This window comes from Rhinoderma darwinii, chromosome 1 (genome assembly GCF_050947455.1).
Source record: "Rhinoderma darwinii isolate aRhiDar2 chromosome 1, aRhiDar2.hap1, whole genome shotgun sequence".
Lineage (NCBI taxonomy): Eukaryota > Metazoa > Chordata > Amphibia > Anura > Rhinodermatidae > Rhinoderma > Rhinoderma darwinii.
The window spans coordinates 141442846-141514934 of NC_134687.1; positions in this window are offsets into that span (position 1 = coordinate 141442846).

Sequence of the window (72089 nt, forward strand, 5' to 3'; positions counted from 1 at the left end):
TCACTATTATAAGACCAATATTACCAATAATAACACAATATAAGGTCCACATTATACCGCCACACCATAACCACATAGTGACTAATTAATACCCCATACTGTTACTGAATAATACCACCACACCATAACCAGATAGTGAGTGAATAATACGCTCATACTGTTACTGAATGAAAACCACTTTACAAAGACCAATATTACCACCATATAGTGACCATATAGCGGTAGATGCCAGTTATACACAGGAGCTCTGCAGACTATATGGGTATGTGCACACGTAGTGACCAAAAACGTCTGAAAATACGGAGCTGTTTTCAAGGGAAAACAGCCCCATATTTTCAGACGTTTTTTGAGCAACTCGCGTTTTTCGCGGCGTTTTTGGCAGCGTTTTTGCTGCGTTTTTTACGTCCGTTTTTGGAGCTGTTTTCATTGGAGTCTATGACAAAACGGCTCCAAAAACGTCCAAAGAAGTGTCCTGCACTTCTTTTGACGAGGCTGTATTTTTACGTGTCGTCGTTTGACAGCTTTCAAACGACGACGCGTAAATGACAGGTCATCTGCACAGTACGTCGGCAAACCCATTCAAATGAATGGGCAGATGTTTGCCGACGTATTGTAGCCTTATTTTCAGACGTAAAACGAGGCATAATACGCCTAGTTTACGTCTGAAAATAGGTCATGTGAACCCAGCCTAAAAGTGATTACAGCACATTTCTATCCAGTGACTCACAGGTGATGTTTTCTCTGATTAGAGTCGTTCACTTTCCCTTTTTTTCTCTATCCGGCCCAGACCACTGTGACGACTTATTCTGGCCACGACTCGTCTCTGTAGAATTTGATACACAGACATGCTGGTTTCTCAATTTCCCAGCACCCTCTACACCTACACCCTCATCATCTAAATAACTCATGATCCACAGTGCCACAGAGGATAATAATGATTCCTCAGTGCTCGACACAATAAAAGTGCCCCATCAGTTACCGTGCCCCCTTTGTGCCCCCATAGCAATAATGCCCACTTTGTGCCTCCTGTCGATAGTGCCACTGCATCCCCTGTAGATAGTGCCACACACACACACAGCCCCCTGAAGATAGAGCCACACACAGCCCCCCTCTCATAGATAGTGCCACACAGCCCTCCTCTCGTAGATAGGTCCACACCCCCCCCTTTTGGATAGTGCCACACACCCTTTGTAGATAGTGCCACACCCCCTTGTAGATAGTGACATACAGCCCCCTTGATAGTGCCAAATAGCCCTCCCTCTGTAGTGCTATACAGCCCTCCCCTGTATAGTGTCATACAGCCCTTCCTCCCCCTGTATAGTGCCACACAGAACTCACCCCTGTATAGGGCCACACAACATCCTCTAGTAGATAGTGCCACACAGCCCTCCCTCCGGTATAGTGCCGCACAGCCCTCTGCCTGTATTCTGCCACACACCCCTTGCAGATAGTGCCACACAGCCCTCCTCCCTGTATAGTGCCACACAGCCCCCCTTACAGATAGTGCCACACAGCACTCCCCACGTTTTGGATTCTCAGCCCCCCCTTGTAAATAGTGCCACACAGAAACTCCCCTTCCCCGTTTTAGATACACAGCCCTCCCAAGAAAAATACTTACCTAGCCCTGTTCCCAGAGTGCTTCACGGCCTCCAGACAGGACACATGCATATAGATGTAGTGACATCATCACGCCGAACTGCGCAGGGACTTTGTCCTAGCGTCTTATAGGCTGCAGGCCTAACGTGTCCTGCAGCCAATACTATTTAACTGTATCTGTGTCCTGAGGACACAAATACAAGTGAATATGGTAGTCGCTAGCATCGGGGGCTTACCCGATGCTAGTGATGCCACCGGGCATGAGGGGGCTTGTGCCACCCGGCCAATAAATATTATATGCCGGTCGGCGCGGGTCCCTCATGCCGAGGGCCAGCTGCTATGGGGCCTGCGGGCTTGCCAGGTGCTCCAGAAATGCAAGGGGAGGGGAGCCAGTGCAGCGCGCCCTTCCTGTTGCTGGGGTTATGCGCTCTGTGCATAGTCCATGTTAGTCTATGGACCATTAGTTATGTATCACAAACTGAAGTTATTTTTACATTGTTCCCTTGTGGTCATTGGTATGACCTTAGTTTGTTATTAGAACGCATCTTCACTAGAGCATGTAGTTATCACGCTCGGTTTAGCTTAACAGCGTCTTCCTAATATAATATCTAATTCCCTAGTCTCCGGCGCGTGAGGTCAACGCACAGGCGCTTCAACAAAGCCCCTATGCACCATGACATTTTGGCGGCATTACGCCGCAATGTCTTGACGTTGAGGTGCTGGAATGTTACCACGCCTCCTTCACGCTCTGACGCAGCCATACACCTGCGTCTGGACCTATATTAGTTACTGGACGCCATAAATATGGTGCCAGCACCTTGAGCTTCTCTGCTACTGGTTGCAATACACCAGTCCTGTGTTTATCAGGTTTGTCTCTATATCTGTGGGCACATGTCATGATCTAGGGGTATGTGAACCCACTAGGCCCTCCTCCGTAGCTGAGTGGCAGCTGGCCAAATAACAGTCTATATAAAGTCTATATAAAGTCCAAGCACAAGAGTACCTGCACGAGTTCAGACAGTAGCAGAGGCTTTGGCACGGATGGAGTCAGACGTGGCAGAAGACGCCAGACGTGGCGGATGATACCAGATGTGGCAGATGATAGCAGCCGTGGCAAATTACAGCAGCCGAGGCAGATGACACCAGGCGTCACAGATGACAGCAGACATGGCAGATGATACACATGACTCCGAGGCTTAGGTACAGGAAATAATACAGCAACAGGATACAGGGAGCAGGATACGGGAAAACTGGGAGCAGGATACAACTAAGGGACTGTTTGCAATACGAATATGGGTAGACAACAACATCGCTCAAGAAGGAGTGGAAAGGGGAAGCCTTTTTTGTAGTCCGGTGTGATCCGGGGAAAGGTAGGGTAACTTTTAGTAAGTGTTTATGCGCTGGCCCTTTAAGACTGGGACGAGCGCGCGCGCACCCTAACACACAGTCCAGGACGGGGTGGCTGCGCGATCTGGCATCTATCGAGTGAGACGCTGGCAGGAGGCCAGGAGTCTGCGGTCGCGGCCGTCCGATGATGGGGAGCGGCAGCAGTCCGTGTCCGCAGCTGTTACAACACATATACAGTATATGCACTTATTTATACAGGTACTTCTCCTATTACAGTTTTTATGGATATGTCCATTGCTTAGGTGCACTGGCCGCTAGTCTCTCCTATTGCTACCCGCCATATTGGTGTTTCTGCACCTCCATTAGCGTATTACCGTATAATTTGTGCCTGCTGCTGTGTACTGCCTTCATGCCTTCTTTTTTATAACCACCATGTTTGCTCTCTTTTGGTATTGACCACTTGTAATACCTCTTATATTGATATATTTGACAAAATGATTAACTACTCTATATCCCTGTGTTTTTTTGGGCTTTGTATGATACCATAGCGCCCTAGTATCTATGCAGGTACATTCCCCTCTTTACTCTCTCTCTCTCTCTCTCTGTGCCATACAGTGGCTTATCCATGTATGTATACAGGTCCTTCTCAATGAATTTGAATATCATCATAAATTTAATTAATTTCAGTAATTCAATTCAAAACATGAAACTCATATATTATATCGATTCATTACACAAAGAGTGATCTATTTCCATAGTTTTCTTCTTTTAATGTTAAAGATTATTGGTAACAGTTAATGAAAACCCAAAATTTAGTCTCTCAGAAAATTTTTATATTGGGTAAAAGTTCAAGATTGTAGACTTATGGTGTCACACTCTAATCAGCACAAATCTGGTTCAGTAGGCTACACAATCATGGGGAAGACTGCTGACTTGACAGTTATCCAGAAGACAGTCATTGACACCCTCCACAAGGAGGGGAAGCCACAAAAGGACATTCCTAAAGAAGCTGGCTGTTCACAGAGTGCTGTATCCAAGCATATTAATGGAAAGTTGAGAAGAAGGAAAAAGTGTGATAGAAAAAGTTGCACAATCAACAGGGATAACCGCAGCCTTGAAAGGATTGTCAAGAAAATGACATTCAAGAATATGGGGGAGATTCACAAGGACTGGACTGCGGCTGGAGTCAGTGCTTCAAGAGCCGCCACACACAGACGTTTCCAGGATATGGGCTCAACTGTTGCATTCCTTGTGTCAAGCCACTCAAGACCCAGAGAAAACATCAGAAGCATGTTAACTGGGCTAGAGAGAAAAAGGACTGGTGTATTGCTCAGTGGTCCAATGTTCTGTTTTCAGATCAAAGTAAATTTTGCATTTCATTTGGAAATCAAGATCCCAGAGTCTGGGGGAAGAGTGGAGAGGCACTCAATCCAAGTTGATTGTGGTCCAGTATGAAGTTTCCACAGTCGGTGATGGTTTTGGGAGCCATGTCATCTGCTGGTGTTGCTCCACTGTGTTATATCAGGTCCAGAGTCAACACAGCCGTCTACCAGGAAATTTTGGAGCACTTCATGCTTCCCCCTGCTGACAGGCTTTATGGCGATGCAGATTTCATTTTCCAGCAGGACTTGTCACCTGCCCACACTGCCAAAAGTACCAATACCTGGTTTAATAACCACAGTATCACTGTGCTTTATTGGCCAGCAAACTTGCCTGACCTAAACCCCATAGAGAATCTATGGGGTATTGTCAAGAGTAAGATGAGAGACACCAGACCCAACAATGCAGACGAGCTGAAGGCCGCTATCAAAGCAACCTGGGCTTCCATAACACCTCAGCAGTGCCACATGCCACGCCGCATTGATGCAGTAATTCATGCAAAAGGAGCTTCTGACCAAGTATTGAGTGATATATTGTACATACTTTTCAGTAGACCATCATTTCGGTTTTAAAAATAATTTTTGAAATTGGGCTTATATAATACTCTTATTTTCTGAGTGACTAAGTTTTGGGTTTTCATTAACTGTTACCATAATCATCAAAATTAAAACAAAAAAATGCTGGAAATAGATCACTCTGTGTGAAATGAATCTATAGAATATATAAGTTTCACTTTTTTAATTGAATTACTGAAATAAATGAACTCATAATTCATTGAGATGGACCTGTTTATATCATATGTTCTTTAAATGTATTGATACTATATCAGTTCTTGAGATTTCTCATTTCTGTCTAGCAAAGGATCTTTATAAAGAGATCCAAAATGTTGCACACTAAAATAAAGCATTGAAAAGAACTAACAAGTTCTAAAGCCTGCAGTGCAGTCTATTTCTTTGAAAGATGGTTGGATTTATACAGACACTGAGAAGCAGTTGGAATGACTCTAATATTATTTTTGGGGTACTAAAACATGCAGTTTCTATGCGCTTTTTGGACAATCCATGTATAATATGCCAATTGCAGTATATTGAATTCATTAGGTGATCCCTTACTTTGAAACTAGTCTTGGCTGTTCGGTTGCTTGGTAATTTAGCTTGATTGGATGAGTTATAAAGATTAGTCGCTCCATCTTACCTGCAGTGCTTATTAAAAATACCGGAGTCAATGACCCACCTTCTGTTTCATTCTGATGATGTCAGGGGTACAACCTGTTATTTTCACACATAGTAATATAATTGACCCGTTTAAGTTAAATAATTAAATTACAAGTCCTCAAGTGGCCAAAATAGAGCTCTAACGAGAAAAAAAAAAAAAAAAAGAAAAGAATGGTGGCTTATTATTGAGGTGAAAAGCCCTTTACATAAAATTATTTTGTACTAATCTGTATACAGATAGACATTTTTATTTAAAAAACAAAACCAATTTCAAAGTTGAAACAAGTTTATATCATTATTATTACTTTTTGAATAGTAGACATCTAAATTACGCTCACTTTTACTTCTTTATATGTTGTTGTGTAATAGATGATCAGCTGGTTTATAAGAAAAAGAAAGTGGAAAATGGTTGGGCTATTTAAAAAAAAAAAATGAACTTGCATAGACTGTCACTATTATTTGTTTTAAATGATGTGCTTACTTCTAAAACAATTGTGCTGAGGGCATAGTCCCCAGATATGATGGAAGGTGTCCTCAGTGCTCTAACATAAATCACTTCAATAACCTTTACAGGTTCTTGCCAAGAAGTCTGGGTGGATGCCAGTATGATACATCATTTTAAAGTCTGTTTGGCATGGATGGATTGTCACAGATAAGTGTTGTATGCATTGATCTTATATCTCTATATCTTGAGCATTATTGTCTTGACCTGTAATTTGATTATAACAGGAATTCTTTTTTCCAGAGAGGATTTCAGAGAAATGACGATATCTCCATCATCGTTGATCACGCACCATTGATTAAAATACAGTTGTGTCAAGTACAGACTGAAAAAAAGAAGGTTCAGCTTTTTCTCTTCCATCTTATTGTCTTTCGTTGTTTTCTTCTTCTTTGATGTAGCATTGGTAGCAGTACTTTTGGTAGTGGTAGCCATAATTACAAATAGTATTTTGTTCAATGATCATTTTTAGCTCAGGTGCTATTCCTGGAAGGCTTACTTTAATGTACCATTTTTCCACTTCAGTTTCATATACTTCTTGCAAACAGTTTGCATCCTGTTGAGTGAAAAACCATTTCCCCAGATGCATTAAAATCACTAATCTGTTTATCTAATGATTACTTCAAAATCACAGAGTAAATAGCTGATAAATGCAAACAAATCCAAACTCGTTTTGCAACGAGCAAACACAATAATCAGTAGAAGATTTTGCAGAGCTATAGTAAATATACCCAGGACTTTTGTTTATATTGGCAAATTAAAATGGTTAAATAATTATCATATATTTCTTAGGACTGTCAATCAGTTTTATAAAGGATATTCTATCTTTGCTCCAATATGCTAGTAAAGGTTACATCATATAAAGTATCATATAAAGATGGAACTGCCTAATATTCTGCTCATGTGCAATACTTGTTGGTCATATCATAGATAACAATATCCAACCACAAACCTTGAATTCAGGTAGAAGCATTATAAAAGCTTGATGGCCATACAGTATTGTATGTTTGAAAGGAATATCTATCTTGTTGGTCCCTATTCTCAGAATTGCCTGGTATTTATTTCACGCACACATAAATGACATGCCAATATTTAGTCTGGGCCAAGTAGACAACGCTGCTTTTGAAAATATCCAAATCATCCTAGTAATTTCTAGTTGTATTGTGGTCATACACCGACCAGCCATAACATTAAAACCACTGACAGATTTTAGTGAATGACTTTTATTATTTAAATTCAGTGGTGCCTGTCAAGGGATGTGATTTCATTTATTAGGTATACCAAGTAAAGTCATCTCTAATAGGACATTTCTTACCAGAGCGGGGATGGGTGAATAATTCCCCACTGGTTATGTTGGAGCATTGAGCACAGTGTAAGAAGCGAAGATCCTCTTACATTTAGTATGTAGTGTGACTTAGATTTTTCTGGTATATGAGCCAATGAAAGCCTTGACCAGACGGTCCCGTAGATTCTGTCTTTTGTGACAAATTAGGGTTGGGTAGAGAATTCTAGGATTTGTGGGTATATCTTGGAATTAGTAGCCAGTGACTGTAACGACGGGGGTAGGGAAACGAACAAGTGAGCCCTCATCTACCCGCCACTCTGTCCCTGCCTACTTGCAACGACGCGCCCTAGGCGACGAGGTACAACTGGGCGGCGGTCCCTACGCTCAGTAAGTGCACGAGACAAACATACAAGGGAATACAAAGCAAAGGGAAAGGGGCAGTTGCCCACGGCAACACCATGAGCAACCAGAGTGGTGAACGAGCCAAGTCAAACCAGGAGAGCACGAGGTACCAAACGCAGAGCAGGAGAGTAGTCAGTAAGCCAGGGTCAGTATGGAGCAGGATCAAATAGTTAGGAGCTGTAGCTGGTCCAGGAAACCATACGAGAAGAATCACAAGCAAAGGAGGAACAGGAAAGGCAGGTATAAATAGACAGAGGGCGGGAGCTAGCTCCGTCTGGCCAGGCTGCGATAGGCTCTCCCACTCCTAAGCCTGCCATCCTGAGTGGTGGAAGATGGAGTCAGTCTCAGAGACGTAGATTCAGGTGCAGACTGATTACCTATGGGAGTTAACCCCGAAGCTGTGCCTGGCAGATCCTTTACAGTACCCCCCCTTTTATGAGGGGCCACCGGACCCTTTCTAAGTGGACCTGGTTTACTGGGGAAACGAAGGTGGAACTTCCTGACCAATACCCCAGCGTGAACATCCCGGGCGGGTACCCAAGTCCTCTCCTCAGGCCCGTATCCTCTCCAATGGACCAGGTACTGGAGGGAGCCTTGGACCATTTTGCTGTCCACAATCTTGGCCACCTCGAGGCATGAAACACGTCGTGTATACGAAAATATGGGGGTAACTCCAGCCGGAAGGAGACAGGATTGAGGACTTCAATAACCTTATACGGCCCAATAAACCGGGGAGCAAACTTCTTGGACGGGACCTTAAGACGCAAGTTCCTAGACAATAACCACACCAGATCCCCGACCATAAACAAGGGGTTAGCAGAACGTTTTCTATCAGCCTGAGTTTTTTGTACGCTCTGGGACGCCTCTAGGTTCTTCTGAACCTGGGCCCAGACTGTGCATAGTTCCCGATGAACGACCTCTACCTCGGGATTGTTGGAACTACCAGGTGAAACGGAGGAGAACCGTGGATTAAACCCAAAATTACAGAAAAAGGGGGAGACCCCTGACGAGTTACTGACCCGGTTATTAAGGGAAAATTCGGCGAGGGGAATGAATGAGACCCAATCATATTGACAGTCAGAGATAAAACACCTTAAATATTGTTCTAGAGATTGATTAGTCCTCTCAGTTTGGCCATTGGTTTCAGGATGGAAGGCAGAGGAGAAGGACAGATCAATCTCCAACTTTTTACAGAAGGCTCTCCAAAACAAAGAAACAAATTGTACCCCTCTGTCCGAAACAATATTGACAGGGAACCCATGGAGACGCAGGATGTGTTTGACAAACAAGGTAGCTAACGTCTTGGCGTTGGGTATTTTCTTGAGGGGCACAAAGTGGCACATCTTACTGAAGCGGTCTACTACCACCCACACCACCGACTTGCCATGGGATGGAGGCAAATCGGTGATAAAATCCATGGAGATATGTGTCCAAGGTATCTGGGGAATGGGCGACGAACGTAGTAAGCCCACTGGTCGGGACCTGGGAGTCTTGGACCTAGCACAAACCTCACAAGCGGCGACGTAGGCCTTAACGTCTTTAGGCAACCCAGGCCACCAATAGTTTCTGGCAATGAGGTGTTTGGTACCCAGGATGCCTGGATGACCAGATAGGGCGGAGTCATGATTTTCCCTAAGTACCCTTAGCCGGTATTGCAGGGGAACAAACAGCTTGTCCTCAGGAAGGTTCCCGGGAGCTGAACCCTGATCAGCCGCAATTTCAGAGACTAAATCAGAATCAATAGAAGAAATGATTATACCGGGAGGCAAAATGCAAGCAGGATCTTCCTCCGAAGGAGGGCTGGCCATGAAGCTACGCGACAGTGCATTGGCCTTAATATTTTTAGACCCAGCCCTATAGGTAACAAAAAAGTTGAATCTGGTAAAAAATAGCGCCCATCGAGCTTGTCTCGGGTTTAGCCTCCGGGAAGATTCTAGGAAAACCAGATTCTTGTGGTCGGTAAGAACCGTTACCTGGTGCCTAGCCCCCTCCAGGATGTGGCGCCACTCTTCAAATGCCCATTTAATGGCTAAGAGTTCGCGGTTGCCAATATCATAGTTACTCTCAGTGGGCGAAAACTTCCTGGAGAAGTAGGCACAGGGGCGGAGATGGGTGAGGGACCTGGTACCCTGGGACAAGACAGCCCCCACTCCCACCTCGGATGCGTCAACTTCCACGATAAATGGCTCAATTTGGTTGGGCTGAACCAGCACCGGGGCCGAGATAAAGCACTTCTTAAGGACCTCAAAAGCCTGGACAGCCTCAGGAGGCCAGTGGAGGAGATCAGCACCTTTGCGAGTAAGGTCCGTAAGAGGCTTAGCGATGACCGAAAAGTTAGCAATAAATCTGTAATAATTAGCGAACCCCAAAAAACACTGTAACGCCTTCAGGGAGGCAGGTTGGACCCATTCCGCCACAGCCTGAACCTTGGTGGGGTCCATGCGGAATTCATGGGGAGTGAGGATTTGACCCAAAAATGGTATCTCCTGTACCCCAAACACACATTTTTCGGTTTTTGCAAACAGTTTGTTTTCCCGAAGGACCTGGAGCACCTTCCTGACATGCTCATTGTGGGAGGACCAGTCCTTGGAAAACACCAGTATGTCATCAAGGTACACTACAAGAAATATCCCCAGGTAATCTCTCAAAATCTCATTTATGAAATTCTGGAAGACCGCCGGAGCATTACACAACCCAAAGGGCATGACGAGGTATTCGAAATGACCTTCGGGCGTGTTAAACGCAGTCTTCCACTCATCCCCCTCTTTGATGCGGATAAGGTTATACGCCCCCCGTAGATCCAACTTAGAGAACCATTGGGCCCCCTGAACCTGATTAAAGAGATCAGGAATCAAAGGAAGGGGATACTGGTTCCTTACAGTGACCTTATTCAGGTAACGGTAGTCAATGCATGGCATAAGACCACCATCCTTCTTCCCTACGAAGAAGAAGCCAGCACCTACCGGAGAAGTAGAGGGGCGAATGTAACCCTTGGCCAGGCATTCCTGGATATACTCTCTCATGGCTTCACGTTCGGGACAAGAAAGATTAAATATCCTACCCTTAGGAAGCTTAGCTCCTGGTACCAATTCGATAGCGCAATCGTATTCTCTATGAGGAGGTAACACTTCGGAGGCCTCCTTAGAGAAAACATCAGCGAAGTCCTGAACAAACTCAGGTAGCGTGTTCACCTCCTCAGGAGGAGAAATAGAATTAACAGAAAAACATGACGTCAAACATTCATTACCCCATTTGGTAAACTCCCCAGTATTCCAGTCAAACGTGGGATTATGCAACTGCAACCAGGGAAGGCCTAAAACCAAATCGGACGATAATCCCTGCATCAACAGTACAGAGCACTGCTCCAAATGCATGGAGCCAACAAGGAGTTCAAAAACAAGGGTATGCTGTGTAAAATAACCATTAGCAAGAGGAGTGGAGTCGATACCCACTACCGGGACAGGTTTAGGCAAATCAATCAAAGGCATAGCAAGAGACATAGCAAATTCCACAGACATGATATTAGCAGAGGACCCTGAATCCACGAAGGCACTGCCGGTAGAAGACCTACCACCAAAAGAGACCTGAATGGGAAGCAAGATCTTATTACGTTTCATATTTACGGGAAATACCTGTGCGCCCAAGTGACCTCCCCGATGATCACTTAGGCGCGGAAGTTCTCCGGCTGCATTCTTACGCTTAGGACAGTTGTTCACTTGATGCTTGTCATCCCCACAGTAGAAGCAGAGACCATTCTTCCTGTGGAAATCTCTACGTTGTTGGGGGGACACGGAGGCCCGAGTTGCATAGGTACCTCTGAGTCTTCCGGGGAGGAACGAAGCAACGGAACCTCGGGAGGCATCATGGAGGAGTCAGAGGAGAAAACACATAAACGTTCACGTTGTCGTTCCCTGAGACGTCGGTCAAGTCGTACCGCTAAAGCCATAACCTGGTCTAGGGAGTCAGAAGAGGGATAGCTAACTAGCAGGTCTTTCAGGGCATTTGACAGACCCAACCTAAACTGGCACCTTAAGGCAGGGTCATTCCACCGAGAAGCTACGCACCACTTTCTAAAGTCAGAACAATACTCAACAGGTCTCTTACCCTGACGTAAGGTCACCAGCTGACTTTCGGCAAAGGCAGTCCTGTCAGTCTCGTCATAAATGAGTCTGAGAGCAGAAAATAAACGATCAACGGAGGAAAGTTCAGGGGCGTCAGGAGCCAAGGAGAAGGCCCACTCTTGGGGCCCTTCCTGGAGCCGGGACATAATTATACTCACCCGCTGGTTCTCAGAACCTGAGGAATGAGGCTTTAAGCAAAAGTAAAGCCTACAACTCTCCCGAAAGGAGAGAAAAGTCCTCCGGTCCCCTGAGAACCGGTCGGGCAACTTGAGGTGGGGTTCAGGAGGTGAGGTGAGGGGAACTACCAAGGTAGCATCAGGCTGGTTGACCCTCTGAGCCAGGGCCTGGACCTGTAGGGAGAGACCCTGCATTTGCTGAGCCAGGGTCTCAAGGGGGTCCATAGTGGTGTCAGGGACCAGGGTAGACTAGGTATGGGCTTGTGATTATGTAACGACGGGGGTAGGGAAGCGAACAAGTGAGCCCTAATCTACCCGCCACTCTGTCCCTGCCTACTTGCAACGACCCGCCCTAGGCGACGGGGTACAACTGGCGGCGGTCCCTACGCTCAGTAAGTGCACGAGACAAACATACAAGGGAATACAAAGCAAAGGGAAAGGGGCAGTTGCCCACGGCAACACAGTGAGCAACCAGAGTGGTGAACGAGCCAAGTCAAACCAGGAGAGCACGAGGTACCAAACGCAGAGCAGGGGAGTAGTCAGTAAGCAAGGGTCAGTATGGAGCAGGATCAAATAGTTAGGAGCTGTAGCTGGGCCAGGAAACCACACGAGAAGAATCACAAGCAAAGGAGGAACAGGAAAGGCAGGTATAAATAGACAGAGGGCGGGAGCTAGCTCCGTCTGGCCAGGCTGCGATAGGCTCTCCCACTCCTAAGCCTGCCATCCTCAGTGGTGGAAGATGGAGTCAGTCTCAGAGACGTAGATTCAGGTGCAGACTGATTACCTATGGGAGTTAACCCAGAAGCTGTGCCTGGCAGATCCTTTACAGTGACATTTAATAATTTGATGTATTTTACTCATGAATGGATCATGGTGTTGACAAATACAATACGTTTTATGTGAGGGTCTATCTTTCAATGGGTAACCCCTTTGAGAGAACTTATTTGTAATTTCTTGTTGTATGTTGATTTTATTAGATTTGTGCGAGACTATTCTGTTAACCCTATAGAATTGGAATCTAGGTAGAGAGTATTTTATGTTGTGTGGGCAGCATCTAGCTTAATGTAGGAGGCAGTTATGATCTGTGTGTTTAGTATAGAGGACTTTAGAGAGGTGGCCATCAATGTCTTTTATTACCCATGTGTCAAGGAACATGATTTTGGACTTGTCATGATGAATGTTGTTTGTAGAGTACAAAGGTTTATACACATGCGTGTCCTCAAATATAGCCATGTATATATTATCCTAAGAGGGTGCCCCATTCAAGTCCATAGTGGTCCTGTTGTTTTTGGCATAAAACTGATTACCAAATTTGAAATAATTATTGATCGAGATCTTTGGGAGTAGGTCCAGACAATGTTGTTTTTGATCTGATGAGTAGGTGGTAAAGTTATCTAATAGGTGATATGCAGATTCTATGCTTAATTGGTGGTCAACGCATTTAAACAAACTGTTAACATCAAGATTAACTAGTATACTGGCAGAGGGAATAGGGTCAAGTTTGGCGAGGCATTTGAGGAAGTCTATAGTGTCAAGGAGGAATGACTTAGTCTCAAGGACCAGTAGTGTGAGTATTTTTTCCTTTTTCCTGAACGATAGCCAGGGGGGATAAGATATAGTCTATGGAGGCAACTATGGGGTGGTCTGGGAGTTGGTGGAGGTTTTTGTGTATTTTGGGTAGAGTGTATAACACAGGGCTGATTGAGTGGTGATTTGTTAAGTTTGGATCTATAGTATTCTTCTCTTGGTACATGGGTTTATGGGTGTTTCTGTGTTATAGTCTGGGAAGTTCATCATTGGATCCATCTCAGAAGATTGAGCTTTGAGTCTAAGTGTCCTGAAAATTCGGTGTAGTTCTTAAACCAATGTAAAGGTGTTAAAGGAGGGGTGGGACAGAAGAATAATTCCTTCTGGAGGAGGCTGAGTTCAGAGAGGGACAAATTCTCGGATGAGATGTTGTACATTATTGGATCAGGCTTACCTGTAATCTGGTCTGGATCCTTATGCGCTCATCTCTTGTGGTGTCATTGAAGTCACCTACACCACGCGCCTAAAAAAACCAATTCTGGCGGTGGGATCCAAATTTGCATCTAGAACTTGATGAACGTTGGTTGTTGAAGAAGTAATTTGGTCTTAAGAATGTGCACCATCGTCATGGTGCAGCACAGTTCTGCCATCTATAGACTTGTTTCCTTAAGTAATCTTCAGTGTCACTGTAAAGGGAAGTGTCTATATATATATATATATATATATATATATATATATATGTATGTATATGTTATATATGTGTGTGTATATATATGCATATATATGTATATGTATATATATATGCACATATATATAATATATATGTTTATGTATAGTACATATAATGTATCATGAGCCAGGGCTGTAACAGCCCTGGTCATGAATACGGTTGGAAGCAGAGCAGTACAATTAGCATGTCCCTGCTTTGTTAGGAAACCATGGAGACAAGGGATAGTTATCCCCTGTCTCCATTTCAAGTCTCCCGCGCGCACGGACTGTCTCGTGCGGGCTCTCATGAGTTGGCTGGTGATACATTATCACCATGCCGACCCATGCTAGCCTGGGGCAAGCGCCACACTCCCCGCTGCAAGCGTACCGACAGGGTTAAATAGCCCTGCATCGGTACGCTCAGGAGCCGAGCTCAGGAGCCGAAGCTGAAGAAGATCAGCTGAGAGCTGCCTGCCTGCCTCACACACACATCACGGCTCAACTCTCTCTCTCTCCTCCAAAGACCTGGGTTCCTGCTGCTGCCTCTGCTGCTCCACAAAGTCACGCTAAGTATCAAGTGTAGCAGTAGCTACACTTAACCCTGTCTCTCCTGCGTTAACCCTTGCTTCCCTGAGTTAACCCTTGCTTCCCTGAGTTAACCCCTTGCTTCCCTGAGTCCCTGAGTTAACCCCTTGCTGTCCCAGAGTCTGTCCCAGAGTCCCTGAGTTAACCCTTGCTTCCCTGAGTTAACCCTTGCTTCCCTGAGTTAACCCCTTGCTCTCCCTGAGTAAGTTAACCCCTTGCTCCCCCCAAGTTAACCCTTGCTGTCCCAGAGTCCCAGAGTTAACCCTTGCTGTCCCTGAGTTAACCCTTGCTGTCCCAGAGTCCCTGAGTTAACCCTTGCTGTCCCAGAGTCCCTGAGTTAACCCTTGCTGTCCCAGAGTCCCTGAGTTAACCCTTGCTGTCTGTTTTACACAGTAACCCATTCCCCTTGTTCCTCCTTATCCCGTATTAACCCTTAGTGTATAGGGAAAGTTATATTAGGAGGGAGTGGGATAGAGATAGAGAGCGTGTGAGAATCACAAGTAACTTATGTTTATTGTGTTGTAACGTAACTGTATTCTGTGTATGTTTATGTAAGTGGGTGGCGGTATAATATCTTGATACCGTGTTTATACTGTACGGTGATTAGTTACTGTATTATACATATGAGAGTGATTACTGTATGTTAATAAATATTACCTTTATTTACTATACGGTCTTATTCCCTTGAGTAGCCGCTAAAGCAATTAGATCGACGTTAGTATAAGGAAAAGGTAGGGGAACTAGGCATAACCCTAGTGACCCTAATTATAAAGGCGGTAGTAATAGTGGGTGCCACTAACCAGTGAATCCCGCTATTACCCCACCCCCTTTAACAGTCACGGATGAATTTGGTTCTTTTCTTAATTTCAAGTTTACTCTTGAATTCTGTCAGTGTCTTGTCAACCTTAGTTTTGAGGGCTGTCCAGTCCTTTAGATTGTAGTGTATAGGATAGTTGGTCCTCGAATGAGGTGATTTTGTTTTTGGTTTCTGTAATAGCGGTCTGCACCCCTTTAGAGCTGTCCCACTCCCATATAACAGCAACCATGACTAATATAGTATGGGTACTTCCATAGGTTTCCACAATATGAGCACTCTTATATAGTACATCATGGCACTTCACGCCGCACAATGATGAAGCGGCATTTTTTCAGCAGATTGGTTGATGGCTGCTGGGCAACCAGATGACATGCCCAGTTACTCCTCTCTCCAGTTTCCCAAAAATACCAAGCTGGCGCATGCGAACATACCACTGAATCAGCCCTCCTCCCTATGCCTGGTCTAATAAACCTCTCCCACTCTCCTCCATATCATCTACCCGCAACTGAAATCACACATACATGCCGCTATATGCTGCTACACTTAGGCCATGTTCAGACGTGGCGAAATTTTCCGCTGAAAATGTTGCTGCAGATTCGTTTTCATATTTGACAGGTAATTCTGATGTTGTGGATATCACAGCAGATTTCAGCCTTTACAATGCAAAGGCTGAAATCCGCAGTGAAATTCCGCTGCTTCTCCGCAGCATAATGAGCATGCTGTGGAGGGAAAATTCTGCACCACAGCCTAAATTCCGCACAGTTATTTTCCGCAACGTCTGAACTAAGCTTCCTAAAAATGTATAGAAACAAATGTAAAAAACGTCTGCTGCAGAATTCCACTGCGGACTGTCCACAGCGGAATTCAACAGCAATTCCGCCACTTCTGAATGTGCCCTTAACCATGCCACTGATTTCCGTGCTGAATTCCTTATACAAGTACTTTAAACTTCTAATTGTGAATTTTCTTACATTTTTCTTACCTTTACCTTGATTCCTCTTCTACAACTAAGTTATTTTACTGGCTACTAATTATCGCCTTTACTGCCACTTCAGGTCAAAAATTCCCAGGCTTTTCTCAATATATAAGGCACTATCCTCTTACCGCATGTTCCTGCCTCCTAATGTTATAAACGGATTTTTCTAGTGTCTTATGTTCACACCATAATACTACTATACTACTACTAGAATAGTGTCTAATTAGGATGTACGGATGTAGCCATCTTTAACTTGATTCTGATTACTTCCTGCAGCGTGATATTACACAACAAAAGTTATTGAAAAAGTCAAGATAAGAGATCTAGCCATTGTTTATTTAAGGAGTTAAAAGTCAAGGCAAAAACAGGCTACATCTGTATATCTGTTTATATGTATATATGATTTGTATATGTATATATGATTTGTGACATGATTCTGTACCACCATTTACAATGGAGGAAATAAGTATTTGATCCCTTGCTGATTTTGTAATTTTGCCCACTGTCAAAGTCATGAACAGTCTAGAATTTTTAGGCTAGGTTAATTTTACCAGTGAGAGATAGATTACATAAAAAAATAAAAAAATAAATCACATTGTCAAAATTATATATATTTATTTGCATTGTGCACAGAGAAATAAGTATTTGATCCCCTACCAACCATTAAGAGTTCAGCCTCCTCCAGACCAGTTACACGCTCCAAATCAACTTGGTGCCTGCATTATAGACAGCTCTTACATGGTCACCCGTATAAAAGACTCCTGTCCACAGACTCAATGAATCCGTCTGACTCTAACCTCTACAACATGGGCAAGACCAAAGAGCTTTCTAAGGATGTCAGGGACAAGATCATAGACCTGCACAAGACTGGAATGGGCTACAAAACCATAAGTAAGACGCTGGGTGAGAAGGAGACAACTGTTGGTGCAATAGTAAGAAAATGGAAGACATACAAAATGACTGTCAATCGACATCGATCTGGGGCTCCATGCAAAATCTCACGTCGTGGGGTATCCTTGATCCTGAGGAAGGTGAGAGCTCAGCCGAAAACTACACGGGGGGAACTTGTTAATGATCTCTAGGCAGCTGGGACCACAGTCACCAAGAAAACCATTGGTAACACAGTACGCCGTAATGGATTAAAATCCTGCAGTGCCCGCAAGGTCCCCCTGCTCAAGAAGGCACATGTACAGGCCCGTCTGAAGTTTGCAAATGAACATCTGGATGATTCTGAGAGTGATTGGGAGAAGGTGCTGTGGTCAGATGAGACTAAAATTGAGCTCTTTGGCATTAACTCAACTCGCCGTGTTTGGAGGAAGAGAAATGCTGCCTATGACCCAAAGAACACCGTCCCAACTGTCAAGCATGGAGGTAGAAACATTATGTTTTGGGGGTGTTTCTCTGCTAAGGGCACAGGACTACTTCACCGCATCAATGGGAGAATGAATGGAGCCATGTACCTTCAAATCCTGAGTGACAACCTCCTTCCCTCCACCAGTACATTAATAATGGCTCGTGGCTGGGTCTTCCAGCACGACAATTACCCGAAACATACAGCCAAGGCAACAAAGGAGTGGCTCAAAAAGAAGCACATTTAGGTCATGGAGTGGCCTAGCCAGTCTCCAGACCTTAATCCCATCGAAAACTTATGGAGGGAGCTGAAGATCCGAGTTGCCAAGCGACAGCCTCGAAATCTTAATGATTTACAGATGATCTGCAAAGAGGAGTGGGCCAAAATTCCATCTAACATGTGTGCAAACCTCATCATCAACTACTAAAAATGTCTGACTGCTGTGCTTGCCAACAAGGGTTTTGCCACCAAGTATTAAGTCTTGTTTGTCAAAGGGATCAAATACTTATTTCTCTGTGCACAATGCAAATAAATATATATAATTTTGACAATGTTATTTTTTTTATTTTTTTTTAATATAATCTATCTCTCACTGGTAAAATTAACCTAGCCTAAAAATTCTAGACTGTTCATGTCTTTGGCAGTGGGCAAACTTACAAAATCAGCAAGGGATCAAATACTTATTTCCTTCACTGTAAATACCATATACAATACAATACACCTATAATCTGTACAATTGTATTGAAAAACAAACTGAAATTTTTTTAGGGTGGAGAAATAAAAATAAAGAACAAAAATACTGTAGTTGTATAAATATGCACACCCTTAAACTAATACTTTGTTGAATTACCCTTTGACTTTATGACAGCATTCAGTCTTTTTGGGTAGAAGTTTATCAGCATGGAACATCTTGACTTTTCAATTGTTGCCCACTCTTCCTTGCAAAAGCGCTCCAAATCTGTCAGATTGGGAGGGCATCTCCTGTGTACAGCCCTCTTCAGGTCACCCCACAGATTTTCAATGGGATTCAGGTCAGGGCTCTGGCTGGGCCATTCCAAAACTTCGATCTTCTTCTGGTGAAGCCATTCTTTTGTTGATTTTGAGGAATTCTTTGGGTCGTTTCGTTCTGAAAGATGAAATTCCTCTTCGTATTCATCTTTTTAGCAGAGGCCTGCAGGTTTTGTGCCAACATTGACTGATATTTGGAACTGTTCATAATTCCCTTCACCTTGACTAAAGCCCCAGTTCCAGCTGCAGAAAAACAGCCCCATAGTATAATGCTGCCTCCACCATGCTTCACTGAGGGTATGGTGTTCTTTTGGTGATGTTCAGTGTTGGCTTTGCGACAAACATACCTTTTGGAATTATGGCCAAAAAGTTCAACCTTGGTCTCGTCAGACCATAACACGTTTTCCCACATGCTTTTGGCAGACTTGAGGTAGGTCTTTGCAAAACATACCCAGGCTTGGATGTTTTTCTTTGTTAGAAAAGGCTTCTGTCTTGCCACCCTACCCCACAGCCCAGACATATAAAGAATACAGGAGATTGTTGTCATATGTGCTACACAACCAGTACCTGCCAGAAAGACCTACAGCCCCTTTAATGTTGCTGTAGGCCTCCTGGTAGCCTCCCAGATCAATTTTCATCTTGTCTTTTCATCAAGTTTTGAGGGACGTCCAGTTCTTGTTCACTGTTGTGCCAAATGTAATCCACTTCTTGATGACCGTCCTCACTGCGTTCCATGGTATATCTAATGCCTTGGAAATTATTTGGTACCCTTCTCCTGACTGATGCCTTTCAACAATCAGATCCCTTTGATGTTTTGTAAGCTCTTTACGGACCATGGCTTTTACTGTCACAAGCAACAAAGAAAATTTCAAGAAAATCCTAATAGAACAGCTGAACTTTATATGGGCTTACTCAGAATCACTTTAAATAATGTACTGACAACTATTTAACATGAGTTTAAATGTGATTGGCTAATTCTGAACACAACCACATACCAAATTATAAGGGTAATTTGTTATTTTTATTTTTCCCCTCTAAATGATTTCAGTTTATTTTTCAATGGAATTGTACAGATTATGGGTCACATTAAAGGTGGAAAAAGTACTGAAATTACTCATCATGTACTGATTTTTTTGACTTGACAAAAACCTGGCATTTTAACAGGGGTGTGTAGACTTTTTATATCCACTGTATTCTATGTATTTTGTGTCCAGATATTCTTGAAAAAGATTCTACCCAGATCGAAACGTTGAAAACTCTGATATCTGTTAACTTTCGTGTATGTTTGAATAAATCTACAGTATAACCTATAAAAGCATCAGAATATTGACTTATCCATTTATTGGGTGCTTTGGATTCTACTATACTATATGCTCAAGGGACTACCCTTTCCACATGGCATCAACTTTACAACACAGAGTAGTGTAGGCTTAACAACAGGATACCGATAATTTCCACTTTGTGTTTTTCAGTCTTTGATGACACCACTACACTACCTGTCCTAATTTATAGGTTTTTCCATTATTTAGAGTACAGAATTGTCATGACCTCTCAGTATTGCAATTTTACCTCTACTTTACAATCTTCAGAAAAGTTCCGCTCATAAACACAGCAGAAGTCTCCAGCTTTGTGTGCATGATGTTTTTTTTGTTTAGACGCATCTACCCAGCATTTTCCCCATGGCTGAAAAAGCAATCCTGTACCTAGCTGGTGCCTACATTTATTTTTTATTTATTCTTTTCTATTATAATACTATCCAACCAATATACTAAGTTACACAATGTAACAGCTAAGGCCAGGACTACACGCACAGTTTTGATGCAGTTCTTGGCTCCGTTTTTTTAATCAAACACGGGAGTGGACACAAAGGAAAGGACATGTATTAGTATTCTCTTTATACCTTTCCTTCCTTTTGGATTCACTTCCGGCTTTGGCTTAAAAAACGGAGCCAAAAACTGCACCAAAAACTGCACCAAGTACTGCATGTGTGGTCCCGGCCTTAACATTGGTTTATTAAAGGGACACTAACCAGGTTTTTTTTTTTTTACATTTATTTTCACTAAAGGAATTCCTTGTCATGCCCAATTTTATATCTTTAAATATCTTTTTTAACACTTTTATGACACTTTGTCATTGTTCTCATGGTGATCATAGTCACGCACATATTAAATTAAATTAATTGACCATTTTAATATTACATTTACTACACATGTTCCTTTCCCTGGTGTTCAACCGCTAAAACCCCTTCCTTGCACTCCTTGAAATATTTAGTTTGGATAGGACATAATCCCCCTTGAGCTCAATACATCAACAGCAAAAAATTTTCTTCTGTCCTGGTAATTTGTTACAATGTATCAGTGTAGATAAAGTGTATCAGCCTGGAATATAGGTTGTTTAGTACACAGAGAATTGTCTAGACTGGATACAATTGTAGAAAACCATCAGCTGCCAGAAGTATCAGGTCTCTAAAGACCCTATTACACCGGCCAATCGTCTATCGGCGCTCGCTTGCTCCTGTCACAAGGAGCTATGTATGGGGACGAGCGGTCATTACACTGATCGCTCGTCCCCATACATTATCATCATGTCGGCAGCGAATCTCCCTGTTTATACAGGGAGATGTGCTGCCGACAATGATAAGATTTCAATTTTTTACAGCGATACGATCAGCAGATGAATGAGCAAATCTGGTGATCGCTGCACAGGGCAATTATTGGCAATGAGCTTTCTATGCTTGTCTGCCCTATAATTGTCCAGTGTAAACCCCCTTTAGGCTGGGCACACACGAGCATGTTACGTCCGTAATGGACGGAATGTATTTCGGCCGCAAGTCCCGGACCGAACACACTGCAGGGAGCCGGGCTCCTAGCAGCATAGTTATGTACGATGCTAGGAGTCCCTGCCTCTCCGTGGAACTACTGTCCCGTACTGAAAACATGATTACAGTACGGGACAGTTGTCCTGCAGCGAGGCAGGGACTCCTAGCATCGTACATAACTATGATGCTAGGAGCCAGGCTCCCTGTAGTGTGTTCGGTCCGGGACTTGCGGCCGAAATACGTTCCGTCCATTATGGACGTAACATGCTCGTGTGAACCCAGCCTTAGGCCTGATTTACACAAGCGTGTGCGTTTTGCGCATGCAAAAAACGCTGCATTTTTCGTGCGTAAAAGGCACTTAACAGCTGCGTGTGTCATCAGTGTATAATGCGCGGCTGCGTGATTTTCGCGCAGCCGCCATCATTATGACACTCCGTTTGGATGTTTGTAAACAGAAAAGCACGTGGTTTACATTCAGAGATTGACAGCTGTTGCGCGAATCACGCAGTTTGCATGGAAGTGCTTCCGTGCGACCTGCGTGGTTTTCACGCACCCATTGACTTCAATGGGTGTGTGATGCGCGAATAGCGCACAAAGAAAGGACATGTCGTGAGTTTTACGCAACGCACTCGCGCTGCGCAAACTTCACGCACTGTCTGCACTGCCCCATAGCCTAATATAGGTGCGTACGACACGCGTGAAAAGCACGCACATCGCACGCACGTATATTACGCTAAATGATGCCCAAGGCTCATGCACACGTTGCGTATTACGTGCGGTTTTGCCGCACGTATTTGCATGCGGCAAATCCGCAGCGTAATACAGCGCCAGCAAAGTAAATTAGATTTCAGGAAATCTCATGTACACGCTGCGGTTTTTTTGGGCACGTAAATTGGCCTGCAGTGTGTATTTTAAATTCTGCAGCATGTCAATTTATCTTGTGTTTCCACTTGTGAATTGTATTTGCCTAGTTCAAAGGAAAAACGCACCAAAACCTGCAACATGAAAATGCACCGATATATGCATTAAAATGTAATAACCGCACCAAAAAACACATAGAAAAATGCACGATTAGGTGTGTATTTTACCTGTGAATTTCCTCAATTTTCCTGCGGTTTTGGTGTGTATTTTCTGCAGCTAAATAAGCAACATGTGCATGCAGACTAAAGGTTTTAAAGGGGCAGTTAGAACAAGTTCCCCCCTATTCGTAGGATAGGGGTAACTTGCTGATCAGTGGGTGTCCGAAAATGGGGCCCCCACCAATCACGAGAATGGGGATCACGAACCCCCCATTTGAAATGAGCAGCAGGTCGCTCACACGCACTATGGCTCCATTTATTCTCTATGGGAGCGCCGGTGATAGCCGAGTATAGCATTTGGCTATTTCCAGCGCTCCCATAGAGAATGAATGGAGCGGCAGTGCGCAAGAGCGACCTGTCGCGCCGTTCAAACGCCGGTACGGAACCCCCATTTTTGTGATCAGTGGGGGTCACAGTTGTCTAACACCCACCGATCAGCAAGTTAACCCCTATCCAACGGATAGAGGGTCACTTGTTCTAACCAGAATACCCCTTTAATCCTCTGGATGTAAACAAATATATTCATATTCACTGAAAGCTATCAGAGATATTTAGGGCACATTCAGACGTGGTGGAATTGCTGTTGAATTCCGCTGTGGAAATCTGCAGCAGCTGTTTTTTTTAATTGGTTTCTATACATTTTTTTAGGAAAGTTAGGTCAGACGTTGCAGAAAACAACTGTGTGGAATTTAGGCTGCGGTGTAGAATTTTGCCTTTGCAGCATGTACATTCTGTTGCAGAGAAGCAGCGGAATTTCACTGCGGATTTCAGCCTTTGCAATGCAAAAACTGAAATGTGCGGCAAGTCCGCTGTGATATCCGCAACGTCTGAATTACCTGTCAAATATGAAAATGTTAAACAAATCTGCAGCGGAAGAATTCCACCACGTCATGCCCTTAAAATGGTGAGGAATGGAATCGCAAACTATAGTTGCTTAACTTTTCATTTTAGAATGTAACAATAAAACTAGAAAACTCTTTAATATTAACAATTTTATATTTTTGGTGCTGACCTCATTCTGTTCCCAAATGGCAGTAGAAGCAGTTATATGCACTTGCATAGAGAGATGTGCAGATGCACTGGAGCTCAGCTTTGTAAGCATGAATACTGATAAGTATTAACTACAAAAGTTTACAGCATTAGAAAGTCAAATCACGTCTGCCAAAATGATACAATTCTATAGGATTCACATGTTTGACCCTGCTTCACTATGATCAGGGGGCTGTAGAGATTTCCAGTAATGAGTGAGTTTACATGATGTATAGTTTGGAAAATCAATTGGTGTTTGAGCTCTGGGACTCCACCAATTTAAAGAGACTCTGTCACCACATTATAAGTGCCCTGTCTCCTAGATAAGGAGATCGGCGCTATAATGTGTGACAGTAATGCTTTTTATTTTAAAAAAACCTGTCTATTTTTACCACTTTATTAGCGATTTTAGATTTATGCTAATGAGTTGCTTAATGCCCAAGTGGGCGTGTTTTTACTTTAGACCAAGTGGGCGTTGTACAGGGGAGTGTATGACGCTGACCAATCAGCGTCATGCACTCCTCTCCATTCATTTACTCAGCGCATAGGGATCCTTTTAGATCGCTATGTGCTGTCTTATACTAACCCATTAACGATACTGAAGTGTTTAGACCGTGAATAGACATTCCACGGGATGTCTATTCACAATCTCTGCACTTCGTTACTCTGTCTGTGGTAGTTACAGCAGAGGAAGCGTGATCTCGAGATCTCGCTGTAAATGACAGGTTACAACGAGATAACGCTTCCTCTGCTGTAACTACCACAGATACACAAGTGTGAACAGGGCCATTTAAGTTTGCTACTTCTGGTATAGTACCTAATATGGGGTCCCATATATTTTTTTGTAAAACACTGCTCTCAGGCACAGCATATAGTCTTATTTTAAAACCTCATGCTTTACCTGGAGTAATAATAATTGTGCACTTGGAATCCTAGAATGAGGACTTAATGACTAAGTTGACAAAGAGAAGGGTATGAGCATTAGTTTCAATTTAGTCCTGATGTTTTGTAAAGAAGTAAATTAATTACATTCAACTTAAATATTTCCATTATTTGAGAATAAACACTGGAAACAGATTGTAGGGGAGTCCACTCTGAAACTTTATACACCAATGTTTTCTTTCGTTACCATTACTAAAAAAAAAAATGAAGACTGATAGATCGTGCTTGGAATAAACTTTCTTGAGTTGTCCAAATTTCTCCTCCTCTCAGGAGACTATTAAAGATACTGTATCAACCAGAGACAAAGATCATGGGTCAGGATCGTTCTGAACTTGAGTTTGTGCTTGCAGCAACCAAAGACTGATTTCTGTCTCCAACAAAAAGGTCACTCCAAGGACATCTCACTGTGCCTGACTTCTTATCAGACTTTCACCATTCATGAATAACCAGGCTAAACTAGTTTATCAGTGCCTCTGAGAGAAGAGAATAAAACATACTTCATCTATATGCTAATTTCAAGTTATATGCAATAACCAAACTAACAAATAATCAATAGACAATGCAATGTATAGATGCTAATATTGATTAAAAACAAACCCTTTTATTTGGTTTTCCAATCTAAAAGCAAAAAGGTTCTGTTTAGTTAGTAAATAAAATAAGACGCTTAAAATGGAAAAAAGTAAGTCAGATTTTTTCGAGTCCCAAGTAAGCTGGTGAAGATGCATGTCTATATGTATCCTCTAGTCAGCTCTCTGTATATGTAATGAAATAGGGTGCTGTGGGGAAGCTGAAGGTTGAATGAATATGCATGCAATTGAACCTGGCATTGTGAATGTTAAGCAGGTTCCCTACAGGAAAGGATGCTGCCTGCTTTATGGAGCTAACAGCTGCTTTATAAGTGCTAAGTACTGAACCACTTGATTACAGTTCTGCTACTAAGATAATATCACAAAATGGGAAATACTGAAAGTGGAAATTCAGGATTATATAAATAAAAGAGCTGAGAATGTGTAACACTAATGTATGTACCTATTCCTATGCAAATTGTCATGGCTATATATGACCTCGGAATATTATCTTGAAAGATTTTGATGGTCATTTAAATAAAATTTCAGAAACAAAGGTTTATTATATCTGCCCCCTTTAAATTGCAAAGAGCAAGCATTTACAAAGTTAGATTGCGGGCAATATTACTGCAACCAAAAACTGTACCACAGCGGAAAAAATATCAAGAATCCTGAAAACGTGCTGGAAACAGAGGTTTGTTTGACAAACCTCTGACCAAGCAGGTCAAAAGAAGTATCAAAATGAAGTCAACTTCAGAAGTCAACATTATTTGTAATAAGTTCCTGTGAAAAATCAGAAAATAAAATTAGTATGGATTAACCAGGGTATTTCAACTAGGAAATCTAGACATGGACCAAGATTTTCTAGTCAGATGAGTCCAAGCTTTAAATGTTTGACAGGCAAAGCAGAAGACATTTAATATATTTATGTTCTAAGTGACAGACATATTTGTATATGTACATATACACCAATCAGCCATAACAGAGGACATGAATAACTCATCTCCTTACAATGGTGCCTGACAAGGGGTGGGATATGTTAGGCTGCAAGTAAACAGTTCTTGAAGTTCATGGGGCCAAACTGTGATGGCTAGATGACTGGGTCAGAGCATCTCCAAAATGGTAGGTCTTGTGGGTTGTTCCCAGTATGCAGTGGTTTGTACCTACCAAAAGTGGACCAAGTAAGGGCAACCATTGAACTGATACAGGGTCATGGGAGCCCAAGGCTTATTGATGTGTGTGGGAGGCTAGCCTGTCTGGTCAAATCCCACATAAAACCTACTGTAGCACAAATTGCTGAAAATAACTTTTCAATACTGAGTGGATTAACTGATATCATCTCTTGAACTTAGAAAATGAAAAAAACATTAAAGTCAGATAGGAGGTCCGGTTGCCTCAACAACTACTGTTGTGTGTCCCCTGCACCACACTCCACAGTTCCATGCTTTACTCCAGGGGTCTCAAACTCGGCCGGGTAAGTGGGCCGCATATAGAAAAAATGGGAAGTTGACGGGCCGCATTACTTTCAAATTTGATACAATACAAAATTATTGTTAATCAATTAGTTATTTGAACTACTATAACACTATATTACTATAATAATAATAACACTACATTACTATAATAATACCGCTAGGTTTAAAATTTGAGATATTTCTCCACGTGCTTATTTCAACAATCCAGCTTTCCAGTTTAAGTGTCGCTAAATGCAGTCCGGCGGCTCAGTTAGCACACATGTCAAGATTGGGCAGCCCCTTTTTAGATAGTGCCGTAGTGCCCTCTGTGGATGCTGCCGCAGTGCCCTCTGTAGATAAGGCCACAGTGCCCTCTGTAGATAAAGCCACAGTGCCCTCTGTAGATAAGGCCACAGTGCCCTCTGAAGATAATGCAACACACCCCTAGATAATGCCAGTGTCCTCTTCAGATACTGCCACACACCCACTTGTAGATAACGTCACAGTGCCCTCTGTAGAGGCTGCCACAGTGCCCTCTGTAGAGGCTGCCACAGTGCCCTCTGTAGAGGCTGCCACAGTGCCCTCTGTAGAGGCTGACACAGTGCCCTCTGTAGAGGCTGACACAGTACCCTCTGCAGAGGCTGACACAGTACCCTCTGCAGAGGCTGCCACAGTACCCTCTGTAGAGGCTGCCACAGTACCCTCTGTAGAGGCTGCCACAGTACCCTCTGTAGAGGCTGCCACAGTACCCTCTGTAGAGGCTGCCACAGTACCCTCTGTAGAGGCTGCCACAGTACCCTCTGTAGAGGCTGCCACAGTACCCTCTCTAGAGGCTGCCATAGTACCCTCTCTAGAGGCTGCCACAGTACCCTCTGTAGAGGCTGCCACAGTGCCTTCTGTAGAGGCTACCACAGTGCCCTCTGTAGAGGCTGCCACAGTGCCCTCTGTAGAAGCTGCCACAGTGCCCTCTGTAGAGGCTGCCACAGTGCCCTCTGTAGAGGCTGCCACATTGCCCTCTGTAGAGGCTGCCACAGTGCCCTCTGTAGATAAGGCCACAGTGCCCTCTGTAGATAAGGCCACAGTGCCCTCTGTAGATAATGCAACACACCCCTAGATAATGTGGTAATGAAGGGAAAAGGGAATGGGAGGAAACCTCCAGCTCACCAGTCTGATACTCCTGTGTTGATAATCGCCCAGATCATCCGCGACGGCACACGGCAGGTAATAGTGGAAAAAACAGAGAAGATCCAGCGATATGTGGTATGAATCGGAAAAACTAAATTTCCACTTTATTCAGATGTAAGCAAACACAGCTTAGAAAAAACACCAGGAGAAATGACAAGGTGGTAAGTTATGGCAGTAAAAAAGCCTACGTGTTTCAAGCACTGGCTGTGCTCTTAATCATCCCTAGATAATGCCAGTGTCCTCTTCAGATACTGCCACACACCCACTTGTAGAGGCTGCCACAGTGCCCTCTGTAGAGGCTGCCACAGTGCCCTCTGTAGAGGCTGCTCCATTGCCCTCTGTAGAGGCTGCCCCAGTGCCCTCTGTAGAGGCTGCCCCAGTGCCCTCTGTAGAGGCTGCCCCAGTGTTGTCAGGGGCTTGCCCAGAGCTGGAGTCCCAGGCAGAGCGCTAGTAGGCTCTTCCTGGGACTCCAGCTGTGCTCCTGACATCACTGGGACCCCAGCTGTTTAACCCTTTGATCGCCGCGGTCCTTGCCCGCTTTGACCTCGTCATCAGAAACTCAGTGACGTGATCAAACACCGGGGAATCCCTCTGCAGTCAGCCCTGGGGACCTACAAAGGACCCCAGGGCTGTTTGTTCAGTTTGCCTGCTGTTAGGGCACACTATGTGCTGCCCTAACAGCAGCCTGTGTCATAGTGACAGTATGATGTATTAGCATACAGGAGTATGCTAATACATTACAATTAAAAAATAAAGTTATAAATAAAGTTATCCCTTAATGGTATTAAAAAAAAAAGTAACAAGAAAATAACAAAAAAATAAATAAATAAAAAAAAGTCAAAAGAAAAAGTCATTATTTTGCATAAAACATTGTCGATGTATGGACAGCGATGTCAGAGGCTTCCCCAGAGTCCCGGAGCAGAGCCGATAATAGCGCTCTGCCCGGGACTCCGCTCTGGGGAAGACCCTGACACACTGTCCATATATGGGCAGCAATGTCAGGGAATTCCACAGAGTCCTGGAGCAGAGCCGATACTAGCGCTCTGCCCGGGACTCCGCTTTGGGGAAGACCCTGACACACTGTCCATATATGGGCAGATATGTCAGGGAATTCCGCAGCGTCCCGGAGCAGAGCCTATACTAGCGCTCTGCCCGGGACTCCGCTATGGGGAAGACCCTGACACACTGTCCACATATGGGCAGCGATGTCAGGGAATTCCACAGAGTCCCGGAGCAGAGCCTGTACTAGCGCTCTGCCCGGGACTCCGGCTCTGGGGAAGCCCCAGACATCGCTGTTCATATGTGGACAGTGATGTCAGGGAATTCCACAGAGTCCCGGAGCAGAGCCGACACCAGCGCTCTGCTCCGCTCTGGGCAAGACCCTGACACACTGTCCATATATGGGCAGCGATGTCAGGGAATTCCACAGAGTCCCGGAGCAGAGCCTGTACTAGCGCTCTGCCCGGGACTCCGGCTCTGGGCAAGACCCAGACACACTGTCCATATATGGGCAGCGATGTCAGGGAATTCCACAGAGTCCCGGAGCAGAGCCTGTACTAGCGCTCTGCCCGGGACTCCGGCTCTGGGCAAGACCCAGACATCGCTGTTCATATGTGGACAGCGATGTCAGGGAATTCCAGAGTCTTTGAGCAGAGCCGATACTAGCGGCTCTGTGTCCCGCGGGCCGCAGATGACAACCCCAGGGGCCGCATGCGGCACACGGGCCGCGTGCTTGAGACCCCTGCTTTACTCGGTGCAGTTTTCCACTTTCTTGTTATAACAAGGCAGAAAGCATACGGATGTAGCCATCTTTAACTTGATTCTGATAACTTGCTGCAGTGTGATATCACACAACAAAAGCCATTGAAAAATCATTGGAAAACTCAATATAAGAGATCTAGCCACTGTTTATTTAATGCGTTAAAAGTCAAGGTAAAGACGGCTACGTCTGTATATCCAAGCACTAACATATGACACCACTTGGACACTCAGCAATTCAGATGTTTATAAGCTGACAGAGATGTTGGTTTATAAATATCTTGAGAGCTGAGCAAAAGAGAAACTGCATCTGCATCCCCCTCCTCCATCTCTTCTAATTACTGTTTTACATAAGACAGATTTTTTTTTGCTAAGTGAGGGCCTTTCTGAACATTCGGCAGGAACCACAGACTGCTGAAAGCAGAAGTAGATGCTAAAATAATGAAAGAGAAGCCTTAATCTATCTATGTAACCATGAAGGGTATGACTGGGAGGCATAGGCATATCACAGGTAAATGACATGGTAGATATATAACTTTTTTATATGCAGGTGGTTTTGACAGCCCATTACATTTCTTCTACTAGTGGTTGACATAAAACTAACATCACTTTTCTGTACAATTTGAAGAACCATCTCTTTACATAAAGAGTCAAACTTGAGCCTTTTTGCCTGGTTCTATTCCCCTTATTATATTAGCACAAAACTATACAACTTACATAATTTCCTATCATCTCTTTGGTTACAAGGCAAATGGACAGCTCTACGCCCTCAATACTCCTCATTCCCAGTGATGACCGAACATTCAGATAATTTTAATATTATGTCCTGTGCTACCCACTAGAGACATGACAGAAAATTAGCCCATGATCACACGTTCAGGTTATTTTGTCAGGTTTAGGAGCCTAAATCCTGGCAGAATTCGCTAATACCCTGCCTGCCATGCATGTGAATGGGTTATCCACGCTAAATAATGAACGTGCTTTGGATTTTAAAATTCACAACAATATAAACCCCAGTAATTGTAATGTACGGTAAATATCCTGCTAAAATAATGTTTCCTATCCACTGCAAGATCCATTTGTATTGTTTGTTAGTTTTCTTTGTTTGAAACATGGCTAAACATGAAAAATGTAAATAAACCAACTTTAATTTCAAAGCTTTTGATGACAGTGTTATCAGTACAGGATATATAAAAGAGAGAGCGCTTTGTGTTTAGAATTAGGTCAAAGTCTGTGCTTCTATGTCTTTTGTATTTTTTCCCAAAACAGTGGTTGGAGAATAAGGATCAAATAATAATTAATTAGCAATAGTACAAAAATAAAATCGCAGATAGTATATTCATGATATCATTACATCACACATATAATTGCGGCTGTATTTTCTTTTTTCCTTAATATTGAGCAGAGCACAATGCTATCAGCTAGTCTGCGCATTCCAAGTTATTAGTTTCATTATCTGATGCAAAGCCAGTTTATATAAATAAGTATAATGAATATGTCCTGTCTTTTGTGTTATCCAGTGTACTCAGGACTATTTTATAATGAGCACACAGAGATATATGTTAATAAACACCAAGATGAACGAGCTGAAACAAACCAATGTAGTCTGCCAGCTTGCCATTATACTTCTCACACAGAAAAGAAGTGACTGCCAATTAGTTAACCTATAAAGAGGATTAATCTAACAGCACCTCAAGGAGAAATGCTTGTGTTGAAGGTCTTTTTGGCAAGAGATGGGTTAATTGCTTCCCCAGGATTAATATGGCAGACAGCTTGAGAATCATAGGGAATGAATTACAAATAATTTTAGAGCATCTGAATGCATGATGTAGCTCACACTGGAGCTGGTACAATGTTTTAAAGAAAAAACATTCCACTATAATTTCATGTACTCTATGTATTATTGCAGTATTGTTATAGCAAGGGCAGACTATGCGCAATCGGGCCCCGGGGCTTAAAAGGAGATTGGATCCCTTCACATAACGCTGCATTGTTTAACAGCAAACCACAGAGCAAAACCGAGGCTGGTGAGGGAACTTTGTGCATTTTTCCTTCCTATACTTGACTGCAGCAAACGCTTGGATGGGTTCTCTGCGTGGCCTACAGTTCCCCATCTCAAGGAGATGGAAAGTGGAGACTCTGTTATAAATTCCACCCCCCCCCCCCAACATTAGGAGTAATAACCTTCTAAAAAGGTTTTGTGTCCAGAAGAAAAGAGGCTCTGACCTCCCCAAGCTATCTGGTTTCCTAGCTACCCACCAAAAGTTTGTACCCCCTGCCTCTGTATCTTGCAACCTGCAAGCTTCCTTAATTTTCTGCACTCTGCAGACTGTGTCTTGTGCAATTTTTTTATTAATTCTACGTATGGTGCATCATATCATACTGTTGCATTCCTTGCTGTTGCTTGAAATATTACTGTAAAAGGGCTAGTATTTAGTAGGGTTCACTGGCTCGTGTCACCCACTATTACTACCTCCTTTATATTAGGGTCACTAGTGTTATGCCTAGCTCCCCTACCTTTTTCCTTGTATAACGCTTATCTATTTGCCTTGCTGCTAAGTGTGTGTGCTCGCGGTGATTCACGACACAAGTGTATAGTAAAGGTAGGTTTATTACCAACACAAATCACACTTCGTTATTGAACACGAAATACACAACACAGTAAATATATATATTCACAGTATAGTATCAGTATACATCAATACACTAAAACAATACTATAATATTAAAAGAGGCTCTGTCACCACATTATAAGTGGCCTATCTTCTACATAATGTGATTGGCGCTGTAATATAGATTACAGCAGTGTTTTTTATTTAGAAAAACAATAATTTTTGATGGAGTTATGACCCATATTAGCTTTATGCTAATGACTTTCTTAATGCCCAACTGGGCGTTTTTTAGCTTTTGACCAAGTGGGCGTTGTGGAGTGAAGTTTATGACGCTGATCAATCAGTGAGCAATCACCATCATACAATTCTCCCCATTCATGTACACAGCACATAGTGATCCTGCGTTGTTCACTATGTGCAGTCACATGCACACACATTAACGTTACTGAAGTGTCTTGAGAGTGAATAGACATCACCTCCAGCCAGGATGCGATGTCTTTTCACAATCCCGAACACTTCTGTAATGTTTGTGTGGGACTTAATGACAGCAAGCGTGATCTCACTAGGGCATTTATAATGTGGTGACAGAGCCTCTTTAAGAATACTAATACTATATGCGGCACAGTACTAGTACAATATATTACAATACTATCCTAATACCCACCCACGTATCTAAACATACATATAAAACACAGTACACTCACCATTGTTTCTATGTCCCACCCCCACCTGACTCTAACTGTCCCTGTAACTAAGGGGTTAATCTTGTACACAAAAAAGTGTTTAGGGAAAGAGAGTTGCAGCTGTATGGCAGTGAAAGGGTTACAGTAGGGAGGTGTAGGGTTAATTTGTGTGTGAAGGTAGTGCAGGAAGGGGATAACCAGGGGCAGTTCAGAGGAATGTAAAGGGTTAATGTATGCTCATTGTATTGGGGAGATGAAGGTTAACCATGGGGAAATGTGTGTCCGGGGAGTTAAAGTTTTAACCAGAGGGTAATATGTGTCCAAGGGAAGTGAAGAGTTAACAAGGGGGAAATTCGCTTATAGGGGAGGTAGGTAAGGGGATAACTTGTTGTATAGGGGGAGAGGAAGATCATTGTATAGGGGGAGAGGAGGACGAGAGTTACGTGCAGCTGATGCTACGTGTTGAAAAGACGGGGGAAGGATACTTAGTCTCGTTTGTGGCGGTGAGCTGTATCATTGGTGGAGTCAGTGGAAGGGAGCTTCTCCATTGATGGTGGGAGCAGGAACCAAGAGTGAGAGAGCGCACATGTGCAGGGCTATTTAAGCCCCACTGATGCGCTCGCTCCTGAGCCAGGGATGATATGATGTCACCGGCCGACTCATGAGCGCGCGGGGGAGAAGGAGACAGTGTGTCAAGTCAATTGTCCTGTCCGGTTTGGCCTGGAGCAATATCCCATTATTTATTATTTATTTCAGTTACTTATATAGAGCCAACATATTACGCAGCGCTGTACAGAGATCCTCTTTTTTTACTGTCCCCATTGGGGCTCACATTCTAAATTCCCTATTGGTATGTTTTTGGGGTAGGACTGTTTCTACAGCCCTGGTTCATGTGACACAGATATATATACATACATACATATATAAATCTATATCTATCTATCCATCTAAGGGGACACTTCCCTTCACAATCACTTCAACCACTTTTGCATTTTTCATTCCCTGAGGTTTACTGAGATATTACTTCAACCACTCCTGCACCCCTAAGAAGAACGTCAATGCTGTAGAGCATCTGAAAGGTTTTAGGAGGCCTGAAGCTGCTGGTACCTTGCAAAAAAACCGACTTCTATACACCGTGTTCCAAATTATTATGCACATTGGATTTAAGTATCATAAACATTTAATTATTCGTTCTTCAATTAAACTCATGGATGGTATTGTGTCTTAGGGCTCTTTGGATCATTGTAATCAATCTCAGACACCTGTGATAATTAGTTTGCCAGGTGTGCCCAATCAAAGGAAAACTACTTAAGGAGGACGTTCCACATTATTAAGCAGGCCAAAGGTTTCAAGCAATATGGGAAAGGAAAAGGATCTCTCTGCTGCCGAAAAGCGTGAAAGGGTGCAATACCTTGGACAAGGTATGAAAACATTGGATATTTCAAGAAAACTGAGGCGTGATCATCGTACTGTGAAAATATTTGTGGCTGATTCAGAGCACAAACGGGTTCGTTCAGATAAAGGCATAATGAGGAAGGTTTCTGCCAGACAAATTAATAGGATTAGGAGAGCAGCTGCTAAAATGCCATTGCAAAGCAGCAAACAGGTATTTGAAGCCGCTGGTGCCTCTGGAGTCCCGCAAACCTCAAGGTGTAGGATCCTCCAGAGGTTTGCAAGTGTGCATAAAGCTATTATTCGGCCACCCCTAAACAATGCTCACAAGCAGAAACGGTTGCAGTGGGCTCAGAAATACATGAAGACTAATTTTCAAACCGTGTTGTTTACTAATAAGTGCCGTGCAACCCTGGATGGTTCAGATGGATGGAGTAGTGGATGGTTGGTGAATGGCCACCATGTCCCAACAAGGCTGCGACGTCAGCAAGGAGGTGGCGGAGTCATGTTTTGGGCTGGAATCATGGGGAGAGAGCTGGTAGGCCCCTTTAGGGTCCCCGACGGTGTGACAATGACCTCTGCAAAGTACGTAGAGTTTATGACTGACCACTTTCTTCCGTGGTACAAAAAGAAGAACCGTGCCTTGCGTAGCAAAATTATCTTCACGCATGACAATGCACCATCTCATGCTGTAAAGAATAGCTCTGTGTCATTGACTGCTATGGGCATAAAAGGAGAGAAACTCATGGTGTGGCTCCCATGTTCCCCTGACCTCAACCCTATTGAGAACCTTTGGAGCATCCTCAAGCAAAATATCTATGAGGGTGGGAGGCAGTTCAAATCAAAACAGAAGCTCTGGGAGGCTATTCTGACATCCTGCAAAGATATTCAAGCAGAAACTGTCCAAATACTCACAAATTCAATGGATGCAAGAATTGTGAAGGTGATATCAAAGAAGGGGTCCCATGTTAACATGTAACTTGGCCTGTTAAGTTTTTTTTTATTGAAAGAGCTTTTGATTTCTGTAAACATGACCTCCCGATGCTGCAAATTCAACAAATTACCATTTTAGTACTCTACAACCTTTAAAATGTTTTGATCTCTGTTGTGCATAATAATTTGAAACAGCGCATTTTGAGTTTTTTCTTCTAAAAAAAAAATCTGTTATCATTAGGAGATTTGTTCAATAAAATTCGCATTGTACTCCAACGGTTGATGGCTTGAAGATTATACTGACTGTCATTTGCATCGACTATTTAGGAAAATCAGCGAAAAATAACATTTGCATAATAATTTGGAATGCGGTGTAGAGTCAACTTCCTAGCCCACTGCTGACATCCATCCTGATAAGCAAACGGTTCTTCACACCATCAAGTAATGTCAATCAGCCTTGACTACTCTCATAGAGGTGATTAAAGTTGACACATCACTGATCTGACAAGATACTTAACAGACATGGGAACAGGTCACAGAAGTCAAACTTAGTGTTAACGACCACGAAGATAGACAAATACCGATGCATATCTCCCTGACTGATCTAACGCAAAAGTGGAGGAATTACATCAGCGGTTGGATGAAATAAGATTTAAAGGCCTGCCTAAACGGGCTGAAGCAACCTCATCCACTACCTTCTAAGAGAACGTTCTCACAACTACATACAGCAGAGACAAATTCACGACTATATTTGCAGTAAAGAGAGCTCATAATATCCTGCCTAAACCCTCCACCTGGAGCCTGTCTGAAGAATTTAATATAAAAATGTCTCTATTACCGAGACAAAGATATAGCTATTCATCTGCCCAGTGTCTCCCTTATGAGTTTCTGATCTTCCATCATGCCAGCAACAGGTAAGTAACCTCCTCTCTTTTGCTACTAAGCACTGTTTTGGATAATTTCTTAATTACCTCCTAAGTAGCAACCTGGGATTTTTGCATGTGGAATATATTGTGTTCTAGACACGCTTCCTCTGTTATATGAGTAACCACAGCCTGTAATATTGGATTGAGTAAACATGGTAGTTGCCAGTATTTTTTGATGGTCTCAATAGAGCCTATGGTTTTAATTATGTTTTAATTTTTGTATGTAATTGTGGAAAGGGGGTGTGCATGTCTATGGACAAATAAAATTAAAATTTTGGACATGTCTAATTGTGGATTTGCTTTGAGACATATTTTGGTTTAGTCATAACTACATACAGCAGAGACAAATTCTCGACTGTATTTGCAGTAAAGAGGGCTCATAATATCCTGCATAACCCCCCACCTGGAGCCCCTCTAAAGAATTTAATAGCAAAATGTCTCTATTTCCGAGACAAAGACATAGCTCTACATATGGCATGTGAACATGGGCCTCTCCAACTTGAGATCGTGCAAATCCACATTTTCCCGGACGTCTCTATAGAAGTACAATGTTAGGCCTCATTTACACGAGCGTATTATACGCGCGTGCGACGCGCGTGCTTTTCACGCGTGTCGTACGCACCTATAATAGTCTATGGGGCTGTTTAGACGATGCGTGTATTTTGCGCTGCGTGAGTGCGTTGCGTAAAACTCACGACATGTTCTATATTCTTGCGTTTTTCACGCAACACGCACCCATTGACTTCAATGGGTGCGTGAAAACAACGCATGCCACACGGACGGTCCTGCGTTGCATGCGCGAAAAACACGCAAGAGCTGTTATGTCCATTCTAATTAGTCTATAAAGCTACACAAAGCTACTCCAAACCAGGAAGTGCCTGCCTTTCAAGTGCGAGGGGGCAAGTCTAGCCAGTGCCAGGAGAGTTGTGTGCGGATAGTTTGGAGCGTTTCACAGCCATATACTACAGCCATGCCGCGCGGGATGGATGTGGAGCGCCTCATACTTTTTGTCCAGGAGCATCCAGCAATATGGGATACCAGATGTGAGGAGTATCATAACAGGACGGTGAAGGAGGACGCATGGGAGTTGGTGGGCAAAAACCTCTTTGGGCAAGAGTGGGAGACTGGCCGAACCCGTGACCGCACTCGGTTGGGTGAGTACCTGGCATTTTCTGTCAATGCCTGTCATGCCTATCGAAAACCTGGGCCCTGTATGTGTATTGCGCTCATTAGCACGAGAAACTTTGGTGGAGCAGGTGCTTCCCCACGTCCCACCGCATTGCCATTGCAGGGCCCTTCATTTTGTAGTGAGAGGTGATAGTTCTGATGGCGTGTTATGTTTTTGTTACATCCACCAGTCCAAGATATCAAGACACGGTGGCGGAGCTGCCGTGATCAATTCAGGCGAGAGATGGGTGACAAGGGACGCAGCGGAGATGGGGCATCTCGCAAACGGCCCTACATTTATACTAAGCAGCTGATGTTCCTGAAGGACATCATGGATATGCGCACGTAAGCATTTATGTCGTTGCATGAGTGTAATGTGTGTTTTCCCAGGTCCTGTCTGCCAACGTGTTGTTGTGGGCAATGTTAGATATTGTACTCATACTTTTTTTGCTCCTTGTAGAACCACCGACAATTTGGAGGACACAGCAGAGGAGACTGACGTGGGGGAGTCTGTGGCCGAACCCCCTGCTCCCAATATCCTGCCACCCAGCCCCGAGCCGACACCCCAGGAGCCCACACCAGGCCAGTCAGAACGGCCGGTTGCCTCTCCAGCCCAGGAGCGGCCCGTGCGAGCCCGCAGTCGGCGTGTTCGTGCCCCACAGCCCTCCACATCTGCCCAGGTGGATACGCGGGTACTGGACTATCTGAGGCGAGCCGCAGAGGAGGATGGCAATGATGCCTTTGGCCGCAGCATTGTCCCCCTCCTACGCCTGGTGCCGATGGACCTTATGGGCCGTCTGCAGGCGTCGATCGTCACATTGATCGACGCTTGCAGACCGCCACACAATCCCCATATGTGTTTCACGGCAATAGAGCAGTGGCGAAATAATTACATGCCGCCACCCACGGCCCAGGTGCCTGGCCAATTCCACCCTGTTCCCCAGATGGCCCGTCCGCATCCATACATGCACCCTATGGCTCCCCACTTCGCAGGGCCCACATTCCACCCACCACATCAGCACCACTATGCTGGCCAGGAACAACCTACCCAGCTCCAGGTCCAGCATAGTGGTGCTGAAATGCAGGCATATGCCTCCCCAGGACAACTATACCAACACCTCTGAGTGTGTTGGTGCCAATATATTTGGACGGCACTGTTGTGTGTGGTGCAGGCCTGGCCACGTATGTTGTGGGATCATGTTTTTATTTTGTATTTCGTTACACCATGTTGGTGTCTAAGTTTTTGTCCCCAAAATTTGGGATTGGTCCGAATCCCTAAATAAAAAAAATTATGGGTAATGGTTTGATTTCGTTTTATTAATCATTTAGACCACACAACACAAGGTTTGCCACACATTTCCTTAGCCTACACTCTCACACACTTCTGACCTTTTGGACCAATGCATGGGCATGTGATATGAGGTTTTAATTAATCTCTCGGGGTTTGACATGGCTTGAAAGGGATTGCAAAGTTTAGGTCCTGCCATGGGCCCTGAAGCAAAATAAGTACACTTGCAATTGGACTTCCCTAACTGGAGTCCGCACAACAGGATATATGGGCAAAGTAAGTCGGCAACTGTGTAAAGTCCTGCTCAAACCCCGAGAGATATAAGCTCGCAACCCGCGTCAAGGGTCCTCATGTTTTGCGAGTCCCTACCCCAACCCCAACCCCCAAAATAATCAAAACAAAAAATGCCCACATCTCAGGTGGGTAGTGAAGCGTCAAAAGAACATTCACCCCTTCACAGGTCATCAGCCCCCCACGGTGCTGGTCCAGATGGGCACTCAAAATATGCCGCCAAAGTATCACGAACTCGAAGGCCGGAGGAGACAGATCGGCCGAGAGGAATCACCGGGACATTGTCAGTGGTGTCTGCATGTGTTAGGATATAGTCAGCATCAAAGTTTGCATCATTAATGCGGCAGAAGTTATGCAGAACTACACCCGCTTGGATAACACGTGTGACATTATGCATGGACAATTGCATTGTTCACAGAAAGACATGCCACCTGTTCGACATAATGCCAAAGGCACATTCCACACATCGCCGAGCTCTGCCCAGGCGGAGATTGAACATGCGCCTACGGTCATCCAAGCCCCTTCTTGCAAAGGGACGCATGACTTGCCTTGTGAGTGCAAACCCCTCATCTGCCACGATTACATATGGGATTGGGGGCCCGCTGGAGCCCGGGAGGATGGAGGGTTCCGGCAACCCCAGTCGCCTATTCACGAGTCGCTTCCCCATTCTTGATGTACGGAATATGCGTGCATCTGCCGAGCTTCCATACGAGCCAATGTCAACAATAGTGAAACAATAATTAGTGTCCGCCAAGGCTAACAATACCATAGAAAAATACTGCTTGTAGTTATAGTATTGCGAGCCACTGCGTGGGGGCTTTCTCACACGAATGTGTTTGCCGTCAAGGGCACCAATGCAATTTGGAAATTCAGTAGCTCTAAGAAATCCCTCTGATATACTTAGCCACTGTTCTGTCGTGGGCTGAGGCATGACCGTGCTCTTTAACCTCTGCCACAACACGACACTGGTGGATATGACAATTAAGGAAATGGTGGTCACTCCCAAAAGAAATTCAAAATGCAACAAATGATAACTATTGCCTGTGGCCAGAAATCTAGCAAATAAAGAGAAAGAAAAAGAAAGGAAGAACACATGTTAGTGGGGGGCTGGTGAAGCAGACAGCGGCATGGACTAAGTTATAGCAGCTTCATACATACCTCAAGGTCACAAGCAGACGTTCCTCGGGCGAAATGCAGCGTCTCATGTTCGTATTCTGGAAGGTGAGACCAGAGCGAGTTTGCTCAAGCAGAAGGTCAAATGTGGCCACAGACATGCGGCAGAAGGATCGAAATTTGTCGGGATGCCGGCGTAAGTCCTCAAACAGGGTATGGAAATGCCCTTTTATTGTACGTTGGGCCACAAGTGGATGAACCCAAATGCGACTTCTTCCAGGCGTGTGGTGCTGCAGCATGTGTCGGCGCTGGCCAAACCGACGTGAGATCATCCAGAGAAGAAGCACACGCGCCAGTGCTGGCGAAGCCATAATAGTTGGGTGTCAAAGCGATTCCAATTTGAAGGGAAAAACAAACACTGTGGTTTCTGCAGAGGCGGAAATAAGCTTGCAAACAGATTTCTACCAGCAAGCAGGGGTTGGGCCAGCTGGCCTATTTGTAGGCGGGCGTCCCACTAATCCCCTCTGCGTTTTTTACGCGCGATGCAAACGCTAGTCGTGCGCGCGTTTAAAACGCAACAAGGCTGCGTATACGCAGTGCATACGCAATACAAACGCGCGCAAAACGCGGCGTTTTTTGCGCGCGCAAAACGCACACGCTCGTGTAAATGAGGCCTTAAAAGGCACAGTTCATCCAAGTCTAGAGGAGCCTGAGTGAAGCTAGCCTCAAATATTCTATGCTATTACCCTCCAGGCTTTATAGTGGATAATGGTCAAACCCGCTTCTTTGATACACCAGAGTAAGTGGCTTTTTGGCTTGAATCCAGGCGGGGAGGAGAAGCCTGCTCTCCATGTCCTGCTAGAGACTAATGGACATTGTATTTCCTACTACTGAGATGGCTGAGTAAGACATTATAATTTACTTAATTGATGCATGCTGTTTTCTTTTTCAATCCATACATATTATAGGACCTTCCTAGATGTCATACACTTAATTTCATATTTTACTGAACATGGCCTTAATTTTCTCTCTTGGTTTGCTAATTCCTCCCACTGTTTTAGGGACTTTCTGCCCTTTGGACAAAGGAATTCTAACTACAATTGAGTTTGGTTAGGAAAATATGCCACTACAATTTGGGGATGTGGGGAAGGGTGGGGGTGTGGATTGTTTTGTCTGCATGTTAGAGATAATTTACAGACAGTTCTATCTTTTCAAATGGATGACAACTGAACAGAATAACATTTCTTTCCCATTGAATGATCATGGATAACCAAAACATGAAAGTGGCAACGTGGAATCTCAGGAGTTTAAATGACAGGTTAAAACTTTCTCTTGTACTGCAATATGAAAAACCAATGCTTTTAATGTTATATGTTTTCAAGGTGAGAGGAATCGGTGGCTACGTAAATCATGGATTGGTTGGAGCCACCACTCCATTTTCATACATTTGGCCCCTTGATGTCTCGATGTCTTCGACCTATATCAGTAGGGTTTATTGTGTATAAATTGACCAAAATGGTCGCTATGTCTTGATTCATGCTCTTATTAATCATTCTCCTCCTATACTGATTCATACATGGGTGGACATACCATATGTGCAACCTGTGCATCTGCACTGGTGCCCAGTAGGTAAAGTGGTTTATTGCCACCTTAAAAGCAGAAAGCTGCTTCCTAGAATCTATTAGTCTGCATGTAAAGGCCTGGGCAAATGAATTTCATATCTCAAAATTAGTAGTGGATCGTTAGAGAGAAATATGGAGATGTTTTATAATGAGCTATTAGTAGAGTAAGGGGACCATTTACTGCTCTTGCATAGAGGTCTTTGCTCTCTCTGTTCACCCCTGTATTGGTATGTATATGCATGCACCCTTCCAAAGCCCTGTACTCCACCCAGGTACACAATTTATGACATTTAAACTGGTAGTGCCAACTGTATGGTTAGGTGATTTTAACTGCACATGGGATCGCTTACCAGATAAATCTGTCACTCCTCCTTAGGGCACAGCTTTGCCCTCCCCCACAGCTATCCAGGATCAGGCTTTTAGTCTGGGGTTAACAAACACTTGGCACCACCTTCATCCAGAAATCCAAGCTTTCTGATGCTTTTCAGTCTCTTATGAGTTGTTTTCTAAGATAGATTTAGTTCTAATTCATCGCAGGGCGCTCCCCAAGATTTTGAGGGCTGAGTATCACATTCTGTTTCTGACCACGCTCTCCTGGTGGTAACAATAGAATGGGGAGAACACCCTCTCCATCCTCACTAAAAGCTCCATTCCCTCTGGATTAACTCTCCCCCTTACTTTGTGGATAAATGTAACACGTTCTTTTCCGACCAAGGCCTTGATGTTTTCTTGTTATATAGTTGCGATGCATTCAAAGCGTAAGTCAGAGGGGTGTCACAGGCCACATACAGTGTCACCTTAAAGGAGGCCTTTTTTCCCAAATGGATACTCTGGAGAGAAAAGTGATTCAGGCAAACTCGCTTACGTTAGATCCCCCTTCTTGGAAACTAAACAAGAATGGTTAATAAAAAAGGAGTTGTTCGCTACTTTTCTCAGAGATAAGGTGCAATGCAGACAATTTTTTAGGAAACAAAGTTTCCATGAACAAGGGGACAGCGCAGCATGCAAGCTACGCTGTTTCTGTAACTTCCATTCAGTTCTATGGGACGTAGAGCTCAGAACCCCATAGAACTGTATGGTAGTTAAGGAAACAGTGTAGCTCGCATGCTACGCTGCTTCCGTAACTGCCATTCACTACTATAGGAGTTACAGAAACAGTGTAGCTCAGCGAGTTATGCTGTTTTCTCCTTCATAATCGGGAATCAGACGTGTCCGCCGAAACACACAGCGGTAGAACGGGGTTTAGGGGGCCCCGTTCTAGAGATAGATGCGGATCCCAGAGGTGGGACCCGCATCTATGTGACATTTATGGCAGGCAGGATTATCCAGATGAGCACCTCCACTAATAGGTATCTCTGTGTATCAGCCGCACGTTGATAGGCCAGCGTCAGAGGCTCAGCGGTAGCTCCGCCCATTAAGAATCGCTGGCGGCTAAACCCACTTGGCTAGCCAGCGGCTCATTTCCATATTAATTGCTAAAAAAAGAGGGGTCCATAGCTCAGCAACGAGGGGTCCCCCAAGTACAGGACAAACACCGCTGGACTCTTAGACACAGCGGCTATTAGGTGAGACTATTAGCTCACTTTGTAGGACCTAGTGACAGGTTCTCTTTAAGATGACTACTTCTTAATTTACAATCCAATCACAAAACTTGTAGCTCCAGGGTTTTTGTGCCCCTAGATGCTGCAAAAGTCTTTGATTTGGTCAAATGGCATTATCTTCGGCCTGTCATGGAAAAATTTGGATTCCCTCCTGCTTTTATCAAATAGGTCAAACTGCTTTACTTAAACCCAACTGCTAGAGTCCTAGTGAATGGACATCCTTCTCAGTTTATCCCTAAATGATGTATTTGACCTTGCTGCCCCTTACATGCCATCATGATTGAGCCTGATGCAGCAATGATAGGGAATGAGAGCAGCATTCAGGGACTGGAAAAGGGAAATATTTTAATTGAAAAAGTAAGCCTGAATGCAGACGATACCCTTCTGTATCTGGCCCACCCTGATGAGTCTTTGGACAAAATATTATGCCTAATCACTATATTTGGTGTATTTTACTGTCTCAAAGTTAACTGGAGTAAATCCAATATCATGTCCATTGATGTAGAAGTACCCTCTCAACTAGAAATTTCCCAATCCCTTCAATGGGCTGAATCACTCAAACTTGGGAATACAGGTACCCAGATTGGTACAGGACTTTTATGCTTTAAATCTCTTACCGTTGCTAGATATTGTGAAATCTGAGACACGTACATGGTCAACTTTAATCCTTTCTGTTTCAGCCAGACTTAAAGGAACAGTGTCATCACAGAAAAAATTTTCATATGTTCAAGATGTTAGTGCTTTATTAAAAACGTTTATATTTATTTGTGTGTTTGTGTTTTACTTTTTCTTATTTTTACACTTTTTCTTCCCTATGGGGGCTGCCATTTTTTGTTCCATTTCTGTGTGTGTTGATTAACGACACATACAGACATGGAATACGGCAGCCACAGTCCCATAGGGACTGCAAACGGCTCCCGTCCCATTCACTTGTGTGTACGGCGTCTGTGTGGGAACTGCGCATGCGCCGCTCCCACACAGTCCAACTTGAAATTGGCGCCGTCAGGCGCCATTTTCCTGTGGACTGGAAGTCGCGGCCGGACAGTAATATTACTACTTCCGGTCGCGGCTTCCGGACTTGTGCACTTGGACCAGCGGCAGCAGACGGAGCGGACGGGCCGGAGGGAGCCGCGGCGGCAGGAGCAGGTAAGAGATTTCAATGTATGTTCGTGTTTGTGTGTGTTTACTACTGTATGTAAATCTACTACACTGTGTTAGCTCAAAAAATGGCGACACACAGTGTAGGAGGTTAGACCGTTCAAACCCCTCATTTATCCCGGCACTAGCCAGGATAAAGGAGGGGGGGATGCTGAGAGCTCACTAGAGCGAGGGCTTTTTACCCAATTTTGCAGCAGAAAAGCTATGTGGTTGCTTTACCACATGCTTTTGGGAATGGCTCCATCTAGTGACCAGAAATGGTAAATACTATAAATTTGAATCCAATTGAATCCAATTTATAATATTTCCTGACTGGTGAAAAAAATAAAAAAAATGTGAACAATGTTTAATCACCCACACACTAAATGTTTAATTTAAAAAAAACAAACATGTTTTTCTGGCAACACATTGCCTTTAAGGCCCTATTACACGGGCCAAAAATCGGGCAAACAAGCGTTCATATGAACTCTTGTTTCCGATCATTGTCTTGTGTAAACAGGGCCTGACACATATACTCTAACAGCACTGTCAGTACAGGCCCTTCCAGTACCCACTTTTTCCCCACTTGTGGGTGCTGCTAACCTCTTAGAGGCACTCTGCTTTCCTGGTCCTGATTGGCTTCCGTCCATAAGTTCGGAGTGTGTATAAGAACCAGAAAGAGGGACAAATCCAGAAGGATAAATCACTCTTGTTGTTATTGACCTCGCCCTGCTCTATAAATGCTTGTATGGAACCAGGGATTGTGTACCTCATGTAGCAGAACATGCATGATATGTCAATAAGGGATGATCATATACAGTACCATATACTACCGTGCCGCCTATCTGTCCTGGGAAACAAAGGATTGGTACAGCTAAAATCAAATCCTGCAAAACCCCTTAATGGGTGACATTGGTAACTGTTGAGCTGTTCTTATACACATAACAGATCTCATTTGTATGGCCAGTTTAAGAAAGTAAGGTGCTTGGTCGAATCCATGCACCTAATGAAAAACAACATTTCCCTGTCTCTAATAGTTTGTTCCTTGTTTTCTGCACCCATGAAATAATGTATATTATTAGTCTTTGTAGGTCACAGCAGGAGGGTTCCACAGGATGGTTGGAATAACGAATTCCTTTTTTTCTGCTGCAGTCTCTGACACTTTTCTATCCTTTAGAATGCTTTAGTCATCCATTCACTTTTACAGAGACAATGACTAGAACTAATGAACACAGAAACCCTCCTACATGGAAGTCCTTTGAGTGCCTCTTGCTTAAATGCTATTGGGTTTGTACTGAAAATATAGATTTTCTCTCAACAGAAGCTTCCCATTCACCCCATTGATACATCTGCTCATATTCTAACAGTAATACACTTTAAAGACTCTAATGATAAATTCACAAGAAAGGATAAAAGAGTCTTTCCTCAAATGTGACAATGTGAGTCAAAGTATCTGTCTGAACAGGCTTTGGATGGGGGAGAAAAACTATTAAAGGGTTTTTCCAAGCTCATAAAAAAAATACAGAAAAGTACATATATGTGCCTGAATGGTCACCAGGTGATACCGTCATAGTTTGGATGTAGTTATTTTTTACCTTCATTTCTTAACCATCTCTGTATAGCACCTTTATTTTGAAGCTGCCAGGGCTTTCTGTTGGCGGGATTATCATGCAAAGGACTAAAGTTACCATGATTACCTAGAGATACCCCTCTCACTGACATTGCCTATATTTACAGGATCCTAAACAAATAATATTAACTTGGCCTATGATATTTACACAAAGTGAAACTTTCATTTTGGGGAAAAAGCTCAGAGCTTAGGACTTATCAAGATGAGAGACAGGGAGTCAATTACAAATGTCTCATACAAGCAGCTGCTGATCACTGGTGTCCAGGTTCGAGTCTATTGCCCCCGGCCCAACATAATCATTAGATTATAAACTATGCGGGGCTCATTCTGTTTAATGAATGCAATAAATGGACTCACATTTAAATTTCCTTTATGTGGCGCCCTACTGTGCTGCCTATTGTATTGCCCGGACGATGACCTTGCCTATAATAAAATTTAATTATTGAATTATTTGTTTTCCAGTGCAATTCTTGAAACCAGAGCTAAAATGATGAAAAAGCTTAGTTTTTGTCCAGGTCTACATCAGGTCTAAAGTCATGCCTGAAATTTGTCAACACATTTAATTAAATCATATTGAAAAATATAATTACTAATTACCATGGTTCAAAATGTTATTAAGTAATGTACAACACAAAATAATCTGTAAATTACTATGAGAGTGAGTGATCCACAATTCCTAGCAAGCAGCAGCTCATAAACTTGGCTACGGTAATTTCACTGTTTATGCTAATGTGACAAAAAAGAGGTTAGATAAAGGTTGAATAAATTCTGATTACCAGTAAAACAAATACATTAAAAACAACTTTTTTTTCGCAGCTGATGGCCTCTTCCGGCGCACTCATGAAGATGACTGTCATGATGAAGTTACTTTGGTTCTAGGTGGGACTGTACCATTAATCCATAGCGACTGAGCCCATTTTCTGCAGATTGTCTGAGCCCGATAACAAACACATGAAAGATAAATTCAGACTGAACAAAGTTTTAGCTACGCATGAAGTGAAAAATGCTAATTTGACAGTTTGGTGGATTTGCTTATCATAAGGTGAATTAATTGCCTGCTAGGCATAAAGGGTACATCTTTAAAAGACTCTTGAGTAGACAGAATCTCACTGTTAAATCAAAAGTTGTTCTTGAGGACTCAGGATTCCTTACAGGTACATGATTAAAGCCTGCACCGAGATCTAAGTTCCACACAAAATTTATACAGGTGAAGTTTGGAATCCAAATATAAATGCTCTCTGACATATTTTTGCACTTGTTAGAAGTGCTGAACAGCAATGAAGCTGCAGAGCTACCACAGTCTCAGAGAATTGGTCTGTATCTGCACATGAAAGATTTTAAAACATTCAGAAGCTACTAGGCACCTGGTGCTGTCTATATATATATTATTAATTTGTTTTAAATTTAGCTTTTTATTATTCCAGTAATAGCTGATTAACGTTGGCTATTAATATTTTTATCAATATTTGCTAAGGAAGGGGGAGTTTGGCAAGGTTATATATCTAGAGCAGGAGTTGATCAATTTCTTGCAGGCCAGATGGCCTAGTTCTGAACAATAAAGTATTGGGCTCTGAACAGAATAAATTCATACTATTTATTTAATAAAAAGTCTGACAAAATCATTACATAGAATTCATTTATACAGAGTACATGGATGTCTAGAAATAAGAAAAACTAGAACATATAAGTTTTAATTGTGTAATGGAAACAAATCTCATTCTATAGAGGTAAGATGGTAATCAATGGCAGAACTACCGCTGCAGCAGCTGCATCGGTTTCTATGGGGCCTGTGGACTTAAGAGGGAGTAGCGCAGAAGGTCCTGACACCTTCCAGCTTCAGGATGTTTTGTGCAGTGGTGGTGGGAAGTGAAGAGAACCCAGGAGCGGTAAGTAAATAGAGGAGTTTCGTGTGGGGTCTGAATTTATTGATTTTGGTCTTGTGTCTGAATTAATTTAGGGGTCTGGTCTGCGGTCTGAATTGATTTTGGAGATCGCAAGATGTCTGTATTCATTTTGGGGTCTGGTCTGAGGTTTGATGCTTCCACCCTGAGTTTCCTACTGATGTGTGTGTGGTACAATTGTCCCAGCAAGTTCTGATCATATGTCAGGTCATTCTTGGAGTTGTGATACTTGTTCTGTGAAACCTCAACTCGCATTGTAGTCCCGTGATAGTCAATCATCAGGCTTTGCTGGGAGTTGTACTTTGGCAGAAGCTGTGTTTTTTTTAACTGCTGGCAAATGTACATCTCACCCTAACTTTCACATGGATCTGGTAAATGCTTGGGGGCTCATGCAAAAGATTGATATGGGGACCAGCATTTTCTAGAGACACCCCTGGAGGTCATTCAACAGGAGGGGTAGATATAGACGCCACACACCCCTCACTCACATGCACAAATTCCTCCCCACAGAGACAGGTACACAGTTGGGGAAACAAGACAGTAGTGGGTTAACCCCCTCCTCACAAGTGCAATATTTTGCACTTAGAATTTCAGCGTGGCATTGTCATGGGAACCACCTTCACAACAAGTCATTTTATTGAAATTTTACCCTGCCACAGGTGCCCTGACCAACTGTAATTATTGTGATTGTGAAGTGAAAACATCTAGAACCTCACTGATGTTTGTGTGGCTTAACTGATGTGAATCCATGCAGCCATGTTCCAAAATCTAGTGGAAGGCTTCCAAGAAGAGTAGAGGCTGATTTATACTAATGAAAGGGGATTCATTCCTGACCAACTGTAATAAGAGGGCAAAAGGGGCAATTGTCGAAGGGCCCCCACCAACAAGGGGCCTTCGCCTCCCAGTTGCCTCATGCCTCAGGACTTTAAAAGGTTTTTATTACAATAACCAGTATTACCCCAGAATACATGCAGGGGCTTACATAGAGGTGGGGGCGAGCTTCTTTTGAAGGTTAACGCTACCACACCCTTAGCCACTTGGAGCAAAAGGACTTTCTTTAACTTCCCCACACCCTTCTTTGCTAACATTGTAGAGCTGTGTAGAGGAGCTTTCTGCATAGGCTCTCACCTCTCATTAAAATATGTTATGCAGCTATGGTCTTATTATCAGCCCCCTGGTCTTCATCTATGGAACTTGCAGGCATAGTTTCCCTTAAAAGTTCTTAAGTTTTGATCAGTTCTGTTTAAACTGGTGTTTTCCTCAATATCTGCATTGACTTTACTTCCTAGAAGACAAATTAAATTAATGACCAACGTTGTGTTATGCCTCTAGGTCTATATTATGCATTTTCTTATGAACTTGAGGACTTGGTGAAAAGGGAAATTAGAATTTTAAATACTGCATTTTATTTGACACATGCCCCAATTCTGCACATCTGTCCAGCTCTGATGGACTAAGGAATTTATGGTCCTGAAATAGAATTCCTACGGCTCAATGAGGAAGTCAGAATGAACTCTCAGTCACTTGCACATTCCCTTTACACGTTCGAAGCAGATGGCTTATAGCACTCAAGAATAAAGCCCTTAGCAAAAGTTAGCTACATTTGTAGATAATGTTACCTGCTGTTCTACAAAGGTAAAAATATTCCACTTTATAAAAATTGTAAAGTTTATAGTTATAGGAAGTTTTTTTTCCTATGTCTATTAAATGAAATAATGTTACCGCTCTCAATAAAACACTTCTGAGCCCAATGCTTCCCTGTGGTAATTATTTGGCATTAAATTGTAACCACTGAGTTTTAGTCAACAGTCCACAATACTTGTGGTGAACATATGGTGTACTTGTCAAAAGTGCTATGGAGATCATGATCTCTACAAATGAACCATAGAAAATGTGTTAAAATCCTAAAATTTTTATAAAGTTTTATATTGTATTTTTGAATTATTTGTTATTATCTATTAAACTATAATATCAAGCTGATACTGTAGATTGCCCATATTTGTACACACAATACATATTTCATATGACAACATATGGTACATGGGGTTTTTAAGAAGTCAAACATTAATATTGAATATTAAATCAGTAGAAAGCAAATTAATCCATTGCCAAAATTATTTTTAGATTTAAGGTGAACTTGAACTAAGCAATGTTTCAATCTGTCTCCTTTCTCATGTATTTAGAAGAATTTGGCTCAGTAATTACATCTTTAAGTAATTTACAAATATTCTTATTTCTTATTAATCTTGCCGCATATTATTAAAACTGATTTACTTAAAATGTTTATCATGTTAAAAAGTTCTTATACTTTCACAAAAAGCCCAATAGGCAGCAATTGAGATGTGGTGTAATTTTGTAATATACACCATACAGTATTTATATAACCTGGTTATATTGCAGTAAATACATATGCCATAAATCCTATATACAGGGCATGCATGCTGCATCATCTGGCACAATATATATGTATACTCCCTTATAACTTGCGACTGTACTCCCAAAATATATTAAACCAAGCAAAGAAAGGACCAAGGAGTCTTTAAGTCAAAAAATATATATATGTAATCTTTTTATTCAACAATATTACACTATCAATACAATATGAATTTCTAAAAATGAATCACAAATAAAAGCATGGCCACCACATGAGTCAAATATAGGTCAAAATATAATCATGTGAATAAGTATGTACCTCAAGACAAAGATGTCAAGTGACATGAGGTGAGATATACAAGCTACAGGTAATATGTTAATACTGCTTGCAGAGTGGGTGAAAGGGATGTAACTCACAATTATGCACAGTGCAATTGAAACAGGACTATTACACCAAATCATGTAGTGTCCACAACGACTAATGCATATCTGAATGCTGGGATGGTACCCATGTGCGTATTAAAACCCAGATAACAACCAGTAGCAAATGGTAAAAAACGAAGTGCTAGCAGAGTACTAACCCATGTAGCTGAGACTCCAAGAATGGCGGCCGGCCCCAACGCGTTTCGGCTTCCGCCTTCGTCCGGGGGTCGGGGAATACATATGCCATATCTGCATGTGTCAAGTTGGTTCAATATAGGTTATCTCCATTGAAGGATGTGGGGAATAGTTGACCAAAACCTCCTGCACCTTACATCTCAACAGAGAACTATAAACAGGTTAGTTGAAGAAATTTGATATGGCTGATCATCCTTTTGTCTGAGAATGTACTGTATATCCACCATTCATCAGCACATGGCCAATCCAGCTTTCAGGTTATTGTAAGCGAAAATGAATGCTAGGGACCAGTCCGTCTCAAATGGCTTTCTTACAACTAAAAATAGGCGGAAAACTAAAACTGGGCACTTATATTTGATTTGACACAATGTAAAATGTTTAAAAAAATCTGTAGCTTTGATCATCAAAATCATTGGGTTTTTCATATAAAAGTTTATCCTCTGGTGTCTTGGAGAGCAAGAAACGCTGCTTTGTTTTCTTGGATGCCTCACCTTTAATAGTTAAATATTTGATCGTTTTTACCATTTCATGTAAGAATATGCTACATTGCATTTGACCAAGTATGGGACGTAACTGAGCAATTAAAGAGGCTCTGTCACCAGATTCTCAAATCCCTATCTCCTATTGCATGTGATCGGCGCTGCAATGCAGATAACAGTAACGTTATGTTTTTTTAAAAACGTTCATTTTTGGCCAAGTTATGAGCTATTTTATATATATGCAAATGAGCTTTGAAATGGACAATTGGGAGTTTTTTTATTAGTTTTGTCCAACTGGGCGTGTATTGTGTTTTTAACTGGGCGTGTTTACGTGTATGACGCTGACCAATCAGTGACCAGTCAGCGTCATACACTCCTCTCCATTCATTTACACAGCAGCGATGTGCAGCCACATACACAGAGATTAACGTTAATCAAGTGTCCTGATAATGAATACACATGACCATCCAGCCTGGGCGTAATGTGTATTCAGAATCCTGACACTTCTGTATCTTTTCTGTGAGATTTCCAGCAAAGGAAACGAAATCTCATTTACCTCCGTAATCTCGCGAGATTACGCGTGGCTTGCTGGAAATCTCACAGAAAAGATTCAGAAGTGTCAGGATTCTGAATACACATTACGCCCAGGCTGGATGGTCATGTGTATTCATTATCAGGACACTTGATTAACGTTAATCTCTGTGTATGTGGCTGCACATCGCTGCTGTGTAAATGAATGGAGATGAGAGTATGATTGGTCAGCGTCATACACATAAACACGCCCAGTTAAAAACACAATACACGCCCAGTTGGACATAACGAAAAAAAACGCCCAATTGTCCATTTCAAAGCTCATTTGCATATATATAAAATAGCTCATAACTTGGCCAAAAATGAACGTTTTTAAAATAACAAAAACGTTACTGTTATCTACATTGCAGCGCCGATCACATGCAATAGGAGATAGGGATTTGAGAATCTGGTGACAGAGCCTCTTTAAGTCTGATGACCATTATAATCCACATGACATATTCCAAAGAATATGTAATGTTTCTGAGAGGTTTAAAGTACAAAAAAACACACGAGCAGTAAAGCAACAAAGTTTGAAGTTATTAGAAGGGCAGATGGAAATTGTATTAATAAATGCCTTTGCAAACTGCATGTTGGATTTACTGTATATTTTGTGAATCAGACAAGAATAAATGATTGAAAGCCTCTTAAATAAAAAGTACTGCAGTTAAAATTCCTGTCAGACAATTTATGACATACTAAAATATAAATGCAATTTTTATAGAATGACATTTCTCATAAAAGCTAGATATGTGTTTTGAATTTCTCCCCATCTAGAAGCAAGTGTTGAAAATATTTGCAATGTCAAAGCATTTAATGGTACTAAAGTAGAAGTATATCAGTTTTCCGCTTTTGTACGTGAAGAAATAATAGAAGGAAGTTCACCTCGAGAGCTTGAACTTATGATAGGAGTTTAATCATGAATTCAATATGCACTCACACAAGCAACTTTATGTCTTCTTCAGGATTATTTGTCAGAATAACACATGATGGGGGAAATGTATTCATATAAGCGCACCATGGGAGTTTTAGCAATCATACTACAATAGCTACTCCCTATTCAAAGATGGTGGATATGGTACGTTAAGTAATGGGCACTCTCAAACCATTCAGGTTTAATATTGCAATGAGTATGTTCCATCTGTCAATTAACAGCTGCTTTGTTGAATCCAGATATAAGATCCTAACCTGGTGTTAGTGAAGGCTTCTGATCTTTCTCCACACTTCTCTCCACGCTGCCACTGCTGTCAGTGTTTTGGATTGTGGGACACAATGTTCCACATATAGTTTAACAATCCTTTTTCCTGTAGATTCTGAATAAAGGTTTGTAAATATTATTTGCCCTGAATCCCACGTTAACCTGCACCGTTCCCCCTCAGAAGCTTCATAAATACACTCATGACAAGTGGCTTAAAAGAAATTCCACACAATCGAAAGAAACCGTCAATTAAACAATGCCCACAAGCCCTACATAACTGCCTCTCCATATTTCTGTCCGGTGCAGCTCCTCTCTTTGTATCCCAAGCAGTGTACAAAACTTTCTTTACATCCCTCCCTGCCTCCTCTCTGCTCATTTCTCATTGATGTTGCATGAGCTAATCTTGATGCTGCCTAAATCATAGTAAAGAGAGCAAGAGGGTCAGGTCTTAGTGTGTGCGTGTCCCTTGGCCCTGATCCGAAAATGGCACACTAATGAAGTTTGACACAGTTTGGCGGTTACAGAATATGGTACACAGCTGATACAATCACATACAGAGCGTGGCGGTTGTGGTCACAATTGGGCTCAGGGCTTGCCGATTGCCGTCTCTTAATGGGTATAGAGTTTGGCAGTTGAAGTCTCATAATGAGTACAGAACAACTCACAACTTTTGCAGTACACAGGGTTTACATGGCCTTCTTTCTTGCTGACAGTCTGCTTTATTTCTCTCTGGCACGGATCCGCAGCCTCTACTTGCCTTGGTACAGGTGCTCTCTCCCTCTGGAAGTGGTCCATAAGCACTTGCAGCATACCCAAGGCCTTCGAGTTGTCAGGGCCCACTCACAGCAGCCGGTTCAGATCAAGGTAACTAGTGCGTTCCTCCACAGACCTTTCTCCAGTCCCAGCTGTGCTGCCAGTCCCATTAGGGTATCTCCTTACACTTGACAAATTGCAATCTCAGTCTCTTTGTCATGAACTCTGACACTGTGCACTACGCACTCACCATGAGGTGCACCCCAGCACCTCCTTAAATAGACTTGCTTAACGTACGAACAGATCCTGTGCATCCTGTGATCCTGTCCACAAACACATGACAAGAGCCCGCCAACATCTTCCATGTTCCCACTGTGTATGCAGAGAATATATGAATTCACAATTAGTATCTTAAGGATATGGCCTATTTTGGACCAAAGGACGCAAACCAATTTTGCAAATCTGGCACACACTTTTTGACCAAAGTATTGAGACACACTACTTAATCATTGAATTCAGGTGTTTTTTTCTTCAGTCCCATTGCCACAGGTATATAAAATCATGCACCTAGTCATGCAGTCTGCCTTTACAAACATTTGTGAAAGAATGGGTCGTTCTAAAGAGCCCACTGAATTAGAGCGTGGTACTGTAATAGGATGCCAGCGTTGTAACAAGTCAGTTTGTGAAATTTCTTCCCTCTTAGGCCCCATGCACACGAACGTAAAAACGCCCGTAATCACGGGCCGTAATTACGGGCCCATAGACGTCTATTGGCCACGGGTACCTCCCCGTATGCTTACGGGAAGGTGGCCGTGCCATTGAAAAATATAGAACATGTCCTATTTCAGGCCGTAATTACGGCACGGGCAGGCCCATAGAAGTCTATGGGGCTCCCGTAATTACGGGTGACTATGTGTGTGCACCCGTAATTACGGGAGCGTTGCTAGGCGACGTCAGTGTATAGTCACTGTCCAGGGTGCTGAAAGAGTTAAACGATCAGCAGTAACTCTTTCAGCACAAGGGACAGTGGCTACCGATCACAATATAGATAAAGCTGTAAAAAAAAAAGACGTTCATACTTACCCAGAACTCCCTGCTTCTTCCTCCAGTCCGGCCTCCTGGGATGACGTTACAGCCCATGTGACCTCTGCAGTCAATCACAGGCCAATCACTGGCTGCAGCGGTCACATGGACTGCGCGTCATCCAGGGAGGTCGGACTGGATGTCAAGAGAGGGACGCGTCACCAAGACGGCCGGGTAAGTATGAATTTCTTTTACTTTTATTACGGAAAGTGCTGTCCCTTCTCTCTATTCTGCACTGACAGAGAGAAGGGCTGCCGATTACTGCAGTGTAATTTTGCAGCGAAAACGTGCCCGGAAATACGGGTGGAATACGGGTGACCCGTATTTATGGGCACGGGTCCGTAAATACTGGTGCAATACGGGTCGAATACTTGTGACCAAGGACCCGTATTTACGCCAGTATTTACGGGTGGACAAAAATACGGTCGTGTGCATGGGGCCTTAGATATTCCACAATCACATTCCAGTTGTATTATTGCAAAGTGGAAGCGTTTTAAAACACTGTAACTCAACCACAAAGGGATAGACTACGTAAAGTTACAGAGCGGGGTCATTGAATGCTGAGCTGTATAGTGCATAAAAGTCACCAACGTTCTGCTGACTTAATAACTGCAGAGTTCCTAACCACTGGCATTAACATCCACAAACAATCATCGGATGAAGTGGTGTAAAGCCGCCACTGGACTCTGGAGTAGTGGAAATGTGTTCTGTGGAGTGACAAATCACTTCTCTATCTGGTAACTATATATTAGAAATGCCCTATAAATCACCCCATTTTAAAATTGCTCCCTTCAACATATTCAAAAGAGAATTTAGTAAGTTTTGTTAACCCGCCACATAGTGGAGGTAATTTAAAGTTGCTCCATTTATTTCTGTAACACAGCAGGTATTAACAGAGAAAAACAACTCAATATTTATTGCTTAGATTCTGCAGTATTCAGAAATATCCCATATGTAGCCTTAGTGTGCAAATTGACTCAAACACAAGCCTCAGAATTGAAGGAGCATCTTGAGGATTTTATGGCCTCCTATTTTAGGATGTTTTTCAGGCACCCCTAAAGGTTTGAGGAGGCCTTGAAGTGCCAAAACATAAAAAAAAGCCACCAAAAAAACAACAACAACGACACCCCTGAAAGAATTTATCTAGGGATATAGTAAGCATTTTGACCTCACAGATGTTTCATAAAATGTATTAGAATTAGGGTGTGAAAAAAGACAATGATTTTTCTTTTCAATAATATGTGGTTTTAACTCAATATTAAACATTTTCACAAAGAATTCAGAAGATAAAGCACCCCAAAAAATGTTAAGCAATATCTCCTGAGCACTTTAAGGGTATGTTCACACACACTAATTACGGACGTAATTCGGGCGTTTTTGCCCCGAATTACGTCCGAAAAATGCGGCTTGAAAGCGTTGACAAACATCTGCCCATTGAAAGCAATGGGCTGACGTTTGTCTGTTCACACGAGGCGTATATTTACGCGCCGCTGTCAAATGACGGCGCGTAAATAGACGCCCGTGTCAAAGAAGTGACCTGTCACTTCTTGGGGTGTAATTGGAGCCGTTATTCATTGACTCCAATGTGAAGCAGCGCCAATTACGTCCGTAATGGACGCGGCGTTCAAGCGCCTGCACATGCCGTTATGGCTGAAATTACAGGGATGTTTTCTCCTGAAAACATCCCCGTAATTTCAGCCGTTACGGACGCTGTCTAGTGAACATACCCTAATACCCCATGTGTAGTGATAAACTGCTTTTTGGGCACATGACAGGTCTCAGAAGGGCAAGAGCGCCATTTGGCTATGAAATGCAGATTTTGCTGGAATGGTTTTGTGACGAAATGTTGCATTTGCACAGCCCCTGAGGTACTAGTACAGTAGAGACCCCAAAAAAGTGACCTTATTTATGAAACCACACTGCTCAAGTAAATCATCTAGGGGTGTAGTAAGCATTTTGACCTCGCAGGTGTTTCAGCTAATTTATTAGAATTGAGCCATTAAAATGGAAAATTATTTTTTTCCCCAATAATTTGTAGTTTTAGCTAAAATTTTTCATTTTCTCAAGAACTGCAGTAGAAAAAGCACTTAAATATTTGATATACAATATCTCCAGAATATGGAAATATCCCATCTGTGGTCAATTGTTTAGGCACATGGAAGGGCTCAAAAGAGGAAGCGCTTTTAGAGAGCAGATTTTGCTGGAATGGTTTGATGACGAAATTTTGCATTTGCAGAGCCCCTGAGGTACCAGTACAGTGGTAACCCCCAAGAAGTGACCCCATTTTGGAAACTACACGCCTCAAGGAAATCATCTAGAAGTGTAGCAAGTATCTTGACCCTGCATGTGTTTTGCATAAATTAGTGCAATGGATGCTGCAGAGTGGAAACTGCAATTTTCCAAAGATTCAGTGTATAACATGTTGTGCCCAGCTGGTGCAACTGTGAAAATACTGCTATTATGCATTATGTGTTTTCTGATTTTACACATTGTTATGTGTTTTCTTATTTTAAAAGCACCCTACATGTGACCCTAATTCCCCTTGTCAAAGGGCAGTGTCCATACATATTGACAGTCTCCAACCATCGCTAACAGAATAACACTGTTTAGGGACACATCCTCCTGGAAAGGGGAATGATAACACCCATTTGTCTCTTAGTCCTGGAGTACACAAAGTTATTTTGTCAAATACAAGGATTTCCTATAATAGACATGTCAGGAAAGGTGACAAATTCTCTATATATCCAGTGACTCACAGGTGACGTATTTTCAGATTCTAATCATTATTTTTCTCTTTTCTTCTTCATTCGGTCCAGACCTCATGATGACTTTTCCAGATCCCGACCCATTTCCGCAGAATTTGCTACTCAGATATCTTCAGCTGCTAACTTTGCCAACATTTCTGCACCTATATATAAAGAAAAAATTATCATGGTGCCCCTGAATATAACAGTACCATACATTGCGCCCCTGAATATAATAGCACCATACACTGAGCCCTGAATATAATAGTACCATACACTGTGCCTCTGAATATAAAAGCACCATACACTGTGTTCCTGAATATAATAGCACTATAAACTGCCCTCCTGAATATAATACTACCATTCACTGCACCCCTAAATATAATAGTACCAGACACTGTGCCCCTGAATACAATTGTGTCAAACACTGTAAAGTAAAGCACCACACACACAGTGCCACTCACAATGCCCCCTGTAGAAAGAGCCATTCAGAATTCCCTCTGTAGATAGTGCCCAATATAGAGTCCCCTTTAGATATTGCTCCCATAGAGCCCCATGTAGATAAAGCCCCCCATGGAGCCCCATGTACATAGTGGCACAGTGCCCCTGTAGATAGCGGCGTGCCCCTCTGTTGATAGTTCCGCAACCAACTTGTAGATAGTGACACATAGCCCCCTGAAGATCGTGCCGCAAACCCCTTTAGATAATGACATCCCATGTAGAAAGTGACACACAGCCCCCTGTAGATAGCGCCACACAGCCACCCGTAGATAGTGTCACACACTCCTCCTGTAGATAGTGCCCTTGTACCCCCCTGTAGATAGTGCCACACCCCTGAATATAGTGCCACACCTTCTAGAACTAATGCTACACACCCCCTGTAGATAGTGACCCAGTACCCCAGTAGATAGTGCCACACACACCCCTGTATATTGTGCCACACACCCATCTGTAGATACTGACACACAGCCCCCTGTAGATAGTGCCACACAGCCTCCCGTAAATAGTGCCTTAAACCCCTCCTGTAGAAAGTGCCACAGTACTCCCCTGTAGATAGTGCCACAAGCCTCCCTGCACATACTGCCACACTCCCCCTGTAGATAGTGCCACACCCACCCTGTAGATAGCGCCACACTCGCCTCTCCTTGTTCCCGTGCCATCCTCATCCCCAGCGATGCAGACCTGGTCTCTTCAGAAAAGGCCTCATCTAGCAGAGCAATGCAGGTGGCATGATGACTTGATCGCGCTGTCTTCACCACAAAAAAGCGCCAAATGGCGAGGAAGGGAACTGATAGTTCCCTTGCCTCACCAGCGCTGTCAATTGTATCCGCGTCCAATTGAGTTCTATGTAAGGGCCTTCCAACCCTTGTCACAGGGGACTTTCTCAAACATACACAAAGCATTTTTGTTGCATTTTTTTGCCACGATTCTGGGCAGCCATAAGGAACTGGCAGCCGGGTGACTGCCCTAAATGGACCTATGGGGACCCTCTATTGCATTTTTGAGGCCTAATTTGTTCATTTACACAGCACTGGCCCATAATTGCACACGTTCTGAGGTGAAATAATAATACAAAAGAAACCCCAAAGATGTGACCCGATTTTAAAAACTGGTCCTCCCAAGGAATCCATCTAGGGGTGTAGTCATTTAGACACCACAGGTGTTTTCAAGAAATAAGTCCTTAATGGATGTTGCAGAGTGGAAACCTAATTTAGCTTAATTTGGTGATTTACACAGCATTATTTTTCCGTTGATGGAACTGTGTGAGGGCTTTTTTTTTGCGGGCCAAATTATAATTATAGTTTTTATTATTACCATTTTAGGGTACATGCGATTTTCTGATCACTTTTAATTCCATTATTTGGGAGGCGTGTTGATCAAAAACAACAATTCTGACATTATACTTTTCACACCGTTCACCGTGCAGGATAAATAACATGATAATTTACAGATGCAACAATACCAATTATATATAGATTTTATGTTTTACTACTTTACACAATAAACACACTTTTTTCTAAAAAATAAATAAAAAAAAACCATGTTTTGGTTTTGCCATATTCTGAGTCATAACTTTTTTGTTTTTTGATTCACGGAGCTGTTTGAGGGCTTGTTTTTGCAAGATGAGCATTCATTTTTAATGTTAACATTTTAGGCAACGTGCAACTTTTTGATCGCTTTTTATGCATTTTTTTAGACGAAATGTGACCAAAAATAAGCAATTCTGCCATTGTTTTTTATTTGATTTTGTTCCAGTGTATACCATGTGGGACAAATAATATAATATTTTCATAGTTCGGATCGTTAAGAACACGAAGATAGCAAGTATATACATATTTTGTTTATTCCCCCCCCTCCCAAAAGAGGATTTGATCAGGCGAAAAAAAGGCAGTTTTTAGCACTTAAAATGTTTATTTATTTATAATTCTAAAACCTTTTTTTTTACCTTTTTTTTATCCCCACTAGCTGATTTAAAGGCTTGATCTTCTGATCTCTGTTGTAATACATTACACTATTTATATAGTGCAATGTATCATAACAGTCAGTTTCAGACAGCTAATAGGCTTTTGTACATGGCAAGTCAGGAGGCTACTGTTAGGCCTCCGGTTGCTATAGCAACCCATCGGAACCGAACAATCGCTCGCGGGAGGGGCAGATGGGGCACAGAGGCAGTCTCCTCCTCTGTCAACCACTTAGATGCCAAGGTCGTTTTTGACTGCGGCATCTAAGGGGTTAAATAGCCAGGATCGGCTCAGCTCCTTTGCCATTACAGTGTCCAAATAGTAAGGCAGTTTACATTAGGTAACAACAAGCTGCGATGTACTATTACTGTGCAGAGTGGGAAGGTATTTAAAGGTAGAGTGCCAACATTACAAATATACTAACATCAACATGGTATAACATTAGCGACATAGGTTCACTGACACATCAAGACCGTGCAAACAGGTACAAGTGCAACAAAAGAAAGCAGTCCTTGGTGCATTTCTTTTTCAAGGTGTGTCTGTCACCATAATGGGCAGTGTCTGCGTTAGCACTCTTACACGTGGCTGTTACAGGATCTGCTGGTCCTGCATCCTGCTTCTTCCAGAAGATCCAGGCGTAGCTCCTCTCTGCCCCCCTTGTACTTAGCACCACACTGTATACAGAGTGGAAAGCAGTAGCCTATCGCTACCACTTTTCGCTCTGCCTGACGTGACTCAACGGAGGAGCCGAGGAGGTCATGCGTTGCAGGCAGCAGCAGATTTCCTTCTGACTAGTTTCGGTGAAAGCCCGGGAGTGGACCAGTCCAGTCCCTTGACCTGAGACATTTGACCTCATGTCACTGACATGAGGTCAGGTGACTGGACTGGTCTACTCCCGGGCTGTCACAGACCCCAGTCAGAATGCCGCCGCATGAACTCCTGGCTCTTCCTAACGCTGATCGCTGCTGCAGGTGTCCGACATACAGGGCGCCTATCAGCAGCGATCAGCTGCTCTTCAGTGCCCCTCCCTTCCCTACCACCTAGTTGTGCCCAGGGCACATACCCAGCCTGCCCCCCCTAGCTACGCCTCTGCTCAAAGAAGAACCACTGTTGCATGTTGTGAGCAAAGAAAATCTGATCAAGCTGAGAAAAGCTCCCAGCATGCAAAGACTGTAAGGGCTTGTCCACACACAACGGAATTGCTACCGAAATTTCTGCAGCAATTCCGTTGAAAAACGCAGACATTCCGCTGCAGCAAAAATGCACCATTTCCTGCTTTTTTTATAGCAGAAAATAATGCGTAAATTGCTGTGTTTTTCCCAATGCAAGGAAATGTTGACATGCAGCAATTCTGTCCACATTCCGCAGCAGGAATTGACATGCAGGCTTGGAATTTTTACGCAGCATGTGGGTGAGATTTGTTAAATCTCATCCACTATGCTGCTACTGTATTCTGCTGCGTTTCAGCAATTCTGTAGCGTGTGGACGAGCCCTAAGACAGTTAAGGCTAACTGAGCAAATTTAGGAACTTAGGCTTTTTTTCTCAATGTTCCTGGAAAGCTTCTTTTAAAAAATGTATCACATATTTTTCTAGCCAAAATCATTGTTTCGGCAGTACACCATATCATGTTAACAGGGGATGTGCTGCCGACAATAATGCGAACTGGTTGGTGACCAAACGATTGTTTTAATAATCGTTTGTCCCCAATACGGTTTGCATGGGCCTGTGTTTAGGGCCTTTAAACGAGCACCGATCTACTTGTCATATCATCGATTAGTGCTCCTTTATGGGTAGAAATCTGCCCATGTAAATCAGCGTTAAGGCATACTTAAAGAGGCTCTGTCACCAGATTGTCTATTAACCCTTTCAGGACCAAGGGTCATCGATGCCTCAATGAACAGCCCCATTTTTTCAAATCTGACATGTGTAATTTTATGTGGTAATAACTCTGGAATGCTTTTGCCTATCCAAGCGATTCAGAGATTGTTTTCTCGTGACATATTGTACTTTATGTTAGCTGAAAAATTTGGTCAATAAATTCATAGCTTATTTGTGAAAAACACCAAAATGTAAAGAAAATGTGCAAAAATTATAATTTTTCTAATTTTAAATGTAATCTACTTGTAAAACAGATAGTAATACCACTCAAAATTGTTGCTAATTAACATCCCCCCTATGTCTACTTTATATTTGCATTGTTTTTTGAACATTATTTTATTTTTTCTAGGACGTTACAAGGCTTAGAACTTTAGCAGCAATTTCTCACATTTTCAATAAAATTTCAAAAGGCTATTTTGTCAAGGACCAGTTCAGTTCTGAAGTGGCTTTGAGGGCCTTATGTACTATATAGACCACATAAATCACCCCATTTTAAAAACTGCATCCCTCAAAGTATTCAAAACAGCATTCAGAAAGTTTATTAACCCTTTAGGCGTTTCACAGGAATTAAAGCAAAGTAGAGGTGACATTTTTTTTTTTTGCCGAAAATAATTTGTAATACATTTTTTTCTGTAACATAGAAGGTTTTACCAGAGAAACGCAACTCAATATTTATTGCCCAGATTCTGCAGTTTTTAGAAATATCCCACATGTGACTTGTTAGGGATCTGCCAGGTACTTCATCTAGGTATACTCCTGGGATTAATCAATCCACACCTGAGGCCAGACCTGTTCGACTGACACCATCTCCCACCAACCAGGGTGGCAGGCTCAGGAGTGGGAGAGCCTATCGCGGCCTGGTCTGTCGTAGTTAGCTCCGCCCCCTGTCCTTTATTACCTGCCCTGTTCTCTCCCTCAGTGCTTGTAATTCTTTCGGATTCCTGGCCCCACTGCTGCTTGCTCCAGCCTGCTTCTGCCGTGCTTCTGCCTTGCTGCAGTTCTGCTTGACCTGCCTTGCTTTGCCCCTGGCTTGCTTCTGTCTCCTTGCCCGCTTGGGTGTACTCACTTCGTCCTGGTCCTGACTGTCCGTTCGCCGCTCCGTTTCCTCGTGGCGTTCCGTGGCTACTGCCCCTTCCCTTGCATGTTCCCTGTTTGTTTTCCTGTGCACTTAGACAGCGTAGGGACCGCCGCCCAGTTGTACCTCGTCGCCTAGGGCGGGTCGTTGCAAGTAGGCAGGGACAGGGCGGTGGGTAGATTAGGGCTCACTTTCCCTTCACCTCCTTCCTGCCATTACATAACTACAAGCCCTTACCTAGTCTACCATTTCTCCTACGCTGACGCTATCATGGACCCCCTTGAGACCCTGACCCAGCAGATGCAGGGCCTCTCCCTACAGGTCCAGGCCCTGGCCCAAAGGGTCAATCAGGGTGACGCTGCTTTAGTAGTACCCCTCACCTCACCTCTAGAACCCGACCTCAAGTTACCTGGCCAGTTCTCAGGGGACCGTAAGACGTTTCTCTCCTTCCGGGAGAGTTGCAGACTGTATTTCCGCCTAAAGCCCCACTCCTCAGGTTCCGAGAACCAGCGGGTGGGTATCATCATATCCCGACTCCAGGAAGGGCCCCAAGAGTGGGCCTTCTCCTTGGCTCCTGATGCCCCTGAACTTTCCTCTGTTGATCGTTTTTTCTCTGCCCTCGGACTCATTTACGACGAGACTGACAGGATTGCTTTAGCCGAGAGTCAGCTGGTGACCTTACGTCAGGGTAGGAGACCGGTTGAGGAATACTGTTCTGATTTTAGGAAGTGGTGCGTAGCTTCTCAGTGGAACGATCCGGCCCTAAGGTGCCAGTTTAGGTTAGGATTATCTGACGCCCTCAAGGATCTGCTGGTTAGCTACCCCTCGTCTGACTCCCTTGACCAGGTTATGGCCCTAGCAGTACGACTTGACCGACGTCTCAGGGAACGTCAGCTAGAACGCTTCAGTGTGCTCCCCTCTGACTTTTCTGCGATCCCCCCCGAGGTCCCGTCTCCTCGCCCCTCCACGGAGGACTCGGAGGTACCTATGCAACTCGGGGCCTCCATGTCCCCTCGACAACGTAGGGAGTTTCGCAGAATGAATGGTCTCTGCTTCTACTGTGGGGACGACAAGCATCTACTGAACACCTGTCCCAGGCGCAAGAATAAGAAGCCGGAAAACTTCCGCGCCTAAGTGATCATCGGGGAGGTCACTTGGGCGCACAGGTATTTCCCGTTAATGTGAAACGCAATAAAATTTTGCTTCCCTTTCAGGTCTCGTTTGCTGGCCGGTCTGCCACGGGCAGTGCTTTCGTGGATTCTGGCTCATCTGCTAACATCATGTCTGTGGAATTTGCTATGTCTCTAAAGATGCCTTGTATTGATTTATCTTATCCTATCCCTGTAGTAGGAATCGACTCAACTCCCCTTGCTAATGGTTATTTTACTCAGCATACTCCTGTTTTTGAACTCCTGGTTGGCTCCATGCATTTGGAGCAGTGCTCTGTACTGGTGATGCAGGGATTATCGTCTGATCTGGTATTAGGCCTTCCCTGGTTGCAGTTGCATAATCCCACGTTTGATTGGAATACTGGGGATCTCACCAAATGGGGTAGTGAATGCCTGATGTCATGTCTTTCTGTTAACTCTATTTCTCCCCCTGAGGAGGTAAACACGCTTCCTGAGTTTGTTCAGGACTTCGCCGATGTGTTTTCTAAGGAGGCCTCCGAGGTGTTGCCCCCCCATAGAGATTACGATTGCGCTATCGATTTGGTGCCTGGTGCCAAGCTTCCTAAGGGTAGGATATTTAATCTTTCATGTCCTGAACGTGAAGCCATGAGGGTGTATATCCAAGAATGCCTGGCCAAGGGTTTCATTCGCCCCTCGACTTCTCCTGTAGGTGCTGGCTTCTTCTTCGTGGGGAAGAAGGATGGTGGTCTTAGGCCGTGCATTGATTATCGTAACCTGAATAAGGTCACCGTAAGGAACCAGTACCCACTTCCTTTGATTCCGGATCTTTTTAATCAGGTTCAGGGAGCCCAATGGTTTTCTAAGTTCGATCTACGGGGGGCATATAACCTTATCCGCATCAAAGAGGGGGATGAGTGGAAAACTGCGTTCAACACACCCGAGGGTCATTTCGAATACCTGGTCATGCCCTTTGGGTTGTGTAATGCCCCTGCTGTCTTCCAGAATTTTATTAATGAAATCCTGAGAGAGTACCTGGGTAATTTTCTTGTTGTGTACCTTGATGACATACTGGTGTTTTCCAAGGACTGGTCCTCCCACGTGGAGCATGTCAGGAAGGTGCTCCAGGTCCTTCGGGAGAATAATCTGTTTGCTAAGACTGAAAAATGTGTCTTTGGGGTACAGGAGATACCATTTTTAGGGCAAATCCTCACTCCTCATGAATTCCGCATGGACCCTGCCAAGGTTCAGGCTGTGGCGGAATGGGTCCAACCTGCCTCCCTTAAGGCGTTACAGTGTTTTTTAGGGTTCGCCAACTATTACAGGAGATTTATTGCCAACTTCTCGGTCGTCGCTAAGCCTCTTACGGACCTTACCCGCAAGGGTGCTGATGTCCTCCATTGGCCCCCTGAGGCCGTCCAGGCCTTTGAGACCCTCAAGAAGTGCTTTATCTCGGCCCCCGTGCTGATTCAGCCCAACCAAGAGGAGCCATTTATTGTGGAGGTTGACGCTTCCGAGGTGGGAGTGGGGGCCATCTTGTCCCAGGGTACCAGCTCCCTCACCCATCTCCGCCCCTGTGCTTACTTCTCTAGGAAGTTTTCGCCCACGGAGAGTAACTATGATATTGGCAACCGCGAACTTCTAGCCATTAAATGGGCTTTTGAGGAGTGGCGGCACTTCCTGGAGGGGGCCAGACACCAGGTAACGGTCCTTACGGATCACAAGAATCTGGTTTTCCTAGAATCGGCCCGGAGGCTTAATCCTAGACAAGCTCGGTGGGCACTATTCTTTACCAGATTTAATTTCTTGGTTACCTATAGGGCTGGGTCCAAGAATATTAAGGCTGATGCTCTGTCACGTAGTTTCATGGCCAATCCTCCTTCTGAGAAGGATCCTGCTTGTATTTTACCCCCTGGTATAATCGTCTCTGCCACGGATTCTGATTTAGCTTCTGATATCGCGGCTGATCAGGGTGCAGCTCCCGGGAACGTCCCTGGGGACAAACTGTTTGTTCCCCTGCAATACCGGCTGAGGGTACTCAGGGAAAACCATGACTCCGCTCTATCTGGTCATCCTGGCATCTTGGGCACCAAACACCTCATTACCAGAAACTATTGGTGGCCTGGGTTGCCTAAAGACGTTAGGGCTTACGTCGCCGCTTGTGAGGTTTGCGCTAGGTCCAAAACCCCTAGGTCCCGACCTGCGGGCCTACTACGTTCCTTGCCCATTCCCCAGAGACCTTGGACCCATATCTCCATGGATTTTATCACCGATTTGCCTCCATCTCAGGGCAAGTCGGTGGTGTGGGTGGTAGTCGACCGCTTCAGCAAGATGTGCCACTTTGTGCCCCTTAAGAAGCTACCTAACGCCAAGACGTTAGCTTCTTTGTTTGTGAAACACATCCTGCGTCTCCATGTGGCCCCAGTCAATATCGTTTCTGACAGAGGGGTACAATTTGTTTCCTTATTTTGGAGAGCTTTTTGTAAAAAGTTGGAGATTGATCTGTCCTTCTCCTCCGCCTTCCATCCCGAAACTAATGGCCAAACGGAAAGGACCAACCAATCCCTGGAACAATATTTAAGGTGTTTCATCTCTGACTGTCAATTCGATTGGGTCTCATTCCTTCCCCTTGCTGAATTTTCCTTGAATAACCGGGTCAGTAACTCGTCAGGGGTCTCCCCGTTTTTCTGTAATTTCGGGTTTAACCCAAGATTCTCCTCCGTCTCCCCTGGTTGTTCCAATAATCCTGAGGTAGAGGATGTTCATCGGGAACTGTGCACTGTCTGGGCCCAGGTTCAGAAGAACCTAGAGGCGTCCCAGAGCGCACAAAAGATTCAGGCGGATAGTAGACGTTCTGCTAACCCCCGGTTTGTCGTCGGGGATTTGGTCTGGTTGTCGTCCAGGAACTTGCGCCTTAAGGTCCCGTCCAGGAAGTTTGCTCCCCGATTTATTGGACCTTATAAGATCATTGAAGTCCTCAACCCTGTATCCTTCCGTCTGGAGCTCCCCCCATCATTTCGCATACATGACGTCTTCCATGCCTCCCTCCTTAAACGCTGCTCCCCGTCCTGGTCCCCCTCGAGGATACCTCCTGTTCCCGTTCTCACCCCTGAGGGGGTGGAATTCGAGGTGGCCAAGATTATGGACAGTAGGATGGTCCAGGGCTCCCTCCAGTACCTGGTCCATTGGAGAGGATACGGGCCGGAGGAGAGGACTTGGGTACCTGCCCGTGATGTTCACGCTGGGGTATTGATCAGGAGGTTCCACCTTCTCTTCCCCACTAAACCGAGTCCCCTTAGTAAGGGTCCGGTGGCCCCTCATAAAAGGGGGAGTACTGTTAGGGATCTGCCAGGTACTTCATCTAGGTATACTCCTGGGATTAATCAATCCACACCTGAGGCCAGACCTGTTCGACTGACACCATCTCCCACCAACCAGGGTGGCAGGCTCAGGAGTGGGAGAGCCTATCGCGGCCTGGTCTGTCGTAGTTAGCTCCGCCCCCTGTCCTTTATTACCTGCCCTGTTCTCTCCCTCAGTGCTTGTAATTCTTTCGGATTCCTGGCCCCACTGCTGCTTGCTCCAGCCTGCTTCTGCCGTGCTTCTGCCTTGCTGCAGTTCTGCTTGACCTGCCTTGCTTTGCCCCTGGCTTGCTTCTGTCTCCTTGCCCGCTTGGGTGTACTCACTTCGTCCTGGTCCTGACTGTCCGTTCGCCGCTCCGTTTCCTCGTGGCGTTCCGTGGCTACTGCCCCTTCCCTTGCATGTTCCCTGTTTGTTTTCCTGTGCACTTAGACAGCGTAGGGACCGCCGCCCAGTTGTACCTCGTCGCCTAGGGCGGGTCGTTGCAAGTAGGCAGGGACAGGGCGGTGGGTAGATTAGGGCTCACTTTCCCTTCACCTCCTTCCTGCCATTACATGACTCTAGTGTAATAATGGACTGAATCACCGGCCTCAGAAGCAAAGGAGCACCTAGTGGATTTTGGGTTCTCCTTTTGTTAGAATATATTTTAGGCACCATATCAGGTTTGAAGAGGTCTTGTGGTGCCAAAAACAGTGGAATCTCCCAAGAAGTGGTTTTGGAAACTACACACCTCAAGGAATTTATCTAGGTGTATAGTTAGCATCTTGACCCGACAGGTCTTTTGCTATATTTATTGGAATATGTCTGTGAAAATGAAAATCTACTTTATTTCTGAAAAAAATATAAAAATATGTAATTTTTACAAGGAATAAAGAATAAAAAGCACCCAAAAACTGGTAAAGCTATTTCTCCCGATTACGGCAATACCCCATATGTGGTAATACACTGCTGTTTGGACCCACGGCAGAACTCAGAAGGGAGGGAGCGCCATTTGGCTTTTGGAGCGCAGATTTTGCTTGGTAATAGTTATGTTTGGGGTTTTGCTGGTATTTCAGTTTATAATGTGGTGGCATATGTAAGCTGGGCAGAGTTCATTAGGTTATAATAAGGGGGTAAATAAATAATTCATAGATATGTGGCCGGTGTGGCACTGATAAATGGTGCCCAATCTTATCCGCTTTTGGACACTCTGCACAATTTATGTCGCTATATTCTGAGCGCCAGAACTTTTTTTTACTTTTTCTCCACCGGAGCTGTGCGAGGGCCTATTTGTTACGTTACAATCTGTAGTTTTCATTGGTACCATTTTAGGGCACATGTGATTTTTTGATCACTTTTTATTCGATTTTTTGGCAAGCAAAGTGACAAAAAAAACATACATTTTGACAATGTTTTTTGCCCTTTTTTTTTTTACAGTAATCACTGTGAACTATAAATGTCATTTTACTTTATTCTGGAGGTCGGTACGATTACGGCGATTCCATATGTATATAGGTTTTTTTTATGTTTTGTGGTGTTTGCGCAATAAAATCTCTTTTCTGTAAAATTATTTATTTTTTGTGTCACCATATTCTGGGAGCCATAATTTTTTTTCTTTTTCAGTCAAATAAGCTGTGTAAGGGCTTGTTTTTTGCGGGACGGGTTGTGGTTTTTATTGGTATTATTTTGGGGTAAATACAAATTTTTGATCACTTTTTATTCTATATTTTGGGAGGGGCGATGACCAAAAAAAATTGTGTTGCTAGTGTTGGTTTGTAATTATTTTTTTGCGGTGTTCACCGTGCGGGAAAAATAATATTATAGTTTTATAGTTGGGGTCGTTATGAACGCGGTGAAACCAAATATGTGTACTTTTTCAACGTTTTATTTTTTTTCCTATAATAAAAGGCTTATTATAGGAAAAAAAGCATTTTTTCTTTTTGTAACTTATAACTTGTTTCTACACTTATATAAAACATTTGTATTACTTTTTTTTTGTACTTTTTTTACTTGAAGACCTGCAGCACTGATCGCTGCTATAATACATTACACTACCTAGGTAGTGTAACGTGTTATAAACTGTCAGTGTGACGTTGACAGTCACACTGACAGGAAGCCTATGAGGACCAGCTGGTCCTCATAGGCTTCCGTGAATGGCAGACCGGAGGCCGTTGTATGGCCTCCGGTTTTGCCATACAACCGACAGCAGCACCTGCAATCGGTCCTCGGGAAAGTTTGTTGTAGCAACAAACTTTCCAGTTTGGTGCTAGAACAAACTTTCCCTATGATCACATGATCGGGACCTGAACCAATCAGGTCCCGATCATGTCTCTGGGACCAGAGGAAGGGGTTAACAGCGCGATCCGGGTGTCAGCACTACTTGGAGACACCCGGATCGCGCTTTTAACACCCACTGTGAATTCACGTCGGCGCTGCACAGAGCCCAGCAAGTGCCGACGTGAATTTACTGTGGGCGGTCAAGAAGCAGTTAATAACGGTGCTCATATTCTCTGTACCAATCTGTTCGGCTGTCAGAGAACAGGTTGCTGGGGAGCCGCGGACACTGACACAGCCAGCGTTCGAGCGCTTTTCACAGCGCTATGCCGGCTGGAACAGAAATCTGTATATACACGTCCTGGCAGCACGGGGTATGTGCGAAAAGGACGTATATGTACAGATTGTCGTCATGAAAGGGTTAAGAAACAAATTAGCATAAATCTAAAATTGTGCATAACTTGCCAAAAATTGATTGTTTTTCAAAATAAAAACCACTGCTACATTACAGCACGGATCACATTATGTAGGAGATAGGACACTTATAATCTGGTGACAGGGCCTCTTTAGCCTTTCAGATGGCTTGTCAGAATAAGCTGTTATATGTGTGTACATGAGTAATAACATTATTTCTGGCCATAATATTACTTGTACATGGATATTTTTTTATCAGATTTCCCTTCTGCAGACCCTATCTCTAATTCTCAGTTTTCTCTGAGATAGTGGGTGGTGACTAACTGCTATCGTGTCTGCCATACATTGCACAAATAGAGAACAGAATCCTGCTCCTCAATGGCTTTTTAGCACACTCAGAAACAGAAGCAACATTCAGGAGATTATAAGATTATACAGCAGTAATGATCAGTGTAGCTGTAAATCCAGCACTGGGGTGAGATATAACAGTTACTAGAATCTGCAGAAGCATCTCTGTGTCTCTCTCACTCTATTTTTGCTCTCTCTCCCCCTCTCCATAGACTTCTATGAGCAGCTGTAACATAATCTCTCAGTGAGTCCATCTGGTCATGAAGAGACGCTATAGCAGTAAATTCAAACAGATTGGAGGAGGGGAAGGAAAGGAGCCTGATAAGTGTAAAAGAGGCATTTTTCTCTAATATACTGTATATTACCTAAGTTTATTATATTCGCTTATACTATTGATTTATGCTAAATTTATTGAAATGTTAGTGACCATTTAAGGCTACTAACTTCAGTCCTGGGAACCCTACCTCCTATTCCTTCTTCTCTTCCCTGATCACCTTCAGTTTTTGTTTTCTTTTTCATAACTGAGAGGTCTTTCTATTTTAGTTTGAGTTAATCATCAGGTTGAGTTTTTTTAATTGAAAAAATTCTATTTTATCCAGCTTTCATCTTCTTGAGGGGTATTCAATGATTTTTCTATATTAGGCGTTATCCTATTTTATTGGGTTTTATACATGTACAAATAACAAAACACGTTTGCATCTTCTTGCTTTATTTGCTCTTCAATTAACATATTGTTAAAACACAATCACGAGTAACTCCAATGGTTTAGAGGCTATGTACACCTTCGAAAGTGTATTATTACGTTTTTCTTAATAAAAATGTCAGTCAGTGTGTTTTGTGCAACCTTGAAATTAGTTTTTACATTTTGAGATACAGCTGCTTTGTATCCTGTATACAGAGCAGCTGTATCGTTCACTAATATCTGAATCTGTCAGGTCCGCGGTACTGACGGGTTCAGTGTCAGCAGGTCCTGCATGTCTCTGATACGTTGGAACCACCTGTAATCACTCACATCGAAGTAATGAATAACAGGTGGGTCCTGCTTGTCAGAGAAACGAAAGACCCGCTTTCACTAAATACGTCAGTCCGTCAGACCTGACGGGTACAGGATTCAGCGAACTATACAGCTGCTGTGTATACAGATTGTCATGTCTCATCGGAGACATGTCCGTCAAGTCTTGCTGCGGTTAAGGGAGAACCATCTGTATGCCAAATTGGAGAAGTGCGTATTTGAGAG